Genomic DNA, 72,089 nt, shown 5'->3' on the forward strand with positions numbered 1-72,089 from the left:
ATGTATTCATCAATCGTTGTTGACTTCAAATATCAGAAAAATATAAATAAAAAGTGATTTAAATTGGCAATCTTCAAACTGGCATTTTATAATCCTGGGAGTATAAAGAGACTTTTTAAGAAGCACTGGAATGTGGTTTACACTATGAGATCACAGTCCAGATCCTTCATTTCTTCATGTAATTTTTCCTGGGGCAATACCTGAATTTCAGGCATTCTTCTGGCTCTTCTCTCTCACCACAATTCCTCTCTTCATAATCTCACTTCTACTTCATAAAACAAAGACATTCCTCCTATCCATCAAGATTTGTAGTGAAACATAGCTTTGGAGTGCTAAGAATGATCATATGCCAAGACAAACTGATGGTTACAATGCCGGTTTCAGGCTGAGAAAGTGAATGACCCTTCTGACTGCATTAAAAATCCCCATTGTTATATTTAGATAACTTTCAATTCTTTGCTTTCAATAAAATTAAAGTCGGACCTAATGTCGGCTGATAATCATCAAAAATAAATTTTCAATATTAGAGCAATTATTCAGGAGCTCAAAGAAATAAGACACCATCAAAACAAAATAGCTTCCATTCCCCTCTACATATACAAATAAACACATTTCTCAGCACTTAAATCCATTAGAGCAAATAATATGAATAGAATGGTTGATGGGCTCTGTCTCATTTGGCAGTAAATAACGTTCATGCACAAATACAGGAACCAATGTCTCAGCTTATTATCTTTGGCTGGCTCCTCATGATCACAAGATAGATGTTCATGTTGGAGTACCACATCAAAGCTTTGAAAATGTACCTCCCCAAATAAATCTCTTTTTTAGGGCTAGGAAAAATTACCCAGGGGCCTCACCCACCAAGCCTATTCTGTGTCTCCTTGGCCATATCTAGGTCTCATGGCTATTCCCTAAACCAATCATAATTTACCTCTGGATCCAGATAGAACCCAACAAATACCTGGAAAAAAATCACAATTCTATTAGCAAGACTAAAATATTGGGCAAGCAACCAACAAAGTCTGCCCCACTGAGGTAATTATGGTAGGTTCCACTGTTCTTCCTTTCTCCAACCTGTTTCATCCTCTATCCACGGATATTGCAACCATAGATTTGCAGCTTAAACAAAAAGCAGACCACCTCATTCTGCTCATAATAAAATCTTCAAAGCTTCTTGTTGAATATTTCTGTACTAGGAGATGTGGAGGATAATAACTCTCAAAATAAGAATTTCATTCTTATTTTCAAGGAAGGTCAGAGGCATTAGAAAATGTGTGTATAGAGAGGATGGGAAGGTAACTCAGAATCAGTTAAGGGGGATCTTGCATATAATACCAAGAACTGGTTCATGTAGAATGAAGGCTAGCTCTTCCCTCTAACTGTACACAATGTTGTAAACTCTTGGAAAAAGAATGAAACACATTTATCTTTGAGAGTTATTACCCTCTACAAGTCCTAGCACAGTTCTTTGCATGTAATTTAATAGTCACTGAAATTTATTGAGTGTTTCCCATTGCCAAGCACTATTCTAAATGTTCTCTGTACAATAAATGATTTAATCCTTCCCACAAGGGAGGTCTTATCATCTCCAATCTATAAGAAATGAAACGGAAGTGCAGAAAATTGAAGTACCTTACCCAAGGTCACAGGTGTAGGTGATGGTTTGCACTCATCATGTAAAACTGCTTCTAGTTACCATTCAGTAACTGGTTATCTAATGCAACATGAGGGAAGGTCTCTGGATAGATTATTTCAACTTGTTACCCAGAAAACTAGGATGGCTGATTGCTAGTTATATTTTCAGGAACAGTGATAGATATTTTCACATGCATTAGTATGTGGTCTTATGGTTTGTGGTTTTATTGGTTTATTGAATTGTGTTTTTTTCCCATTTTGCAAATGTGGAAAGTTAAATCTAGAGATATTAAGTACTTTAGCCTATATCAGCAGCTAGTAATTATTAGGGATATTTTGTTTTTCATTACATCTAGCTAATAGGGTGCCGACAGATGTGAGTGGTGTGAATACAACATGATATTAAGAGATTAATTCTACAACACGGGCCCACTGTTCTAATCCCCATATACTTTCTTTTCCAAGAAGCAATTTATCTGCAGCCCCACCTGGTTTAAATGGACAAGATATATCACAGTCCTCAGCAAATGAACAAGTAATTTGCTGAGAAGGCAGGCATAAAATAAATTGGATAAGAAGAAACCAGTTATCCTGAACGGGGAGACCTTTGTGACCCTTTTCACAGACCAGATCCCAGACTTCTGGGAGATAATGATAATTCGTCCAAACCATAAAACCCATAAAAATGTATGGTTAAGATTTCAATTGGAACCAGTGGACAAGGGCCAACGTGACCTAGAGTTTTCATGGAAGTGAGGACTTGAAAGTCTGATGTCATCCTGCTGTCAGTCAAGTGTCAAGAGGTAGACTGGGCAGGACTCTCTGGAAAATTCTCTGAGGTCCCCAATGAAACTGAATTGAAGGAAAGTCATACCTTCCCTCTCCTCTCTGAGAGAACCCACTCCCTCCCTTGTTAGTGTCCTCTTTTTCCTTTTCCTATTCCTTCCATAAATTCAGTACAAATGTTACTCTGAGACATGTCTGAAATGTTTCTGACTTGATGACAAGATTTACGGTTTTAAGGGAGTGTGCTATGGTTTGGATGTGAGGTGTCCCCCAAAAGCTCACATATGAGACAATCCAAGAAGGTTCAGTGGAAAAATAATTGTGTTGTAAGAGTCTTAATCCAATCCGTGAATTGATCCCTTGATAGGGATTAACTGAAGTGGTGGGGTGTGGCTGGAGGAGGTGGGAATTGGGACCTGGCTTTGGGTATATATTTGTATATGGCGAGTAGAGCCGCTCTCTGCTTTCTGATCATAAAGTGAGCTGCTTCCCTCTGCCATGATGTTCTGCCTCACCCTAGGCACTAGGAACAGAACCTGCTGGCTGTGGATTGAGACCTCTGAAACAATGAGCCTCAAGTAAACTTTTCCTCCTCTATAATTACTCTGGGTGGTTCATTTTAGTCATAGCAGAAAAAAAACTGACTAAAACAGGGGGTGTCTTCCTGCTGCCTCAGTTTCCCAGAAGACCCCAGCCCCATAACACTATCAGGTCCACCCTCAGGAGTTCTATCTCTTCTCACTTAAATAAATAAATCCTGCTCTATTCACTCTTGCCTTTTGTTGTTGTGCATGAATTTTATTCTTCAAATTTATAAGACAAGAACCCAGAAGGGAATTGGTGAGGCCTGCAGCCTGAACAAACCCCATCTGCCAGCAGAAGTGTGGAATCTGGTTTTATCTCAAAACTCCAGTTTTATATCTGCAAATATGAACAACACAATCACTTATGAAATGAGGTAAAACACATGAAATGACCTCTTTCCGATAATGTGGTGGAGCCCACAGTAACTATGGCATGTTGGAAAATCTACCCTCCATTTATATTTTATAGAGATTCTATTGAGTCTATTGTTTGACCAAGCTCTGTCAACAGGGAAATTTCTCTTTGTATTCTTAAATTTTGTATGTCGACATGCGTTACTGTGAGGTAACTTGTTGTGAATTCTTAGGTCTGTAAAACATTTAAAGGAACAATGACATGACCAGGCTCAGTGGTGCACATATAGAATCCCATCTACTCAGGAAGCTGTTGCAGGGAGATCACAAGTTCCTGCGTGACCAGTCAACTTAGCAAAATCTTGACTCAAAATAAAAAACAAAAGGATTGGAAACCTATGTAGCTCAGTGGTATACCCTGGTTTCAAATTCTAGTGCTTGGAAGAAAAAAAAAATAAGAACAATTGCATATATAAAATTGATGTCCTGTTTCAGAGAATTTACTTAAAATGTTGGGTGGACTTGATACTAGATCTATACCTTCCTTCTCCTTTTCAATCTCTATCTCATGTCTAGAGTTGTGTTACATACAGGAAAATCCAAAGAACTGTTCAACATGTGACCATCATATGAGGAAGCTTTGATCTCACTGAATAAATATTTCAATCATTAAACAAATATTTCATCAAATTTTTGTGTACATATATTGTTATATTGCAAACACACACACACACACACACACACACACAAAGTCCCAAGAAATCTTAAGACATCAAAAACTTTGTAAAAGTCAATTTCAACAGATGTGAGTAGAGCAATACTCATGATACAAAACTGTTTTCCCTGGAAGAATTTTAGTAACAAGCATAGTTTTTACAGCAGAATATTCTGTGTTTGCTGTTACTGCGATATCAGGAGTTGACAGCCAGCATCTCATTGGGAGTTCTTCTTTCCCAGGGGAATCCAAGCCACCCTAAAACTTAAAATCTCAAATAATTAGTGAATAACAAAACACAAATACTCAGAAATATATTTACAAAAGGCAAAGCCCCTGATAGGTCTAGTCCATATGGGTTCTGGAACTAGACAAAGACAAAATTACTCTGGTAGATTATTTAAGGGGGTACATCAAAGTAAGGGATACGGTTTCAAGGGCAGAGTCTTGCTTGGTGATGTCTTGTAGCCAGCAGGTTGATTGACATCTTGGCAGGTCACACCCATCTCAGGTGCTGTGTGGGATCTTGGCAGAGCTTGAGGGGGGAGTCAGGTGGTCAATCCCTGTGGGGGTGCCACAGGAGGTTCCCAATGCCAGACCTATCCCCTCACAAGGCTACTATGCACAGCATAATGCATACACAGCCCATAGATGGCTTGTGACACTGTGAGTTAAAAATAATAATTTTCAGGATTAAAGATGGCAAAAGCAAATGTAAAAATCTTCCTCCTTTGATCTTTAATCCACATATTCAGGAACTGTTTTTCCCTGTATCATTTTTGCCCTTCAGTTTGCAATTTTGCCTCTACTGAAGTTCAAAAATCTCTAAAGGCAAACAAGAGAACAAAGGAACACAATGATAGAGTGCCACAGAATGAAAGAACGGAAATGCCACAGAGCATGAAGCCACAATACTTCTTTGCCACATGCAAAGGAATGGTTCCCAATTGTGATGGGCATTTTAACCATGGAAATTCACTTAATGGCAATTTTCCCCGTAATTAATTAAGTTGTATCTAAATCACGTAATGAAAACTGTTAGGGAAATGCATGTATAATCAAAAGCTTTTCTTATGTGTGTCATACCTAAATGTCTTAAGAGACCATAATCATGATCAGAAAGAAGGAGTCAACAAAGGCTTCATGAAGAGGTAGAGTTTTAAGATAGGTCATGAAATGAAAAGATAAAATGTTCCTATTGAGGTACTAATGAAAATACTACTCTCCACAGGGAACAGTATTTATCAGAAGAGTTCAAAGGTAAGAAATGGATCTGGAATGGGTATGGCAGCAAACTGATTGAGCCAGTATGGTCATCTAGAATTACCAGAAGTTATGGTAGATATCATTAACCACCAACAGGTAACAAAAGTCAGTGGTAAATAACAGCTCTAGGGAGGCTCCCACTCACCCAATCTCAATACTAGTTTCCAATAAAAATAAGTCTCAATCTGAATTTGTCTATACCTATAAACATTAAGTAAGAAAATAACCAGAAGTGAGTTTTATGAGGTTCAGTTTGAACTCTTTTTAGGCATTCTGCTCACGACTAGCATGAGGGATAGGGTAAAGACAAAAGCAATAATATTCCAAAGACAGAATCAACCAGCCATGTGTTCAACATGAGGCATCCAGACTTTTCTGAAAATGAGGCCGCCCACAGGCAACATTTTGGAATCGAGTCTCAGGCACCATTCCAAAAAGAACACATCACTAGGAGGCCTGCTAGATTCTTATACAAGGTCCATTCCAAGCTACATATCTTAAACATAATTCATTTCAACTAGTAAAACTTAAACTCTAACATTTATTTTGCTAAAGTTACATGGCATCCTGTTGATTAGAGCTTAAAGACAGTTGAGGAAGTCCTAGGAGCTCTTGCTGTTCAGAGTACCGTTTTAATTAAATACCAACCACACCACCACCCCTAAAGTATGCTTTTTCTCTTCAAGCAACTAACCACTGCCTGTGTGGGGTAAAACTAATTAACACACTCCTGAAAATCACATTGAGTCTGATGAAGGATTTTGAAAAGTACATTACCACTGACCAAACAGGTGAAAAGAGCAATAAACCCTTTGGTGGAATGGTATTTGAAGTAGAGTGAATGTTGACAGATGTAATAGAACAAGAAGATGCCAGATTATGACAAGTGCTGACTGTCAAGAGAAGTAGATTCAGTAGGCATCAGAGAACCATCGAAAAGGTGGCTGAGTAGTAACCTAAGAAAGCAGCATTTAAGAGCACGGGCTCAGAAAGAGGACTCCTGAGTGTGAACACTGATTTACCAGCTACTTACTAACTGTATGGACTTGACAAATTGTCCTATGCCTCAGAATATTTGCTCATAAAACAGGGATAATTCAAATACCTAATTCATATTTTGGGGACTTGTTAATTATAAAAATATTTATGTTCTTATAATAGCATCGGTACTCATTAAGTGGTTAATAAATAGTAGCCACTAACATAAAGAGATATGAGTATACACCTGTAATCCCAGCAGCTAGGGAGGCTGAGACAGGAGGATCACAAGTTCAAAACCAGCCCCAGCAAAAGTGAGGCACTAAGGAAATCAGTGAGACCCTGTTTCTAAACAAAACACAAAATAGGGCTAGGGATGTTGCTCAGTGGCCAAGCACCCCGAGTTCAATCCCTGGTACCCCACACCCCCCAAAAAAGAGTATAAATGAGGGTGTGGATGCAGAGATGTAAGATAAGACAGCACTTATTTTGAGCTGCAGCCAGTTCAAAATTCAGGACCCTGGAGTGATGATTAGCCCAAGGGTTAATTAACATGTACTGGACATCTCCTTGCCATCTACACAGTAATAATGGCTACTTATTGGGCTCTCTCCCATTTTTTTCCCCAACATGCTGTATTTTACATTTGCAGGATTGAATTAGCCCCTGCGCTAGGTAGCAAATTCATAATCACCAAAATGGAGCCCTTATTTAGCTGTAATGCTGGTTCTTTCAGAACTGACTGCCTGGTCTAGCAAATTCTGGAGTGAACTTAACAAAGAGGTGGAAATGCCGGAAGACATGATAATATACAAAATTCTGATCTGCAAATGAACTTCATGTTATCTGTTGTGTAGAAAAGGGTCATAATAGCTAAATATTGCTTTATGACTAGATAAAAATAGCATCTAATATGCATCATCGTGGAAAAATGTTCCACAGTTTTAAGGCTAAAAAAAATGGCTTCAGTCAGAAACTTCAAATTTAAGGCCAAATTAACACTTCAAAAAACTCCAAATATAAGGCTTTGAATTTGCTAATTTTAAAGTGACTTCCAGAGTTAAAGGGTTACTATTAAATGTATTATATGGTAAAACCACCATGGATATTATTTCAAATGACATTCATTATAAACGTTTATCGATGGTTATAATTTTGATATCTTAGATGAAAACTATCTCACCATGTAATGGCTAAATAATATAGATTAATCTTTCCCTATTGCATTATAGTCCAGTTGTTCTAGGCTTGCAGCACCTCTCTGCTCACATGGACATCCTGAGATTCACGTGTGCACCCCCTCATACCTTGAATATGGTCACGCCCAAGAGCATTGGCCTTGACTTCGTGGGCAATGCTAGACATGTCTGTGACATGTCTGTGCTCGAGTTCACAGGTGTCTAGAAAATATCACTAGTCCTTAAGTGGATAAGAATTGTAAGTTGAATACATAACTTCCCCTCGTATCTCCCTTAGTCCACTGTTAGTCACATGGCCACACCTAGCAACAAGGAAGAGTGGGAAATGTAGTCTCTCTGCGGATGGTCATATAGCCGTGAATTAGCAGGGCTGGGCTTGTAGTTCAGTGGTAGAACTAACTAGCATGTGTAAGGCACTGGGTTCAATTCTCAGCACTGCATATAAATAAATAAATTAAATTAAAGTCCATTGACAACAACAAAAAAAATTTAAAATAAAAAAGAGACAATTAGTCTGCTATCATCTGCCCTTCTAACCATCAAAATACCCTACACACACCATTCTCTCCACACATGAAAGTCACCCTATCTTCCCCAAGGAAAAATATTCAAGGTCTCATCCAGTTATTGCAGCCAGCTCAAAATTCAGACCCTAGAGTGAGGAGCAGCTTCTCTGTCTGGTTCAGAGTGGCTCCTGATCTAGAAATGCAAAGATTTGAAGAGAAGTTAAGACATGTCATCTTCATCTCTCCTCATATACACAGAATCCATTTGCAAACCAAAAAGCGATAAGTCAAATTAAAATTTTCATTTTGGAAAAAGGAATGGGAAAGAATTGCAAAGGCACTGGAAGGTCAGTGGTTTGTGTAATCCCTGGTTCATCTCTCTAAAACCTCCTTTGTCTCATTGAGTTGCTTAGCGCCTGGCTGTTGCCAAGGCTGACTTTGAACTTGCAATCCTCCTGCCTCAGCTTCCTGAGCCCCTAGGATTATGGGCATGTGCCACCGCACCCAGATTTTCCTTTTTAATTTTATTTTTTTGAAGTGCTGGGAATCGAATGCAGGGCCTTGTGCATGCTAGGCACGTTCTCTACCACCAAGCTACATCCCCAGCCCTCCTCCCTTTCTTATGACACCTTGTTACCAGCATCAGAGAGACAACGACTACATTCAGATTTGTGTTTTCACCAGTGTTTGTGCTCTAGAAACTTAAAATCACTGGTGGTAACTTTGTGACCATCACTGTCTCTGAGGAAGTAAGTTAACAGAGTTGTCAGTGACTTCCTGGAGGCTGCTGAGATTTACAGACCCTCACTGCTGAGCTCTCAGAACTCCTGGGCAAGATCAGCAATAACAACATTCCTGTTCTTTATTTCTATAGTCCTCATAATGATCACGAAGCCTTCTGATTCTGTGTGTTAAAATGAATTACTCTTGGCAAACGAGTTGACTTTTATTTTCTTGATCAAACCCAAACTGTTACATCAAACTGAAGTCATTATCCTATGTAAGATCCACCATTATATTATTCAAAACAAGAAAAGAAAAATGGTTGCTAAGTAAACTGTGACATGCGACAGATTTAAAAAATTTCCTTATTTCAGAGATGGTTGAGTGTTTAAGATGTGCTTGTGCACAGTATGAAGTAGAGTCAGGGTTGTTGTTTTCTTTTCTTTTTCTCCCATCTGGGTGCCTAATTGTCTCAGCACTATTTATTAAAAACTGTGTCCCTTCTCCACTGATCTATAGTCTTCAAATATCAAGTATCCATATTATTGAAGATATGACTCTGGGCTCTCTAGTCCATTCCATTCATCTGTCTATCCCCATGCAGTACCAAGCTCCTTTAACTGTATCCACAAATTCTGTACAAACTTCAGTATCAGCTTCCCATTTACAAAAAAGCATTCTGTGGACTTTGATTCAGGTAACACTATCTAAATGGAACTGGGGAGAATTATTGGGTACAGTATTTAGCCTTCCATTTATAAATGTCCCCCCATTTTTACATAACTTAAAGAATTACATTATGCACATTTTATTGGATGTATTCCAAAATACTTTATATTTTTGATGCTTTTGCAAATAATATCTTCATATTATAGTTATTTTGGACAATAAGAAAACCACCTTCTGTTTCTAGTTGGCCAAAAGATTGTATCAGGACACAGCTTTACCAAATGTTTTATTACACAATGGACAACACATTACCGATGGAGACGTTTTTCCCCTTACCACCCACTTGACCACTAATTTGCAACAGACCATAGAATTTTTTTATGGCAGTGCACCATCCCCAGGTATCTATTTCTGAATAAAGACTAAATTGTTCTAACAGAGAAATCCCCCCACCCACAGCAGTTTAAATGAAATGGTTTGTTTGTTTCTCATTCACTAGTCTACTCTGAGTTCTGTTCTATACTGTCATCCGACTTGAGATTCTTTTGATACACTAAAAGGTTCTACTACATTCTAAACAAAATGTGTACTGTTTGGAGGGATTTTGATACAAAACTTATTGATGCTGCTTTAAATGGCACACCAAATGTGGAAGACTGTTGACTGAACCCAACAAACCTCTTCTTCCTTCTCTCTGGGCACATGGCTAAAGGCTTCATCTCCAGGCTTTTTACAGCCAGTGTGACCATGTGACTCCGTTTAGGCAAATGGGATGTGAGAGAAAGGGCCATTTACAATTCTCAGGTCATCTCCTTTTTATAAACAAACTTCCTTCCCAGGACTTCAGATCCTTTCTCTCTTTCCTTCAAATAGGAAAGTAGATAAGGCAACAAATCAATTTTGAACTTGTGGATGAAGCCCATGACGGGACAGAGCAACCAGCAGACAATGTACTTATTCTTAATTTGCCTCCTTTACTTCATTAGCACAGAACATTTATAAAGGATATCAGTCAACTCACTTCTGAACATTTTTGCATTATCTCCCACATGAGCTTTTGGGGGATACCTCAATATCTACACCATAATAGGCTCCAACATATAAATATGGCAGATACACAATTCAGTCCATGGTAATGTGTATGTTAATTCTCCTAGGAATTGCAGCTTTACCAATCAAGTGATTTATAAGTTGTAAAGGCTTCTTTGTTTTGATATCAGTGCCATACAAGATTCACAGTAGCAAAATCGTGAATCAGTGTAGATCCATCTGTGGATGAATGGATAAAGAAAGTGTGGTATATATACACAATGGAGCTCTATTCAGTCATAAAGAATGAAATGGACAAGCATTTCCTCTCCATTGTGCTCTGTTCTATATCAGTTACTTCAATAGCTTAACTTGTCTTGTTCCCTAAGGAACTTGGCATGTGTGCAAGAAAACATCATTTTGCAGATAACACTAACTTTAAGCATATGAGAAAAATCCAGTGCCCTTGAGGTAATATATATCCAGATATTCTGACCCAGACTCACTCTCATTTTTCCCTTAACTTGGCAAGGCTATTTGTAATGAAGAAAACTTGGTGTTTTACTGTCCTCCTTGGCTTCAAGAATGACAGAAGAATCCAGTCCCATTCATCCTCTTGTGACTCCTGCTGGTACATGCTAAGTCTTGCAGCACCTGTGAGGAACCCTTCCATTCCTTCCATAGGCCTACCACTTACTCCCCAGCTGCGTTATGCTGAGCCTTAATCACAGATCTAGGCCTTCAGGCCAGGAGGGGAGGGGGAAAGTTCATGAGGGGAAAGGGGTGATCATGTTGTCATTCAGAAGAGGTGCCTCTGCTTTGTCTTCAGCCACAGGAGGGTGCTAGCCAGAAATAGGGAGAGGAGGGCTAGTTCAGAGGATCAGGTAACTCGAGATTTGGAGATGGAGAGAATCCACTCAGATGTCACCCTTACGTATGTGTCAGGGTCCCATTCTTTCTCCACTTTGGCTCTAACCTTTGTGCAGCCACCCATTTTGGAGGGGAGTTTTTTGTTCTCTTTGTGGTGCTCAGGGCCTTACACACATTAAGCTAGCTATCTACCGGGGAGCTAGCTCCCTAGCTCTTGGAGTTCCATACTTTCTGAAACTGAGCTACTCTACCACTTAAGTCCCAGGAAGGCCCACAGCTTTCTCTGATCTCCCTCTGCAGTGGATGAGAGCTTCTTTGTAAGCTACCTAGGCCCTACAGTTTCTAAACTTGGTTTTCAATGCCTATTAAATGCCCTTAGCCTTTCACTATCATTTTGTAGAGAATCCATCAAACTTACCTGTAGACATCAAATATTTTTCTTAAAGTTAGTATTTATCCCACCCCCTTTTCTTTCTTTCTTTCTTCTTTTTTTTTTTTGTCCTGGGGATTGAACCAGGGCCTTGCACATCTCCCTACCTTTCAAACACATGATACATTGCGCCAGCTAGGACACTGCTTTTCGCTGACATACCATCTTGATTCACCACTAGTGTAAGTTTTAGTAACTGCAGGACTTGCTGGTTATCAATGCTATCTGCACTCCACCTGCCAAAGATGTGGTCTTGGTTGCTGCCAGCTCAGTGGTGAGTGCTCTAACTCCAAAGCCCCACCTTATCACTTGCTTGCTCTGCAGACTCTGGGCACCAACAGTCACAGAGTTTAGCATATTTATTTAGGAGTGCCCTTGGGATCTCTACCTATGGGAGGGAGGGAAAGGAATGGAGGGAGAAGTTGTTCTACGCAAGTCTTCCCTCCTTAGCCAGCTCCACAGGAAGTTCTGACACCAGTGGCCCCTGGTATGGTCCTTCTTTGGATTGAAATGGATGTACCCGAAGCTTCTGCCTTGATCAGTCTCTGGACCTCAGTACTTATTCGACCATCTTCTCCAGTGCCATGCTCCTTCTACAGAGAATGGCCCTTCACTCACTTCCCTTGTCTTTTTCTTCATACCACTTACCGGACAGTGTATTTTATGGTTGTTAATTATATCTTAATTCATACTCTAGGGTGTGTTGGCAGCAGATGAACAGAATGGGAAAAAAAGAAACATTTGGCAATAAAACAGGGAGCTTTGGGACTGACTTTGCATCTGTCAGGAGTAAGAGGAAGAATAAAAACTGTTAATAGAGAAAGTTGGGGAAAATGATTGGCTTAACTGGGCTATAGCTGTTGAATTTTTGATACTCAGGGACATTGAGAGCATCCTCAAAAAAAGAAAAATGTCCAAATAACAAAAACAATAACAAAACCTTTGGTATTGTACTGAGGTGTGGAGAGAAAAAAGGGATCTTTATCAATTCACGTGATTTAACTGAAGTGCTAACATTAGAGTGTATGAAGGAGGATTAAAGAAAATAGTACATGTGAAATTACCTTTCAGGTCAAACACATGTAAAGCCTTCTAGGAATTAAATAATTTAGGAAAGTTAAAGGCAGTCAAGATCTGGCAAAGACCTCTGGGTGTAACCATTAGGCAGTTGTGAACAAAGTGAAATGTCAGAGTAAAAGTGAACTCTCTAGTCTCAAAAGTAAAATCTGAAGACAAAAGCATCCCATTTATCTTTCTGAGAAATGTTTTAAAAATCAGAATGAAGCTGGACATGGTGGTGTACATCTGTAATGCCAGCGAATCCAGAGGCTGAATTCAAGGCCAACCTTGGCAACGTAGCGAGACCCTCTCCCAAAATAAAAAATAAAAAGCGTTAGTGATATAACTCAGCAATAGGGCACCCCAAAATTTCATCCACAGCACCACAATAAAAAGCAAAAAAATGAAGACAAGAAATTGAAATGTTTAAAATGATTTATTGCCAAACGTTAATTATTTTTCACTTTGAATTAAAAGTCAAAATCATCAGACTCTTCACTTTTCTATCCATAGCCCATAGCAGAGTGCCGCCCACATGGATGATAGTCAATAAATTTCAATGAATGGAATTCTTTAAAGAATGGAATATTCCTATTTTATTCCTTTCTTAATAGCTCACTTTATTTCTTTAGCCATTATCCCTTATTCTAGTAGCTCTATCTCTGTATACATACCAACAAATTACAATAGAGAGCCAGTTATGTTCTTGGAAGATAAAGTCTATCCAAGAACTGAATATGAAATAAATATTACACAAAGGTCAATCAGGAGTTACTTGAGATGACACATATTCTTTTGAAATCCTTTTTTATTAAAAAACAATACATGAGGATAGACTCTTCACCCAAGACAAAAAGAATAGGAACCAAGCACACACATGTTGTAATGTTTGTTTTAAAAGAGTATGGTTCATATTAAATCAAATTGCTGACACTGTGGTTCTTTTTTATTTTTTTTAAATTTTTTTTTTTTTTTTAAGAGAGAGAGAGAGAATTTTTTATTATTTATTTTTTAGTTTTCGGCAGACACAACATCTTTGTTTGTATGTGGTGCTGAGGATCGAACCCGGGCCGCACGCATGCCAGGCGAGCGTGCTACCGCTTGAGCCACATCCCCAGCCCAACACTGTGGTTCTTAATATTGTTTTTTCCTCTTAAACTGGGGGATGTTTCCCCCTGCAGGAATAGAAAACATTCTAGGCTTTTTTTTGCAGAAGGGTATTTAACACAGGAAATTGAGTAGTTAAAAACTTAAGTCAACATAGGTCAAGAGCCCACTGTTGGACAATTTAGGTTTTAGGGTCCCCGCCCCTCAGTGGTGATTCAGAGATCAGATAGTAGTTGCGCTGTTTTTACTACAGCTGCTGCCAGGACAAAGATGGTGACTAGCCACTAGAAATTGATGTCTAACACTGAAAACACTCAACATTCACCTAACTTTTCTTGCCAGAAAGCACTGGAGTGGCAATATGGTCTCTATCTCAACTCCAAATTTCAAACTTGATGTGAGTACATCATATTAGCAGAACCTAAATCAAATACAGAATCATAGATGCACAGGAATCTGAAAAAAGTAGTTTTCAATTTTCCAATACTTATAATACATGAGGAATTTTAAAGAACAGAAGAAATGAAGCTGATTTTAATATTTCATGCCTAGCATACTGTCTAATCTTATAAGTGACAATGCTTGAACTTCCCAGTATTCTTCCCTCTTCCTCAACATCATGGTTTAGATATGAGGTGTTCCCCAAAAGCTCATGTGTGAAACAATGCAAGAATTTTCAGAAAGGGAAATGATTATGAGAGGTGTAACCTGATCAGTGAATTAATCCACTGATAGGAATTGACTGGGTGGTAATTGTAGGCAGGCAGGTAGGATATAGCTGGAGGAGGTGGATCACTGGGGAGTATGTCTTTGGGGTTTATATTTTGTCCCTGGTAAGTACGGCTCTCTCTGCTTCCTAGTTGCCATGGTCTGACCTTTTTTTTTCCTCCACCATGCCCTTCCACTGTGATGTTCTGCCCCATCTTGGATCCAGAGCAGTGGAGTTGGCAATGGCAACTCCATTGGATGCATGGACTGAACCTCTGAAACCATGAGCCAAAATAAACTTCTCCGTCTCTACATTATTCTTGTCATGTATTGGGTATTTTGATTACAGCAACAAAAAGTTGCCTCTAAAACAGTGAGCTTCTATATCCACCCATATGTTTTAAATTTATCCTTTTCCTTCTGGCTCAATTGCCATGTCAAAGTTCAGACTTGTTACCTGTTGTCCAGATGACTGTGACAGCTTCCTAACTGGGCTTTTGTCCTTAAGGCCTCACTCAATTTGCCTTCCAAAAGTCCTGCTTTGGGAACTAAAGTGTTTCAGAAACTTGAAGGTGATAATTTCTTTTCTCTATTTAAGCTTCTAATTGGTTTTCCCATGAACTATAGAGTAAGCACAAGTTCCCTAGTAAGCCCTTCATGACCTGATCTCTACTTTCCTTTCCAAGCTTGTGTCTGATTCGCTCTTCATTCTCACAACCTCGTCTAGTTCTGCAACTTCTGCCCCATCTGCACTTCTGATTCTCTATTCATGTGATGCATAATGCCCCCATTGCATATATTACTTTTCTAGCTGGAATACTATGCCCCCTTCTCTGCTTAGAGAACGATTTTTGTGAGTTCACACAGCATATTATCCCAAATTATTTACTGACATCCAAAATAATTAACTTCATTATTGTATTGAATAATACAACTTCATTGATTGTATTGAATAATTCAAAAAGCCAGACTTCTGATACTCAAATGAAATGGGGATAAGATAAACTACACTCCCAGTTCAAGGGTCAAATACCCTTCAGTGGATGGCAGTTTGGTGTGCATTCTTCACTCCAATGTTCTCTGAATATTACCTTTAAATCTTTATCTATTGTTGAGAAACATCCCAAAGAGCCTTTTGTAATGTGTATTTAAATAAAGGGAGCTGTGGTACTTTACCTTAATATCTTTGCTATATGGAATTCATGCAACCCTGATGTTTATTTTTTATTGAGATCTACACAATGGTGTGGGCACTTGTAGTTTTTAGTAACATCTTTGTTAATAAGAAATTCAGAAGCTTTGGCCTGAAGGAGGAATTTATATATTGATCAGTAGTTCTCCTTGTAAAAAGAGGAACAGTGTACACTCATTATATATCCACCACTAATTACAATGTGGATTACAGTGAACATAAATTGAATTATCTGGTGAATGAATAAGGAGTTTTCTGACTGAACACATGAGCCCCTTAAGGATGAAATCTTTCAAATTAGGGGTAAGAAGTAACTTGTAACCAGCTGCTTCCATATTTCCTGCAAATTGCTCCTATTGCTTATTTTGGAATTGTATTATGATATAAAAGAAGAGCAAAATGAATGTTCAAACGCAGAGATGTTTAGCTTATGTAAAAATTCCTTAAATCTTTATGTTGGGGTATAAAATATCACTTTTACATATGACATACTGACAACAGAACAAACCATTAAGTTTTCTGTGCTACTAGCCAAAACTAATCTCTATGTTATCATAATTCTGCCTTTAGAGTTTGCTGATGCTTTCTTCTGGCTGGACAAGTTTGCTCAATTGAATTTATCAATTCAGTTATTGTACTTTTCATTTCCAAAATTCCTATTTGGTTCTTCTTCGTAGTTTCTCTTTGGTGATATTTCCATTCTATTCATATAGTTTTCCTGATTTCACGTTGAATCACCATTGGACACCAGGATCATGTGAGCCAGCAGGGCTCACCATTGGACAGCTCTTCTTGGGGGATGGGGAAGTTAGTCTTTGGAGCCAGGGTGACTCCCAACATTCCCCTCTCTTTGTTATTAAATGAGAGTGGGCATCCTGAAACGGGGGATTATGTGAGTCAACTACTGTAGAGGCCTGTGCTTTCAATTTATTGAGCATTCTTACACTGGTAATTTCTAATTCTTTGATAATTCATATTTCTCTCTTTGAGGGTTGGTTTCTGGAGATTTTAGGTATACCTCTAAAATGCCATGTTTATCTGTTTCTTTGAATTTGGTGTGGGGCACGGATTTTTGCTCCATAAAGAATCAGCCACTACTCCCAGATTTTGTGATCTGGTTTCAGAGAGGACTTTCTCCACTTAGCCCACCTAGAAATTCCCGACACCTCTCAAGACTTTTCTGGTGATGCATCCTTTCCTGTGTGTGCAATCTCCTAATCCAAGAAGTTTACCAGTTTCTATTCAAGGTCTGAAAGGGATGCTGCAGTCTCTCTGGGGCTGTAGTGGGCCACAGTACAGGAGCTCCCTCTGGTGTTTGTATGTATGTATTATTGCAGGCTCTAATGTACTTCATTCTAAGATCTGCAAATCAGTATCCCATTTCTGTCAGTGATAGAATTCAAGCAAGGTAGAAACTGGCTCCTTTGGTAAAGTTCTCTAAAAGTCAGAATGTTGGACCTACGTTTTACTCTTTTCTCTCTAGATTAAAGACAGGAGTTGGGGATTTCTCTCAATCCAACCAAACCATGCCAAAGATAGGGGCTCTGCTGATGATGCCACCAATTTCCCTACTGGCTTCAGTTTGGTCATGTCTTTTAAATCCATGTCTCCCTGGGATTTAGCAGGTCTAGGAAATCCTGTTCCACCATACTGCTGATGTCACCCACCTTATTTTTTTCTGGTTCTTATTTCTCTTACAGGACTGTGAATCCCCTCTCCCCTTTTTAACTCCTTCACCAGTCACATCTAAAAGTATATCCCAGTTCTTTTTTTTTACTATTTTCTCCCAATTGGGATACCTTTCCAAGACTGTCCTCTCAGAGCCACACAATTCTAAGTCCTCTTCCTTTAGTCAATTATTGTATATATCAGGATAATTTTATAGTGTTTTCACACTAGGGATATTCTGTTAGCTTACCTTAGGTTCTCTCCTCTCCTGTTTTCTAGTTTTCCAGACTCATGAGCCCTTATTCTCCACAAAGGCTTATACAAGAACTCAAGAAAAAAATTACTCTGCTAGAATTTGATATTTATATATTTATTTACAAGTAATTTGAAAATTATAGTGTTCTCTTGTTATGTTGAAGAGGTGGGTAATGTATGATTTGTTTTTGTTTTAGCTTTGTATAGTTTCTATAGGATGTGTAAAGAGATTTTTGGTTTTGGCAACTTTCCTTTTTTATTGGTTCTTTTTAGTTACATATGACAGTGGAATCTATGTTGACATAATTATAAAAGCATGAAAATGGTCAGGAGAGGTGGCACATGCCTATAATCCCAGCAGCTTAGGAGACGGAGGCAGGGGGATCACAAATTCAAAGCCAGCCTCAGCAAAAAAAAACTTAGCAAGCTCCTAAGCAACACAGCAAGACCACTAAATATTTAAAAGGGCTGGGGATGTGGCTCAATGGTTGAGCAGCCCTGGGTTTAATCCCTGGTACCAAAAAAAATATGGAGCATATCTTGTGCTAATTCAGTCCCCACTACCTCTCCTTCCCCTCCCCTGCTACCTGCTCCCTTATATCCACTGAGATCTGCCATTTACCCATAGCTCTTTTTACTTCTTATGGATGAACATGATGGCAACTTTCACTATTATCCTTAGGATAATATATTCTTGACTTATTCCTAAAATGAGCACAACTGATCTTAGGAACCCTCCATAATACAACAGACTAAGGCCTGGCACTATGGCAGAAAGAAGCCTCAAATTTGTCACCACAAACCCTTTCGATGTTAGACATTCTCAGCCTCATGAACTTGGTAACATCCAATTCATGATGGGCAACTCACTTTATTTGGTATCCTATAGTCAGTTTCTATTAAGGCCTAATCATTAACTAAGGACTACTTCTCAAAAGGAAACTAAGAGATCAGGGCTTTGCTCCAAATCCTAGAGATCTTCAAAGCGATTTTTCCCATCAGAAGTTGAAAATGCTTCATGCCCATACACAGGATAATTAGTGACACATTTCAAGTCCACTGGACCCAATGAGTCAAAACTAGTTAAGTATATATAGTGCTTGTGTATTGTTAATCTCCTGGAGAGCTTTATTTTACCCTGGGGTTCTACTCAAAATTTCTGAATATTCAGTAAACAGATCAGTGCAGCTTTTCCTAATGTGTTTGTTTGGATTACTATTCACAAAAAGATCTTCCATTTTGCTTATAAGAACAATTATGTGTCTTTTTGGTTGAAATTATTTACCACTGCACTGTCTAAAGATAAAAGGAACTTCTGCAGGGTGACTTCATCTACTCCTGTCGAGAATACTTGTTTTCTGTTTATCCTTCCAGGGTTTTATGTGCACTGTAGGCATATACAATTGTTCTTTCCCTCTTCTTTACCCAAAAATAGCATACTGAATTATTATGCATATATTTCTGTACCTTTTTTAACAGTCTTTTGCTTAGCATTATCTCTATTCGAGAATTTTGTCTTTTGTACATGTCTTAGTGTGTACTGATAAATGTATTCCTAAAGCAGTTCCCCAATGATGAATAGCCTCACATATATCATTCCACACACACAAGTATATCTCAAAAAACTATGACTGCTGGATCCAAAGATGTATTTGCAATATCAATAGCTGTCAAGTTACTCTCTATGTGAACTAAGCAATTTATAATTGCATTGGCAATGTATGACAATAAAGATTCACCTAAAATTTATAGAACTTTCAATATTATCTAAACTTTTATTTATTTTTAATGAGATAAAGTATCTCTTTATATGACATCTGACATCAGTCTAGTCAGACTTTTTATCCATTTTTCCATTGCATTATTGATTTTTTAACTCATCAGTACCTCGAAATTAGAGATTGGCCCTTTGTGAAATAATCTAAGTATTTCTCCAGTTTGTTTTCTTTTGATGTAACTTAATAACAACTTATAGTTCTTTCTTGCCATGCAGGATTGGTTTTTTTTTGTTTGTTTTGTTTTTTTTGTACCAAGAATTGAACCCAGGGGCATATAACCACTGAGCCACATCCCCAGCCCATTTTTAAATTTTATTTAGAGACAGGGCCTCTCTAAATTGCTGAGGCTGGCTTTGAATTCACAATCCTCCTGCCTCAGTCTCCCAAGTTGCTGGGATTACAGGTGTGTACCACCATACCCGGCTAGGTTCTTCTTTTTAAGTTGGATTTATCAATCTTTTCTATTATGGTTTCTAGAATTTTGAGTTGTTGCTACAGAAACCTTTCCCACTTTAACATAAAAACAAAGGAGAGAGATAAAGTTAATTAAACTTTCTGCATACCTTTTTGTTTAGAGGGGACGTTAAGCAAAATGGTACATGGCTCCATAACTGGTCACACTCCCACATATTAGGCAGAGTTCTTTGCAAAAAGTGGCACACAAATTCTGACATAACCTGTCTTTAGAAATGTTTCCCTGCCCAATGAGATATATCATGACCAAGATTTATCAATAGCTTGTGTTCAACTAACTAGGGAAGACTTCATTTAGAGTAATGGCCTATATAATCTATTGTATAAACATTAAGGCAGCAAATAATTAATGTTCACAAATCAAATGAAATTTCATACAATATAAGATTAATTGCTCATCCATAACATCACAGAAAGTAGCACAAATACACTGATTTCTATATTCCTGTGAGAGAAGTGATGAGAAAACTGCAAAAGAGTACTACCATCTTCATATAATTATACCCAAACATCAGCTATCATTTGAGTACATTTCACTTGCCAGATGTTTTAACTTTATAATGAATGTATCACAATTTTACAAAGGTGAAAGGTATGAAACAGATTAAGAACTGTAAAAGCCAGGGGTTGTGGGTATGGCTCAGTGGTAGAGCATTTGCACAGATTGCAGGTTCCATCCTCAACACTTAAAAAAAAAAAAAAAAATCCAAGTTCAAAGAGCTGTTAATGGCAGAAGTGGTAATTCAATGTGATACCAAAGCTTAGTTACACATTTTCCACTGTTTTAACACAGATCACCAAACACTTGGTGTTGTTGGTAAGCTTGCTCAAATTTTTTTTTCCAAAATGAAAAAAAAAAAAAAAAATATGTGGAAACTTGTAATTTGGATCATTCCAAACATTTTTATAAAAAACTAACTGTGTCTGATTTTCTTCTGTCTTAAAGCCTGAGTCACCTGTGTGTGACAAGGCTATCACCAGCCAACAAAAAAATAGAACACCGTATGTCTGCTGAATGAGTGATATGCAACTGTGAACTATAAACATGGCAATTAAACGGCAAAATCTATGCAATTCAGACACAGCTGTGTAGGGAAAAAATAGTGCTGATTTAGTGCCCATGCTCATTTAAATTGTAAAAAAGTTAAGTATGACTTATGTGTAATAAACCACCTTTAGAGAATTAAAAGATGAATTTACTATTCACATACTTTCTATTACAAACTCAAGTTGGTAGAAAAGTTATCTGCAACCATTTCAAATTATATGCATATGTTAGGTCTGTACAGGTGGAGTGAGCTAATCAACAAAGGTAATGTTTGATATCTAAGATTTTCATCACTGACATCAATTATGAAAATGTCATTATAAATCATTATGAATGTACATTACTAAACCAATGAATAGTCAAAATGATCTGAATTCACTGAATTATTTTTAAGTAAATGGGAGAAACTTCAGTGAGTCTAAACAATATTTCTATTGCCCGTAAAAATGTTTTTGTTACTGTATCACAAAGCTAACAATTTTCTCCCTATATAATATTCCATGATTTGGTTTCATAAAGACACTGCACCAATGATCCTATAACTATATATAACCAAGTAAGGAAAACTGTTCTCCAAGATCACAATGATTGTGAGACCTAATTTTTGTGTATGTGCATTCTAATTAAAATAAAACACATGTATGAGAAGCATCACATATTTAATGTCAAAGTTTGAATTCAAGTACAAAAATTAAACAACATGATTTCAACATTAAAAAACCATAACACTTCTTATTCAAACAATACAGCGAATATCAAAAACACAAATGAAGCATAACTATAAAAACCTTAAATATATTAACAGCAAAATTACAATTTTTGTAACAAATAATTATTAACTAAAATATTTAGTTATTTTCAAGGACCACAATGTTAGATTGCTTTTTCTTTAGTACTGCATAAAATTTGCATATTAATCTTTTTGCCTCATCATTTCTTTCTACATAATAGCTAGATGCTTCTGGTTATATAAGTGTTCCAATTTCCAATACAGATAGAGGTCCTTGGTCATCAATCTAGTATAACCATTGTCTTCAAGTGGTTTACATTTGTGAAATGCTATACTGCAAAGTTATACAAAAAAAAATTAACAAATTACTGGGATCTATTACCCACTTAGGAATTAAGAAAATCTCAAAAGTTTAAAAAGAATAGTAGCTTGCTAAACCACTGAATAACTTTTTAAACTTTCCATTTTTATAAATTTTGCAACTCTATGTTATTCTTTGAATTATAGCAGATGTTTATTATGTTGGCATAAACATATCATTTTTGAAGCCAAATGTGCAAACCCGATTCTAAAATAAAACAGTATTTTAATTTGCATGCTTTTCACAAGAAATTTTCATACTAATGTTTACAGATTTTCTTCAGAAGAATGAGGCCTGATTGGAGATATATAGTCGTTGTCCAACATGGCTGCCATTAGCAAGAGATATTGTTGGTGACAAGGGATAACTTGGATAAGAATAAGGCCTTGAAGTATAAGGAAGCACGCTGGGAGTCCCAGAAGAGAGGGTAGCACTAACAGGGGAAAGACTATTTATTGAGCTGCGATGGAAATTGTAGTCTGTAAATAAATACATGAACAATTATGCTGCACATCTTTATGGACACAAATTTAATTCAAAGAGATAAAGCATTAAAATTATAATCACATTTTAACATAATGTTCTAACATTTTAAAATCCTGATGATACTGTACTGGTGGTAAATATTATTTCCATATTCACTGCAATTCAAGTCCTTAGTTTTATCAAGTCAGTATTAATGTTGCCTTCACTGACACAGTGCATTTCAGAGATCTTACTAGAATGTACTCCTTGTCTTTATTTATATAATTTTTTTAACATAGAAAAAGAGAACCTCTGATTTCTCTTCTCCTGTTCTGACACTAAGGGGCAGTTCATGAAGAAAAGATAAAAAAACAGAAAATTCATAGTTGCTTTTTTTGAAACTGTATTAGGCATCAAACCAGTAGAAACATTTACCTCTGGATTTCAGAAACATTTGGTAGAAACTAACTGTCCAATATTTCATTATTTAAATGCTAATATAAACATTTATAAACGCAACATATCAATTTAACATTAGAGTCCTACTGGTACCACAAAATAGTAAAATGAATCATGTTGATAAAATAAACTTTTAAGAAACCATTATCAACTTATAGTATAGAAAAATATCCAAAAATTAACCCAAATTATTTAAAAAACAATTATATTTGAAATATTACTGTTCCACAATAAATATCCATCTTATGCACCAATAATTTCCTGCTTCATTAATTGTAATAATTATGTGTGTAAACTAAAGACCAAATTTTCAAATCCTGTAGTTTCCAAAAACTCAACTATGTTCTTTAGTGTAGATAGATAAGCCAAAGTGTGACAATGACTATTTATAAAAGTTATCATGTTTCTAGAAATAGAAAAAAAGGAATTAGGTCATCTAAAATGTAAAGTTTTTCTTTTCTATAATACTATCGTGGTACTATAAATGAGGCCTAAAACACATGAGCATTAACTTAATGTTGTCAGGGGACTTAATGTTTAGCCAACAGGAATGAGATCAACTGCAGAAGAATAAGCTCAAGCAACATCAGAAAGGACCTAGTTAAGAAAAAATGGAAAAAATAAAAATCAGTTAAATACAGGTTTAACTTCTAGCATTGTAAAACTCAAAATATTTTCATAACCTTTTAAATTTTATAAAAAGATCAATAAGCAGCTTGAGAAAAACATGAATACATATAACATATACAGTTCAAAATATTTTCAGTATTTTGAAACTGGATAAGGAATTACTTTGTTTCATCACCCTCTGAAGTAGCATGACTCCAGGTTTCAAATATTTTTTTTTCTTTTTTTAAAAAGAATTCACTATGCAGGAGTGTTTAAAATACTGAAACAATGTTCCTATATTATAACTGCATTTTTGAAAAGTACTAAATCAGTCAGTTCCTTACTAGCCACATACTATGATGCACCTAGCTCTTTAAATTTTACCAATGAGGTCATCTACAACATAAATCAAAAGAGAAGACTTCTGCAGATAGGGAAATGTAGTTTTCAAAGACAAAACAACTTTTGTTTTAGGTTTACATCTATTCAAGAGGTAGGTATTGCAGCCTATTCATGAAATATGCACACAGAGATGTTTTCAGAAGACTTCAAAAAGAAGCTAAACAAATAGCTGGCTACTAGCACAATGCTCATTAGCATATCTGCATTTGACAGTCTGCTACTGTAAATCTTTAACTTAAACACTAATCAACTGGTGTATTCCCATATTTTTAGGGAAACTAAATTAAATATAAAATTATATGTTGATTCTCATGTATTAATTCATATAGAATAAGTGAAGAAGCTAAACACCAAAAAATAAATAAATAACCCAATCAATAAATGGGACAAAGACCTAAACAGACACTTCTCAGAAGAGGATATACAATCAATCAACAAATATAACAAAAAAATGTTCATCATCTCTAGCAATTAGAGAAATGCAAATCAAAACTATTCTAAGATATCATCTCATTCCAGTCAAAATGGCAGCTATTATGAAGACAAACAACAATAAATGTTGGCGAGGATGTGGGGAAAAGGGGACACTCTATACATTGCTGGTGGGACTGCAAACTGGTGCAGCCAATATGGAAAGCAGTATGGAGATTTCTTGTAAATCTGGGAATGGAACCACCATTTGACCCAGCTATCTCTCTCCTCAGTATATACCCAAAGGATTTAAAAACAGCATACTACAGGGACACAGCCACATCAATGTTTATAGCAGCACAATTCACAATAGTTAAACTGTGGAACCAACCTAGATGCCCTTCACTCATGGATAAAAAAAATGTGGCATATATACACAATGGAATTTTACTCAGCAATAAAAGAGAATAAAATTATGGCATTTGCAGGGATAAAGAGGGGGAGCATGGGAGGAATAGACAAACTCTAGATAGGGCAGAGGGGTGGAAGGGGAAAGGAGGCGGCAGGGAGTTAGCAAGGATGGTGGAATGTAATGGACATCATTATCCAAAAAAATACATGTATGAAGACATGAATTGATGTGAATATACTTTACATACAACCAGAGATATGAAAAATTGAGCTCTATATGTGTAACAAGAACTGTAATGCATTCCACTGTCATTTATTTTTTTAAAAAATCAATAAAAAATGCCAACTTGATTTTTAAAAAAAGAATAAGTCGAGAAAAAAACTTCCCCTCCAAATCCTACAAAAATTAGGCAACAAAAAAGTTGGATAAAGTTTTATAAGCACATCAAAAATAAATTTTACTCCTAAAACCACTAAGAATCTAAATATATTCAGGAAAAACATCTGGGTGATCAGAAAATAAAATACATATCAAATAAGATAATGGATGAAATATAAACTCAAAATACTTAACTAGTGGCCTAAACCTAGAAGTAGAATCACATTTTATTTAGCTCTAACATATAATTTGCACATTACAGAAAACAGCAGAAAATCCCTTTAATGTTTATGGAAAAATTAATGTGAGTTAAAATTCCTAGCACATATTTGCCCACCCTGGTTTTTCTTCCCAATTAACATCCTTAACTTTTCCCACTGTTTCTGCCTCAGAAAGGGATCTGTATTCCCTTTGCCCCTTCTTAAGGAATGACACAGAGCCAACTTCAGAATTTAACTTATACTTCATATTATTCAACTGTCTTAATGCTTCAAACTGAGGTACAACTGGCACAAAATAAGATGCATAAACCTTATATTTTCATTTCAATGAGTTTTGATAACTGTATAAATCATGTAATCCAAACCCCCAAAAAATTATAAAACATATCCATCAATCCAGAAGTTTCCTGTGCCCCTCTTCAGTCAAGAGCCTTTCTGTCGGAAGCAACCACTTTCTGATTTCTATCATCATAGATTAGCTTTATTGGTTTTGGATTTTATTAATTTTAAAGTTTTTTATCCTAGCTTTTTTCAATATAATCTCTAACATTCATTCATGTCATATAGTAATTTGCTTTCTTTTGTTATTATTCCATTGTATGAATATATAACAATTTCTTTGTTCACCTATTGATAGAATACTTGAGTTGTTTTTATTGATAGAATACTTGAGTTGTTTTTGAGTATTATGAATAAAGCTGCTATGAACCCTTCTTATACAAATATTTCATAGATATATGTTTTCATTTCTTTTTATGAATATATGTTTTGGGTAAATAACTGGGAATGGGACTGCTGGGTCACATAAAAGAGAATGTTTTAAGAATTGTCCACTGTGCCCATTTTATATACACACTAGCAAAATGTAAGACCTCTACTTAATTACTCCATATCCTAACATTTGGCATTGCCAGCATTTTTAATTATAGTCATTCTAGTGCATGTGAAATTTTATCTCATTGTAATTTTAATTTTTATTTCCCTTATGACTAGTAATGTGGCTATTGAGCACTTGGACATCTTTGGTAAAGTTATCTGCTCAAGCCTTTTGCTCAATTTTATTGGCTTTGTCCTTTTATTGATGATACTAATCAAATTCTTTGATCCTAAATAACAGACCAGAAATAGGTTCAGATAGTAGAAGTCTCTAAGTCAAATGACTCTTCCATATGAATGACAAGACACAGAAGATGACTGAGTAAGTGATTGATTTATATTCTCATAGCTGAATGGAGAAAGAGTAAGTTTAAGATCAGGCATCCTGATTCCTAGGAAGTATTACTTCCATTTGATCAAGCTTTTTCACTTGGGCAATATTCTTAAACAGGATTTTCAAAAGAAAGTATTTTAGATTATTATAGGCAGGAGAACAGAAGTAAAGCAGATAGTGCTACTCTAACTGGATTTTACTTGCACCTACCTACCCATTTCCACACCTCCCATTTCAACCCATGAAGCGCCTGCATTTCCTTGTTTTATATGCTAAATTTGTGTAATATTTCATTTGAAGAAAAGATGTAAGAATAACTGCTCTAATATTATGTTAGAGATGGTATTGTAATCAAATTTTCTACGATTTCATATTTATATTCAGAATGAATACAAATACTTTCAAAGAACAACTCTGATGTACATAAAGACTAAACAAGCCAAACTCAGAAAGTCAAATGTCATATGTTTTTTTCTCATATGTGGAAGCTAAAGAGGAATAAGTAAAAGAAAGATGTGGGGCAGGGGGGTCTCATAAAATTCTGAGGCAGATCAGAACTGGAGTAGAAAATAGGGAAGGGGGAGGAAGAAGAGGGAAAGGGAAATTTACAGAGGATTGACACTGACCAAATTATTGTTATATCCTATGCATATATGAATATGTAATAATGAATCCCACCTTTATATAGAATTACAATGCACCAATAAAAATATATGGGAAAAGAATAACAACATATAGGCTTAACCTTAAGTTCCAATTCAATTCCAGCAGTAATGGCTCATAAGAACCCTGGATTCAGAGCTTCAGTTGATGAATGTGGAATGAACAGGAAATCAGCCACAACTGACACAGGACAAGTGTAGAGACTGGCAGTACATTAACACATAACTGTTTATGTAGTTACTACAATTTGGTCTATTGTATTCTCTGTCCAGCACGAAGACCATCTGGTAGTGAGTATCACCAATGTGTTTCTCAGTGAAAATATAAGGAACAGACATGCTAATTTATTCAATGTTTCTCATTTTATATCTAATTCCATACTGCATGTTTGGACCAAAGCATTATTTCTGGAGCTGCTTCTCTGTATTAAAAATGAGGAAACCCCTTAATAAAAACTTGAACATGAGGGCTGGGGTTGTAGCTCAGGGTAGCTAGCATGTGTGAGGCACTGGGTTCAATTCTCAGCACCACATATAATAAAAAATAAACAAAAGGTACAGTGACAACTAAAAAAGTATTTTAAAAACGAACAAAAAAACCTTAAACATGAATTCAAAGGGTCCTCTCATATTAATTTTGGCTATCTTCATCTTTTATTTCTAACTACACTTCAGACTAATTTTCCATTAAAAAGTATATTTCTTTTTTTAATATTTATTTTTTAGTTTTAGATGGACACAACATCTTATTTTATTTTTATGTGGTGCTAAGAATCGAACCCAGTGCCTCACGCACGCTAGGCGAGCGCGTCCACTTGAACCACATCCTCAGCCCTATATTCCTTAATTGGTTTCTTTCTTCTTCCTGTTTATCTACCTTAGTGCTACCACCACATCCACCCTCTTTTGGATGCACCATCAGTATACAATTCAGCAACTGTCAATATATTCACAAAGTTTGTACAACTACCACCATTCTAATTCCAGAACATTTTTATCATCCTAAGCAGAAACTCAGTACCCATTAGCAGTCAGTCCCCATTCCCTCTTTTTGAGCAAACACTAATTTATACATATAAATTTGCCTATTCTGGACTTTTCACATAAATTTATGTGAAAGCATACAACTTCCGTAGTCTCTGGAAATAGCCTCTTAGCATAATGTTTTCAAGGTTCATCCATATTATAAGATGTTATCAGTATTTCATTCCCTTTTATGGTTGAATAATATTCCATTGTATGGATAGACCACATTTAATTTATCCTTTCATTATTTGATAGATATTTATGTTGTTTCTACCTTTGGGCTATTAAAAATAATGCTATTAAGGAGTAGTATGTATAAATTTCTGTGTGGATTTGTTTTCAATTCTCTTGAGTAAATACATAGGCACAGAACTGCTAAGTTGTATTGATAAATCTGTCTCAATTTTTTAAGAACTACCAAATTTTTCCAATGTGGCTAAACCATTTTGCACTCTTACCAGCATGTATGAGGATGACTGTAATAACTATGTACACATATTAAAGACCAAAATTTCAAATCCTATATTTTCAAAAAACTCAACTACGTTCTTTTGTCTATGAAATACATTTCTCAGGCCTTTAATACATATATTAAACATTTCTTTTAAATTTCTGTGGCTCTCTATTGAAATTTTTAAAAACTTCCTCATTTTACCATTTTATAATTTCAATTTCTAACATTCAATAATCATAACTGAATAACTTTCTTTAACTGAAATACTAAATATTGTGGAAAAAATACAGAGATAAAAAATTCTATATTGGAATACAAATCACATTTTAAAAAATATTTTGTATTTCCCATTCTAGTATAGAAAACAAACAGCTAACCATAAAGCACAGAAAAAAATTTCTCCAGGCTGCTGATTTTTAAGCATTTTATAACCTGTAAGATTTTGAAAATCATGAATTAGAAAATTTTAAGTATACTTTTGGCTGGGAAATATATATACCAAATTTACTGGCATTTAAAAAATCTCATTTGCCCTATTACAATCAACTTTTTTTTATTTGCTCTCTATTTAATGTTCCCTATCAGGATACTAACAGCAAAAGGCAAGTAGCAGACTTGAAGGGACCAATACATTTTTCTAAGACTAGACTCACAGAGTAGCTTATGAATTTCTGTTTTAAGATGATTTTAAAAGTGACTGAACAGTGTAATCTTAGTAATAAATGGCTGAAGAGGAAATAAAGTTAACCATACATAACTGCTTCCTTATAAAGTTCTGCTTAGTTCTCTATTACTTTTCAAATTGTTTTAGTGGGAAAAAAATCATTGGCTTTTGTTTTTAAACCAAAATTATTTTTTCAATTTACAGTATATTCAAAAGTAATGATTTCAGCTTTAAAATCTTCCTGTGAAATTTTGCCAGTGTGTAACAACTAGCATAAACACACATATTTGTCAGATATTGTACCTTTATTTTAAGAATTACAACTATTTTATTCTAAGTTATCTAAGGATTAAAATTTAAATCTTTAAAAGCAAGAGTGTGAAATTCTAAAAAATGCAAACTAAGTGGTTGACAAGAAAAGAAGGAAGAACAGAATACAAATGGGCATGCAGTACCTTTTAAGGAAGATGGAAATGTTTATTTTATTGATTATATTGTCATTTTACAGACATATATACATTAATCAAAAAGAACCAAAGTCTATACTGCAATTAGGTACATTTTATTGTATTTCAATTAAACCTCAATAAAGTTACAAACACACAAAGAAACAAAACCCAAAGTATTTTGGGTTAGTTTCACTGTTTCCAAATTACATCCCATACAATTCAAGAATAAGCATCCCTAAAAGAAAAATCCCTCAGCAAAATCATCTTGGGAAAAGTTTAAGAGAAAAAAAAACTTGAAAAAAGAAAAGGTTTCTACCTTAATTATTTAATATGATAATACTCATGATAATTTTCCAAGGGGCATATGTAGTATAGCTTTCCCCAAACTTCTTTGACCTTACAGTTATTTCACTGAACAACCTGGAAAATCAACATGGGAAGAACTCTAATGGGGATTAATGTATAATGAGAAAACATTGAAAATAAAACTGAAAAATTCTTCAAATACGTTAAAACATAGCAATTACAAACTCAAATCACTCTATAGAGGTCAAGACTTGACACCTCAACAACAACAACAACAAGAATCAAAAAGACCTAAAAAGAGCATGCTACAGGGACACTGCTACATCGATGTTCATAGCAGCACAGTTCACAATAGCAAGACTGTGGAACCAACCTAGATGCCCTTCAATAGACGAATGGATAAAAAAAATGTGGCATTTATACACAATGGAGTATTACTCTGCATTAAAAAATGACAAAATCATAGAATTTACAGGGAAATGGATGGCATTAGAGCAGATTATGCTAAGTGAAGCTAGCCAATCCCTAAAAAACAAATGCCAAATGTCTTCTTTGATATAAGGAGAGTAACTAAGAACAGAGTAGGGACGGAGAGCAGGAGAAGAAGATTAACATTTAACAGGGATGAGAGGTGGGAGGGAAAGGGAGAGAGAAGGGAAATTGCATGGTAATGGAAGGAGACCCTCAGGGTTATACAGTGGAGGGGGTAGAGAGAGAGGAGGGGAGGGGAGGGGAGAGGTGGGGAGGGGGGAGGGGGGAGGATGGGAAAGGCAGCGGAGCACAACAGACACTAGTATGGCAATATGTAAATCAATGGATGTGTAACTGATGTGATTCTGCAATCTGTGTATGGGGTGAAGGTGGGAGTTCATAACCCACTTGAATCAAAGTGTGGAATATGATATGTCAAGAAATTTGTAATGTTTTGAACAACCCACAATAAAAAAAAAAAAAGAATCAAAGAGGGCCAAATATGAAACAAAAAATGACTATTTCTATTGAAACTAAGTCTAATTGCTTTCCTTTCAAAGAACTAAAGACACCAAACAAATCATGTCTAGAGTTTCAAGTTTGATACCTTTGTACTGAGATAATTAAGGCAAACTCCTTTTAATGTTAGTTTCTAAACATATAGAAAGAGAATAGTACAAGCAGCTTAGGAGAGGAAAAATTATGACTTGCGCAATGGCAATCTAGGCTTTAAAACTCAGAACAAATTGTGACTCACTAAATAAATTATGGGCACAAATGAGGAGAAGATAGAAAGCCTTAGAAACTTTTCAAGTTTCATTTCTGTCAGCAAAATCAGTCCTCATAAATCAAAATTTAAACTATAAAAAGTTGTAAAGAAAATAGTTCTGAGACCAGTATCATATATTTGAATTTTGAGCTAAAATTTAATATTTATAAAAATAAAGTTACAAGTCTCAAAAATAATAATATATTTCTTTTTGTAGTATATATCTCTAGATTATATTAATTATAATAATTAATAGTTAATGAGGACTTAATAAGTGCCAAAATAACCATACTAGATCAGTATAAACTGAATCCTTACATAGATTCATAAATACTCTTTCTCAACCCCTTTGACAATGAGAAAATGGAAGTACAAAAAGGAGAATTAACTTACACAAGCACACGGAAACAGCACATGCATTGTTTACCAGGATAATGTTTTCTTTGCCTCTACATATATAAAGGAGTCTCAACAGTAATAATCCTCACTCAAACCACAAATTACCTTTAACTTCCTACTGCAGTTTACCTTTCCCAGTGGCTTGGTGAATTCTAATAAATATTAATTTTATTATAAATTGATCTAAATAAGATTTTGGCTTGATAAGATTGAAAAATATTAGACTCCCATTTTCTGACAATTTTGAGAAATACTAGATAATATATAAAATATAACATATAAAAATATAACAGGCTCACTCCATCTCTAATTTACAATAATGTTTACGATCTCAGTGGTTTAGTGTACATAACAAGTTCAAAGTTTTGAAAATAAAAGTTTAACTTTAAAATTTTGATTAATAAACCAGCAAGTAACAGAACTAGAAAAAACAAAACAGCCCACAAGGTTTTATTAGACAATTCTGAATATTTCTTATATCCAAAAGAACAACTTAAAACTGATTTTCTGAAAACTAGATATATCATAATACTCCTAAGAGACTTTCTCTTACCTGTTTATTTTCTCCATATTCTTCTACACAGGTCCAGGCTGAAGAGATTGTGTTCCCTGTCTGTAAGCAGTGGAGACAGAAAAGAATTGTCTTTAGAGTGATGTTATCCCTATCTTGGAAGTGCATGGAATCCTTGATAGCTTTAGTTAAAAACTTTTGATCATTATATAAGAAAATAAATTTAGAGAAAAAGAAACAAGTGGCAAATAGTTATAACTTCTGAAGTTTTGTAAAGATGAGCAGAGAATACTATTTTTATATCTAAATGAAAATTACAGCTAATATATAAAAACATATTTATCTTTCTAAGTGAATTAAGTTCTTACTAGAACTTAATTTCTTGGACTTTCCAAGAAATACTACTCTATTCAGGTAAAGAAAGGATTTTAAAAATAAATGAGATTACCTAATTTATAAGAGCCAAAGAATCTAAGAAAATTTACTTTAAAACCTAAGTTAACCATATATAGCACACTGTGGGCATCCATCTATTTTAGTGGTTATTTCTTTTTTATATTCCTTAAAGCTTTCTGTCAAGGATATACATCGAATTACATGCTAAAAAAAACACTGTTCATAAGTTATTAAGAATACAAACAATAAGTGTTGGCGAGGACGTGGGGGAAAAGGCACACTCATACATTGCTGGTGGGACTGCAAATTGGTGCAACAAATCTGGAAAGCAGTATGGAGACTCCTCAGAATACTTGAAATGGAACAACCATTTGACTCCTCAGTTGATATCTAAAGGACTTAAAATCAGCATACTATAGTAACACAGCCACATCAATGTTTATAGCAGCTCAATTTGCAATAGCTAAACTATGGAGCCAACCTAAATGCCCTTCAGTAGATGAATGGATAAAGAAATTGTGGTATATATACACAATGGAATATTACTCAGTATTAAAAGAGAATAAAATTATGGCATTTGCAGGTAAATGGATGGAGTTGGAGGATATCATGGTAAGCGAACTAAGCCAATCCCCAAAATCCAAAGGCTGAATATTCTAATAAGTGGATACTGATCCATAATGGGAGCAGGGACATGGAAAAAATGGAGGAACAGTGATTGGGCAAAGGGGAGGGAGGCAAGGGGGCATGGCGAAAGAAAGATGTTGGAATGAGATGGACATTATTACTCTAGGTACATGTGTGACTGCATATATGGTGTGATGATACATTGTTTATAACCAAAGAAATGAAAAGATGTGCTGCAATTGTGTACGATGAATCAAAATACATTCTGCTGTCATATATACCTAATTAGAATAAATAAATAAATTTTAAAAAATAATGTGCATGCATAAACATAAACAAGTGAAAATGTTTGAAGTTCTACAAAAACTTGTAGATTTTAAGGAACCATTTAAAGATTATAATCAGCACAAAAAAATTAACAATATCTTGTTTTCATACAATGAACTAGATTACATTAATAAACTTTGTTTTTAATCATTAAAAACAGCATCTGTTTGAAAGCAAGCCTGTGACAATTTACAGGGTCATGACTTAGACAAGAAGGGTGCCGCACTTTTTCCCTTCAAGGGTTGGCCAAGTCCTAAGAGGGAGATTAAAAGCAAAAGAAGGTGACAAAAGACAAGTTTTTAAGGCTAGGATGACAAAAAAAGAGCTAAAGAGCTATGATGAGGCATAATTAGAACCCAGAGTATAAAACTAAGTCAGAAGTTGTCCCACTTTAACATACTAAATTCAACTTTGTATCTTCTTAATTCCTGCCTAGAATATAGGATTGTCAGTCTTAAGCCAAAATAAATGCTTTCTGAATAAAGATAACATTAGGTTCACCTTCAAATCATCTCTATAATTTTTCACATGCAGTATCTGGCATTCAATAAAAAAAATGATCAAGTATATCAGGAAAGAAAACCTGCACTAAACACAGCTGTCACCGGTAAAAGACCTCCAAGGTGTATAGATAACAAAGTTTTATAACTAATTATTAAAAGAATTGTGCCTAGGGGTGGGGGCTTTGGCTCAGTAGTAGAGTGCTCAAGTAGCATGTGTGAGGCACTGGGTTTGATCCTCAGCACCACATAAAAATAAACACATAAATATTGTGTCCATCTACAACTAAAAAAATATTTTAAAAAAACTGTGCCTAATATACTCAGGGAATAAAAGACTAAAAATTTTGGAAGACAATGAAAATCATAAAGAGTTGAATGAAATCATAGAACTGAAAAACAAATCCAAATAAATGGTTTTGTCAGCATGTTAGACACAGATGAAAAAAATAATTCATGAACCAAATGACATATAAGAAGACAGACTAAATTATACAAAAGAATAGGAAATATAGGATGAATATAATCCATTATGTGGGACAGAGTAAGAAGGTCTAACATATGCATAACTGGGATACTGTAAAGAAAGAAAAAAGGAAATGGGACAAAAGCAATATTTGAAAACAGAAAAAATTTACCTTTCTAAAACAAACAAAAAAAGGACTGCTAACCTAGCAAAAATATCCTTTCAATCAAAAACTACAACCAGACAACCAAAAACTAAGATAATTTATCATCAGCATCTCCATTTAAAAGGAAATATGGGCACATGTTCTTGAGGCAAAGTAAATAAACCATTCTGGTAAAAGCTTGGAGACACAGAAAGAAATGAAGGGCAAAGGAAATAATAAATGCGTAAATAAATATAAACATATATTAAGTCTAAAAACTACTATAAATTAGTTATTGTGGGGTTTAAAATACGTAAGGGATAAACTACATAGAAATATCAATTAAAATATTTAAATTGGAAGAAAAAATGAAAAGAACTAAAGTTCCTTGTATTGTTTAGACTATAAGAAAAGTACTAACATTAAACTTAAATAAGTTAAGAATGCATGTTGTGGGGTTGAGGTTGTAGTGAGGCATTGAGTTCAACCCTCACAGCACCACATAAAAACAAATAAAATAAAAGTATTGCGTCCATCTACAACTAAAAAAAAAGTTCTTTAAAGAATGAATGTTGTAATTTACAGAGTAATCACTAAAAGAACAGTCTAGGTAGAATTAGTAATACTAAAGAAAAGAATGCAAAGAGACAATATGAAAAAATATAAACAAATGGCAAGATGAGAGACTTAATCCCAAACACATCAACAAATACATTAAATGCAAGATGACCAAATACTGCAAGGACAGACTTTGAACAAACAACAACAAAAAATCCTAACCACATATTGGGGGCATCTCAATGCTAAGAAACAGGAAATCTGAAAAGATGGGAAAATATATAATATACAAACTTTCACCAAAAAACGTTATTACAATATAAGAGAAAGTAGCCCTTAAGGAAGAAATGCATTACAGAGACAGTGTGACACAAAATATGATAAAGGGTTCACTTCTAAATTTCTATGTACCTAATGCATAACCTCAAAATATATAAAGCAAAAATTGACAGAACTTAAAGAGAGAAAAATAAGTCTATATTTACAATGGGTGATTTTCATAACCCTCTCTAAAGAAAAGGAATGGGTTTTTTTTTTGTTGTTTGTTTTTTGGGATTTTTTGGTGGTGCTGGGGATTGAACCCACGGCCTTGTGCATAAGAGGCAAGCACTCTAACAACTGAGCTATATCTCCAGCACTAAGAATGATTTCTTTTGTAAAACTATGAAAAAGAAATTTGGACTAACAAACTTCACCTAAATAGTATATGTAGTGGTTATAGGCTAAATTGTGTTCCCAAAAAGTTATGTTGAAATCTAAACACACAGTACCTCAGAATGTAACCCTCCTCTTTGGAAATAAGTACACTATAGATGTAATTAATTTAAATGAGGTCACACAGAAGTGGGGTACACCCTTAATCTAATGTGAATGATAGATAAGAGTAGAGAAAGAAGAGAATTCCATGTGCAGACACAAAGACACAAAGAGGAAAGAGCCATATTATTACAAAGACGGAGACCAGAATGATTCATGTATAGACAAAGGGAATTCAAGGACTGCTGGCAAATACTACAAGCTCTCCTGTAGGCTTCAGAAGGAACATGATCATTTAACACCTTGATTTATGATTTGTAGCCTCCAGAACATGGGAAAATTAATTTCTGTTGTTTATAAACCATTCAGTTTGTGGTAATTTGCCCCAGCAGCCATGAGGAAATTGATAACACTGCAATCACCAGTTGCAAACACATTTTTTAAATAAATGAAACAATACAGAATATACCTTCTAATTATTGCAAAATGAGTACCAAAATTATGACTACAACAGTTTTCATATGTAGAAATTAATACCCATGGGTCAAGAAAAAAACCAAAACAAAATATTTTAAAATGCTGACAAAAATGAGACATATAAAACAGTTATAGAAATAGTTTTTACCATACTTAAGAGGAAAATTTACAGCCTTTAAATGCACATAGTATGATTTTTTAAAAGGCTAAAAATGTTAAACTTGGACGGCTCCTTAAGCAATATGTATATAAAATCAAAGGAGATATAATATCAGACATATACAAACTCTTCCAGAGTTAAAGAGAAAAAATTTCTGAACTATTTTTATGAGGAAACTATGGGCCAATCTCACTTATGAACATAGATAATAAAAATTCTAAAGACAATATAAAAAATAAAATTTAGAAAATATAAAAGAGATAATGCACTATGACCAAAGTTGGTTTATTCCTAAGTACGAAGTACAAAGTTGAACATTCAGGTATCAATGCAATTTGCTACATTTGGGGTTGTGACTCGGTGGTAGAGTGCTTGTCTGGCATGTGTGAGGCACTGGGCTCAATCCTGAGCACCACATATAAATAAATAAATAAAATAAAGGTTTATCAACAACTAAAAATTAAAAAAAATAACAATAATGTTATAACAATATAAATACATACAAAAAAGTATGATAAAATTCTTCCTCCATTCGTGATAAAAAATAAAACCTGAGAACAGAAGGAAATATCTATTAAGTGATAAAAGGCTTCTATAAATAAAAGCTATAGCAAACATCCTACCTTAATGAAGAAATATTTTAAAAGTTTATAAGGATGTCTGGACAGCAGTTCTAGCCAGTGCAAAAAGTATATGAACAGAAAAGAAGAAAAAACTCAACTGATGCAGCTGACACTACAGAGTCAAACCATTAGAATCAAATAAATAGTTTTATTTAATGTTAAAAAATAAATTATATTTATATAAAGTAGAAACAATCAGAAATCAAAAGTAAAAGAAGGTATCTTTTACAATGGCACTGAAAAACACTAGGAATAAAATAATGAAAAATGAAGAAAGATATTTATACAATAAACTACTGAATGTCTGAGAGAAATTTAAGAAAGCCTAAATAAATGGATCATGAATCATCTTCATTAATCACAGGGCCTGATACTGTTAAAATATTAGTAGTTTCCAAACCAATCTACAGAATTCAATTGCATTCAAAATTCCAGTAGGATTGCTTTTTATAAAGATGATTCTAAAATTCCTATTAAAATGGAAGAACTAAAAGCAGCTAAAATAAATGTGAAGGAAATTAAAGTAGGAAAACATTCCTTTCCAAATATCAAAACATTTCAAAAAATTTGCAATAAGATAATGGAACATTAATGTAAGGACTGGAGCAATACAATAGAGAATCCATAAGATATGTATGTACATATATGTATGTTGTGTGTATACAAATACACTTGGTTTATGCTAAAGTGGAACTGCAGAGCCATGGGGAAATGACAGTCTTCAATAAATAGCGCTAAGTAAGTGAACGTACATATTGGTGGGGGAAAGCTTTGACTTTTGCTTTACTTAAACCTTCACTAAATTTAGAAGATTTTTTAAAGTTTCTAAAAGATAATATAGGAGAATACTTCATGACCTTGAAGTAAATGAAGATTTCTTATGCAGGACACAAATGGCACTAAAACATTAACAAATTAAGTCATATTAAAATTAAAATTTTGACAGAAATACCATGAAGACAGTAAAAAGAAAAAAAAAAGTGAAAAAAAGTATTTGCAAAATATAATCACACAAAGAAGTTGTGATTCTTTGTGTATATTAAGAAAGGAAAAAACCCAGACAAAGCATTAGAATAATGGGACAAGAGACGTAAGATAACACAGTTCTTCAAAAAGAGAGTCTAATGCACTATAATCCCATTAGAAGATGTTCAATATTAGAAAACAGTTATATAAAATTATAATCTTAATGAGACAGCAATATATGGCAGCCAGAATGTCCACATCTAAAAATATATTGCTACCTAAGTATCAGCAAGAATAAACAACAACTACAACTCCCATATATTGCTGCAGAGGCATAAATTAATCACTTCGGAAAACTGTTTGGCACTATATACTTAAGTTTTAAAAATAAAACCCCACCAAATGTACTGAAATGCAATAAAATGCATAAAAATAAACATAAAAACAAGAACTAAGAAAGTATAAGAATCTGCATAGAATCTCATTATTAAAAGCCCCAAACTAAAGCACTTTGTATTTCCATCAACAGAAACAGCAAATAAATTATTTCATTTGAATGGAACAAAGAAACAACATGGATCACTCTTACAATGTTGAAAGAAGTCAGAAAAGTATATAACAGGTTATGAAATTTCAAAAGTACACAGAATTAGTGAGAAAAATGGCTTCACTTGGGAAGGAGGTAGGCTAACATCTAGCAGGAAATACAAAAAGGCCTTCTTGGAGGGCGGTATTTTGTCTTCATCTGGGACTACTAGATACAGTCCTTTGTGGTAATTCATTGGCTGACACTTGTGATTTGTGCACTTCCTGTTTACACATAATGTTATAACTTAAGAAGTAAAAATGAGGGGTAAAAAAGGGGACTAAAACACCTGCCAGGGATACACAAGATGAAGAAGAGGATAATATATAATACAATAAAATGCAAAATCCCTGATTATTACATATTTACTATCATAACAGAAAAATATACAAAAATAAAAACAATTTAAACTAATTTTAAAACTATGATAGTGACTTTTCAGTAGAGATATTAAATGGAAATACTCTTAAATATGGAACAGGTCTTTTCTTCATAATGTCTTCACTACCTACCACTTAGTTTTCCTGTTAATTTTTAATCTGAATGGTATCAAGTTTAACAGGGAACAATGCTGGAATTTAAATGATCAATTTATGATAACTAAACTTCATTAAGATTATAATTTTATATCTTATTTAGTAATATTGAGCATATAAGAAATGGTGATAATTGTCAGAGCAAAGGCAAAACTATAAGCAGAGTCTCACTGTAGTGTCAAACATAAGGTTAGTACCAGTATGTTGGTACAATTTAATTAGCCATTTTACTAATGTCATTTATTTTTAAAATGTACCAATTTCTCATAATATATTGTGAGAAATTATTTCAAAAGGGATTGTTCAAACAATAAGGGTTTAATCAAGAGAATTAAAAAAAGAAAACTAGGGAAAGGCTTGTCAAAAAGTCCAGAATAAGAATAAATTATGCTTCACAAAGATCAGAAACAGGATCTTAACCTGCTTTCTATAAAATGGGAATCACTTTATGTATTATTTTTAGTTTTCTATTATGTAGGAGAAGGAGAAAAACAGAAAGATGAACTAGGTAAAAATTCCTAATTAGGATCTTAATTCATTAATTTCCATGAGATATAATAATATTGCAGATATGACTTTTATGAAAGTGTAACAAGAAATTTTAAGTCATTTAAAACTGTACAAACACATTCTGTATATTTGAAGATTTTACTGCTCTTTGATCAAAGGAAAAATCCATATAATTTTTAAAGTAATCGGTATAATAAATGAAAACGATTTTACAGACTCTCAGATATGTTACACATCTATTTATTCTCTTGAGGACAAAAAAATAATTGAATGTATAGGATTCCAGTGTATCCCAAATGAACCTGCCAGATTGGCATACTAAACTGAAAGGTACAATACTATCTTCTCAGTCCTGTACCTGGGTAGAAGAACACCCTGAAGAAATGCAATGCTAGTATAAACTTAAATTAGAAATAAATAACATAAGCTATTGCCAAATACTTCCCATTTGTGAAGCATTAATATTACAGATGATAGTATTCCAACTATAAAACTGTGGATATGAATTTAAGAAAAACTATAAAACATATATAATATGATCCGTTACAGTCTACATTATATTTTATTGACACAGATAAAAACAAGTCTTCGTCTAATGCTTTAAAAACAACTACTACGGGCTGAGGATATAGCTCAATGGTAGAGCACTTGCCTAAGATGTGTGAGGACTTGTGCTTGATCCCCAGTACCACAAAAACAGAATATATAAACAAAAATAAAAACAACTACTACAATCATAATCTCTTATTCTATTTTATAAATATATACATACATATACAACGCATACTTGTCCAATATAAATTCCTTCATATACCTCAGTCTATGCTTCCAGAGTTTCTACCATTTTAAAACTTCCATTTCATGAGAATCTTGAAAATTATATATTAGTTAATTTCTACTTCCTTGATATAGATGTACATCTCATGACATTAACCACCATTTTTAATTTAATTGTTCCTGCCAACTCCATAACTTACATCCTTTCCAATCCTTTCTTCTTTCTGCTCAAAGCACAGTCAAAATTTATTTTTCCTTCACCTCTATCTTTTAACCTTATAGCAAGCAGATCACTTTATCTAAAACTACTACTAAAGAAGTACTAAAGGACACGGTACTCACATATATAATGCAGGGCACAGCAACAACAAATTATATGTATACAAAGTCCCTTGGTTTTACAAATCTTGATGGATTAAAAATTGTGCTAAGGGCTGGGATTGTGGCTCAATGGCAGAGTACTTGCTTAGCACATGTGACACACTGGTTTCAATCCTCAGCACCACATAAGAAACAAATAAAGATATAAAAAATTGTTCTAGTAAAGAACAACATAAAAAATACTAAACCATTGAGTAATATTATAAAGAACAAGTCATTTAGGATTACTCTTGTTTTCCCAAGAAAACAATATTCTAAGCAGAATGAAGAGCACCAAGAAGTGTCTGTAACTATCTATGAACAGAATATGTACAGATGATCAAAGTAAAAGATAACATACCTAAGGTTAGGTAAGATGGGAACAATAGAGCATTCAGAATATGGAATTCAGAGCATTTGTTTATACTACAACAGCAAGCTATTGTAGATCCCTAAGCAAGAAAATAATGAAAAAAACATTTCTGGACTGATAAATTATCATGATTAAAACATGGCTGAACTGTGTGTTGAAATGTTTTGAATATAATCAGAGTAAACAGAGAGTACCAAGCAACAAGGGACCAGGAGATAAATAAAAACAAACCTTGCCTGTTTGAAATTTTGCCATCCTACAAGCCCTAATACCAGATCGCTTCAGTGTAGTGTGGACCTGGGACATCTGGCTAAATCCTAAGGAAATCATTTGAATAAGTTGAAAAGATCTTGTGAACATATCTTATTTATAAGATACCTTTGTAGGCATCTTGTAAATACCTTTGGGATTTTAAACTTTATTGTAGGATAATCATTGCCAACCAATATCATATGTGTCAAGTTGACAGATGATGACAGTTAATAAACAGAAAATGAGAACATAAAGCCTAAAGGAATGAATAATAATAGAGATACTCATGAATAACTCTGATTTGGACTGATAAGGCCAAAATGGTCTCTGAAGAGTAAATAAAGGAGCGACAAAAAAGCCTGTCTCATAATATTTTAATTTTTAGAAGAATAACTTTCAATAATATTCTGTTAAGTTCACAGTCTGTTATCAAATGTTTAACATTAGACAAATGTTAAAACTGAAATTGAAATCATGTGAAGAAGTACAAAGAGTAACAGTTAAGAGCACAGCTTCTTAGCTAACTGGAATCTGAAGCAAGTTCACCTGCCAATGTCTGTTTCTTCATGTATTAAAAATAAAGTGTCAATATTAAAATAATATCTACACCTCAGTAAGTTGTGAGAACAATGAACTATAAAGGCATTTAGCAGAATAAACCTAATACATAATAAGTGCTCAAAGAATCTTAACTCTTATCATTACTAATATTTGTTGTTACATGTGATGGGAAATGGATGTTTTCTGAATAATTATGAGCATAAATATAAATTTATAAATTAGAAATATAAATAACTTAAACTCACTTAATACTTGTAATTTCCTTATGACATAAAATGTTGTTCTCATTCCCATTTTACAGATTGAGAGAGATGCAAGTACAGAGAAAAAAATTTTCCAAGCAACAAAGCTGGAATGTGAACACAGAACACCCAGCTTCAAAAGCTATGCTCTTATACTCTTTTGTCTATATGCTATACTAAATTTTAAGTACTGGGTTTCCTTTTGCTGAAATTCTTTCTAAAATGCAATGTACCATGTCTTGACCTATCATTCCAGATTAGGTAGGGTCACCAATCATATATTTTCATAACACCCTGTACTTCTTCAGAGCATTTATCTGAACTGTAACTGAATAGCAGTCTCCGTCAACAGAAGGAAAGCTTTATAACTGCAGCAACTGTATCTGATTCACTACAGTGATCTTCATACAAAGCACAGTATTGAATAAGTATTTACTAAGTAAACCCATTTTAACAAGAATTAATTAAACAGTTTGCTGCCAGTTAATAAACAGAAAATGAAAACAGAAGGCCTAAAGCAATGAATGATAATAAACAAAGTAGTATTTGTACAAGAAGAACAAGGATGCCCAAATCAATGTTTCCTGATGTTGAGAGCCACAGCCCAGTCAGAATGACGCCTGGCATATTGCCAGAGGCAATGGTTGAAAGGTGAACCATTGAGATGATGATTTGAGTTAAGCTGTATATAATTGCTGTGATGCTGGATTGATTGAGTTGTATATGGACCCTGCTCCGGGAATAGGGCAGCTCTGGGAATCTGGGGCACCCCCTACTTTGGAGTTCCTGTGCAGTTCTCGCAGTGGTTCAGGGAGATTGGGCGAGTGGAGCCCGGTGGAAGGAGTATGTTCCCCAGTAGTGTGTGTGCAGTGCTGGTGAGAGTTGGGGAATAAAGAATTGCTATTTGAACCTACAAGGCTTTGTGGTGGCTCGGTTATTTGTGCCCAGCCAGACTGCGGCACCCTGAATCATATTTTGTTAAATTTTTCAGTGGGCTTCCAAATGGCAATGGAAGTACTGCTAGGGAAAATCATTCTGACCTGTAAGAGTCTAGAAAAAACTCTCCTTCCCTATACATTTATCCTTTGCAAATACAGATTTTAAATAAATCTTAAAAAATCAAAGATTTTTTTGTTTGGTTTTCACTGAAGGATATGGAGTTTGGGCTTAGATAGTCCTGGTTTGCTGTCATAATGTACCTCCCTAAAACATTCCCATCAGACATACTTCTATTTCCTGGCGCTTCCTAGTCTTTGTTTTATGTGCCAGCCCTTCAGACATTTGAAACCAGCGATCATGATCCCTCAGTATACTTATCCGTATTTACAGGTTAAGAAGCCCCAAACATTTCATGTGTTCACTGCCGTACTTCATGTTATAGCGTTTCCAAGCCTTCCCTAGTTGTCAAGTCTTAATAAACTGTGGTACCAAAAAGCAAACATCTGAGTCTGAGCAGAACAGAATTATTTGTCCTGGACACTATGTAACTTTCCTATTTTGCCTTGAATTATATTAAATTAAGAATCTTTATAAGAGTAGAATTACTTTTGAATTCTTACTCTTGGTTTGCTGGCTTTCATTCTATGCCAGCTTATTTATATAACAAAAATATACAAACAGGAATGTACATAATACAGATGTACAGCTTACTAATTTTTAAAAAATAAAAACATGTATTCACCACCCATGTGTAAAAATAGAAATTTGCCTTAGAAGTTTATTCTGCATTCTTCCTAAATTCTTCCTCTAACCTTTAAAGTAAACACAATTCTAATTTTTCAGATGTTAATCATTCCCTACATTTTTAAAGTTTTATATTTATATACCCATAAACAATATATTGTTTAGTTTTGCTTGGTTTATTTTCTTAATCATAATTTCCCACTGCCTGAATTCCTTCATTTAAAAAATTTCATTCTTTTGTTTTTACATCTTTATAAAAAGCACTGCAAATGTTTTGTGGAATAAGGCAGAGATTAAAGTGAATCCATTGCCAGTAAAAAGGATACAGAAAAGATAAGAGGGCAGATTAATATTCTTAGGTCACACTGCAATGTATCAATATGAGAGACTGTCATCTCTCTCCAGTAAGAAAATGGGCCAAGGGGAAATTGAACATCTTTCCAACCTCTCCTAAAAGTTGTGTTTTACAATAGGGTTTTTAGTATTATGTAAATTCCCTGAATTGAGATACCATACAATTAAAAAGCATCCCAGGTTGCATGAAAAAATAAATAAGCCAGTTATATTTGATTATTTAGTTTCAATGTATTCATGCTTCAGACCTAAGTATATATACTTGCGAGCTGAACTACAGAAATCTTTCTTGACAGAAAACTTCTATCATAAAGTTTCAAATTGAACTGAGAATAAAAATCATTACTATTATATAAAAATTCAAATGCAATCTTAAGGCAATGAAATAATTCTAATTCAAATGAAAGCGTACTTCACACTGCTAAGCTACTTTCTGAGACCTCAAAAGACTGATGAAGTTGGGTGCAGTGGCACATGCCTGTAATCCCAGCAGCTCGGGATGCTGAAGCAGGAGGATCTTGAGTTCAAAGCCAGCTTCAGTAACAAGTGAGGTGCTAAGCACCTCAGTGAGACTGCCTCTAAATAAAGTACAAAATTCGCCTGGGGAATGTGCCTCAGTGGTTGAGTGCCCGAGTTCAATCCCTGGCGCACACACTGCCCCACAGAAGACTGCAGAGAAGTCCAGCAATCTCTCTTTCCGAGTCATATTATTTAATGTAGCAGCTCTCCCCTTGTAAATATAAACCATAAGAATAAATAAAACTATGATGGCTTAAAAATCAAGAGAAGTGAGCAGCAAACTACCTATATTTTAAGAGAAAAACTTAAAAATCTTAAGTCTATTACAAAAGAAAAAATTAAGAAATAAAGTGTGAAAATTTCATCCTGTTTATAAATCATCCTCAGAAGCCAAATGAGTAGTTTTACATAGAGTAAGTCATTGTATTTTTCTGCTTAGAATATTCTGATTCTTAAGAGAAAAAAAATTCCAATACTTGGTATCAACACTTACTTCCATATTTGTATACCAAAATTTCATATCAAGGAATCCTTCAAGGATTTTTAATTTCTCAATGAAACAGGTGTAAACACATCATATATAAAGATAAGACTCCTTCAAGTTAATGAACATTTTTCTACTTGAATTATTTGTTTTTACTTCTGGCAAAAGTTATAACCTTATAGAACAGAAATCAATTTTAAATTTGTTTTTTAAAGATTCATTATGACTCACAATGAAACTTATAAATTTTATGCTCCAAATAATCCAATATTTTTTATAAAACTGTAACTACAACTTTGATCACCCCAGAACCAAAAATTAACAAAGCAGCAACAAGAAAAAAAAAAGGGGGGTAGGTATCCATATATAGGATACATGTTGCAAATTTATGGACATTTGTTTATCCCAGAGACCGGGCAGTAAACAAGCAGACTGGAACATGTATTGCTGAAACAAAGTTAACAAGAAAAAAATTAAGTTAATAGGATTATAGAGTTGTAACAATTCACAAACAAAACAGGATTACAAAAAAAGTTTAAAGAAGTAGTATTAACATCTTTATAAAACATAACAAGGGACAATCAAAATGTGCAAAAGAAAAAGTAAAGGTTAACATAGATCTTTATAAAAGAAGCTGGAGTTTTCTATCTTGGTTTACATCTTTTTATTATTTTATTTATTAAAGTGCCAATCCCTTGAATTAATTAGTATACAAGGATTAAGTTTTACTGTTTAAAAGCACAACCAAGAGTAGTTCCAAAGTATACTCATAAAATTATCAGGCAATATAATTACAAAAGACTTATAATCTAATGATTTCAGGCCTGCAAACTGTGTGTGTGTGTGTGTGTGTGTGTGTGTGTGTGTGTGTGTGTGTTTGCTGGGGACTGAACCCAGGGCCTTGCACATTATCAGGCATGTGCTCTAACCACTGAGATACACCCCCAGGGTCCTCTCCCCACCCCGTCCTATGTACTTTTTAAACTAAACTTACAGACAGAATAGCAATATAAATCATTATACTATCATTGTGGCATAAAGACTACATTTACTGAATCAAAGTAATGCAGAAATAAACTAAATTTTTTTACCCAAACATCATTTTCTTACTTTTAAAACATGTATATAAAAATCCACATGCAGGTCATTTGTACAGCTCAAATATCACTTGCAGAAAAATAATGGTCCACATATAATTAATATTCTCTACCTAAAAACTATCGATTTAAGGAGCAAAAGAATTCAAGTAATTACTAATATTCTGGTAGCTTAAAACTTCTAATTAGTTGGGGAGACTAAGGTTTTTGTTTTGTTTTGTTTTAAAAATCCACAGGGAAGTGTACCATTCTTGGAGGTAACATACCATAAGGTCCTGGATAGAAGATGTGATGCTCTAGGATAGAGAATGAATTACTCTAGGATTGTTGATATGTCAGATATTAACTGGTAAGAGTACATTTGATTTTAAACAAAAGGTCTGGAAGCAATGGACATGAAATAATTTTAAAGTGATTAAAAGCACAAATAACTTCATTGCAGTAAAGTCATCAATGTAGAATATCTGTCTCCATTCACTAGTCCATTCACTAACTTACATTGCTACAGCATAAACTATTATTGTCTATACTAAATACTAAATATGAAGCAGAAATGAAGGCATGACAGGTTGAAGAAGACTGAGTTCAGCTTCTCACACAGATTTTCCTGATTCAAAAACAAAAACAAAAAAAAAGAAGGTAAGCAACAAAGGAGCTAAAAATCAATATAACATTAAAATTCCTTTTAAAGCCACATTAAAAAATATATTTAGGCGACACCATGTGGCAAAATTATGAACTGCTGCTGATATCTCAGAATGGAACTTATATGCATTTGATAGGAGAGAAAAATTTTAAAACCATTTTTTTAAAAACATGAATTAAATGACACAATGAGACATTAAATTTATTAATACAACAATAGCTACTGTTAAACTCATTGTATTAGAACAGTATTTTAGGAATGTATTAGCCAAAGATTAATAAATTATAGGGTAAAGAATTAAGCATGATTAAATAAGTATTTATTAATTTTATTTATTATAAAATAAATAAAATCAGAATTGATCACTTTAGCTAGTAAACATAACTATGGAACAAATACTGATCATATGTTTTAATACCATCATTGTTTTCCTTGATCCTCTTGTTAAAAAAATTAAAAACTAGTTTAAAAACTTTGAAGTGATAAACTTATTTCTTAAGAATCTTAAAATCTTGTTTTTTGACTAATTCAGAGAAGAAAATAATAAAAAAGCAAGTACATGTCATCACACAAAACAGTTGGCTGACTAAATTTTTAATATTATATCCAGTTGTTCTGCTATGTAAAAGGCAAAAATAAGCTTTGAATTTTACAATGAAAGGAATGATAAACTGATGAAGAATTAATTATTAGAAAAAGTTCTTGATTTTAAATTACTTGAATTCAAATGTATTTTGGCAAACAGAAAATATATTAAAATATCATTTTTGTGATTTTTTGAACATGTACTTTAAACAAAACCACCAATTTTTGAGACAAAAGACTCCTTAGAGCTCACCAAATAAAATTGTCACATTTTAGAGGTAAAGGCTCTGAAGTCCACACAAAGACCAATTCATTTGCCAACTTAGATCACATCTTTTGTTGGTGGCTAAAACTGCGGATTCTTATATTTTTATTTTAGTACTCATTACTCTATTAAGCTGCTTCTCTTATAGAACTCATTCTATATTATTTATGGTCCATTAATACAAGTGTTAATGAGAATTATGAATAATACTAGATGATCATTCAAAAGGTCTTGAAAAAAAATGCCAAAAGGAATATATATGCATTTTCATGAGGACTGTTCCCTCTTGGGAGGGTCAAAGACACATAGTTGAGTTAATGGAATTTTGGTCTCACCATTTGATCATATGAAAACAGATGTGTAAAATTTGTTTTATAGGAATCTTAAAAATCTTGGTTTTGACTAATTCAGAAGAAAATAACGAAAAAGCAAGTATATGTCATCATACAAAACCTAACACTTAACTAGGTGATTTTTAAGTCAAATTATTTTTATTCTTTGAAGTATCAGTTTGAGACAGCATCATCAGAGGCTCAATTAAAACTGGAAAGAATAGCTTTCTAAAAGTATTTTCTTCTACTTATAATTAAAGTAACCATCATTTTATATTTAACTCAAATATCTACTAAAATTACTTATTAAAATTTAAAACTCTGGGAAAAAGTTTCTCTTTATTTCAAAACAATTTATTGCCAAAATTTTAAATCTAATTTTTTTTTTATTTTTGCACTTCTGCCCATCAATCTGGAAATAATAATAGTTCATAAGAAAAAAGCACCAATTATTTTTAAGATGAAAACTTCAACATGACTTTCACCTTGCTATTTCATAACTCTTGAAAGTTACAAGTAAAAACAGAAAATAAAAGACTAAATTTAATGATACTGATAGCAAACAATACAAATACATACACTAAATATTTTAACAAATAAATGACTAGAAAAAATAAAGAGTATGCTGATGCTGTTTCAAATTAAATGATAAGCAACATACAAGTCAGACAAAAATTGTACACAGAAAAAAAACTATAGAAGACAGTAAAAATGACACTTATATATAAAGTGGTCCACAGAAATCAGGATAGGTTTATCTTGAAAAACTAAATGCATCGAGGAAACCCCAAGTACATCCAACACAGTAGTACTAAAAACAATACTTGGAAAGTTTTAAACAGAAGGACTAATAGAAGTTCAGTTAACATCCACATCTTTTCAACTTTTTTAATTCTTAAAATCTGACTGAAATTTCCAAAGCAAACACTATATACAACTGCCAGTCACTAACCCACCACAATACTATTTTCTTAAAGAAGTTTGCTGGTGTTGTGTGCCTCTCTTTAATTATATTCTCTCAAGATTTACAGCTTGGATCAGGTAGAAAGCTAACCCCTCCCTCATACTACCAAAATTGCCTATGCATACATTTGTGCTGCCTTCATTAGCCCATGACTTCTTAAGAGAAAAACAAGTTTTATTTATCTTTATCTCTGAAGTGCTTAAGCACATTTATCTCACAAGAGGTATTCAAAAAAGATGTCTTCTTTAGTTAAACTTCATCATACCATGGCCAGAACAACAGTACACAAATCAGGTATAATTAAATCAAAAGCACAAGCTAATTTGTGATAGAGAGGTTCTCATCCCTGTTTTTAAAAACTAAAGTTTCACGTGGTCAAGAAAAAACAACCACTACCATCAGTGAGCATTACACAGTAATAAGCAGGAATGCCTTGCCTATACTTACTGTTAATAAATTATTTAATAAGGAAAATTCATATCAACACAAAGAAGACTCCTTCTCCCCTTCCACCAAGTATTCTCCAGGACATTTCAATTTTTTAACTCCTCAGAACTTTCCTTTATCTCCTTGATTTTGTTTATTCCACTCCTACAAGAGAATCCTCCAGAGAAAAGCAGTGGTAACTACCGAAAGGTCCAGATCCAAAACAGAGTTAATCTTTTAAGAAAAGCAGGATTCTTACTCACATGATTGTTCTGACCCACTACTAAAGAGATGCAAAATTACAAAAAAAACTTATTTAAAAGTGATACTGAATGATCCGAGATGTCTCTATAAACTATACATTTAGTACAGAACCAATCCATCCTAACCCTCAAGTCTATACCTATTAGACTCACTGAAGATATTTATTACAGGTTCCTAAAAAATAGCCAGGCAAATACACAATTTCTTATCCTGGTGGACAGGTGATCATCTCCAGATGACATAAAGGAAGGTTATTCTCTGATATTATGAAAATGGAGACAGTTTATAATTTTGAAGCAAAAAATATGCTTTCAGCTTTACTTCTATTTAAGGGTATTTGGCTTAAAATAGAACTCATTTTGGAAGGAACATGTGAGAGAGAGAGAAAGTGGGGGAGGGGAGGGGGGACAGGAGGAGGGAGGGGGGAGAGAGGTTGGGAGGAGAGACAGAGATTGATTCTAAAAGTTTATATGCTTTAAAACAAGAACTTTTGGGATTCGGGTAAGATCACTAAATGGTCACCAGAATTAAACTCCCATATTTCTAATATTCATTTAGTTCTTGTTAGTTCTAAAAAGGTATATCTGTTTTTCATAACATTAATGATGATCATTTAAGTACATAAAGTCTAATTTTCTTTTCCTCTTTTAGTTTTCAAACTCAAAATATGGGGATGGTAATTCCAAAATTATGTGGATTAGAAGGTATTAGAAATACCTTCAAAATGATCTGAAATAAAAAGGTAAATGATTATTTGTATTACATACAATAGCAAAACTAATTAAAGTAAGATCAGATAACAATACCTGAAAAAAGAATGAAACTGAAAGGATTCACAGAAGAATATCCAGACAAAAATTTTTAAAAATTATCACATCCAAAGAAAATATCTTAAAATAGCAGTTAAAAATTGAACTAAAAAATTAGTTTCTATTTTTTAAATGGAGCCAAAAGATGATTTAACACATAAGGAATTCTATTTGAGAGAATCCAAGAGCCAATAACAACCTTGTAAGACTTCAGAAAAATTCAATCCTTGCAACATTTAGCAGAATATAAATACACTACCCCTTCCCCTCCAAAAACATACTACTTCCATTAATTTATTTCAACCCTGAACTACCCAATGAAACTCTACAGGAGGTGCATCTAAAATAGGATCAACACTTTAAATGTTGTAATCAGAGGCTCCAATATTTTTAAAAGAAAAAAAAAGTGAGCTAAAACACTGCTCAAGCAATATTCAATCTATTCCTAATCCACTATGTGGTAACATGTAACCTCCTGGCTGTCCATAGCTCCTGACTCTGCTTCAATGACCTCTGAAGGCCTGATATTTGGTTTTTGTTTTTGTTTTTTTTTTTAGGATTGAAGTTTCTTGGATCTCTGGCTTTTCTGCTTCCCTAAATTCTCTCTTTCCTACTCTTCATTTGCCTAAATGTAATAGTTTCTATCTCTACCTGAGCAAACTTCAGTTATATTTATTATTCAAGTTTAATATGGATTTTTCTATTACTGTCTCTAGTCAAGGCCTAGGTCTTGGGTATTGTGCTCAAATAGGCCCTAGGATTTAATCTAATTTTTAAAATATTTTTATATCTGGATCTTGCTTACACTTATTAGTTCTTCTCCCTGATAATGAATACACTGAGTAAATACAAAAAATAAAATCATTCAACTTTTTATTAACAGCAGCTTTGATACAAGGTTGATAAAAAGGAAACTGCATGTAACCCTCTAAGTATTTAATTTCTTAAAGCTAATGTTATCATTAATTAACCAATATCAAGTTAGCAATACATATCTGCAAGAGTTTTCTTAGGAACTCCAGGTCAATAACAGTTAACTAAGGCCCTAGGACTCAAGTTAAAAGTATCCTAATAAGAAAGTTAAAAGTTGATGAAAATCCTCCAAATCTAATCTTCTTTATGGGATAAACATATGGGCAAGCCATGTCTACGTAAAAACCTGCCGTGTTCCAAGAATCTTAGACATTTAAGTAAATTTGTAAGGGAATGAATAGGGACAAAAATTTTAAAATGTGTCAGCATTACCATGGTAGATCAGACACAAGGGAAATCCTTGCTCAGCAGCTAATTACCTATATACCCCACTCCAAAAAAAATTTTAACCCATTTTTGTCTAAGAATTTGAATGATTTGCTATTCACCTAATAAATTTAGATGATCTTTGTTTAAAGAAAAAGAACGTTTGTATTTTGTGTAAAAAGTAATATCTAAGAATTTATCTTGTGTGACTATTAAATTTTTAACATTTCCAAACTATTAATGAAGGACACTACTGAAAAGTTTCTTTGAAGGAGACTCCTATATTTAGCCCTAAAGTTTTGATGAGACATCCAAACCAAACTCTCCTGAAAATATTCAAAACAAAAGTATGGGTAAGTTTCACAATGTATAAAAATTACTTTTCCATTATGATAATATTTTCCTTCTTGATTCCTTCTCTTGAGTAAATTTGAGAATACTAATTTTATATACAGAAAAGCTTCATTAGTATGGTTCTGAAACCATATAAGCTAAAAGTTTGACAATTATAATCAAGAAAAAACTGTAATCCTCAGTAGTAGATCTTTCTCTCTTATTGCTGACCAAGAAACCACTACTCTTAGAGTAAATATTATTCTGGACGGAGAGGAATCACCAATTGAATTCCATAGATGCATTAAAAAATTACACAAATGAAAGAAGTAGGACACACCAGAGTGACATGTCTTCCTTTACAAATGTCAAATATTTAGTTAGAATATCTTTATATGAGCACCATAGCCTTATTAATTATCCCTCAAACACTGTAAACTTACTTTATAAATGTACAAATTATTAAGAGAGGATGGTAATTTACACCTCTTAATGATGCCTTTTTTTTTCCTTTCATGAGTAATAATGACAAATTTCCAGATTGGTGAGCATAAGGCTGGCTCAATACATAACCCACATGAAATGTCTCTCAAAGAACTCCCTACTCCTGTACCTCAAAAAGATCACGTGTAGACTTTACCAAAGATGTAGGGGCAGAATTATAAGTTGGTTTATATCATAAATTCTGTAACTAACACATTTTTATCAAATTAGGATTTGTCATTATAAAAATAATAAAGTAAATGAAAAAGGGTCTAAATCAAAACCAAATTTTCTTCTAAGCAAGAAATGCTTAAAATGCTATATGAAGGAATATTATATAGGAGACAACTTTCAACAGTTTATCATGAATTCATAAAACAGATAAAATTAATACTAAATGCTCTGCACTAATGTTAAGAATTCAAAATAAACACATTTATAAACAGTCTTTCATTATATTCCTAACTTCATATTCCATATTATTTAAATATTTTTAAACTTACCCAAATGAAGTAATGTAAACTGGGCTGCCAGTTCCTTCGCATCTTCTAATGTAGTACAGAGTTTGTCTGGCATGAAGTAACTCTGGGATCCATTTGCAATAGCAGGAATAACTATTTTATATACCAAGAGTACTTTCCCATCCTGACTGGTTGTTGAATATAAATAATATTCTGGTGGTGCCCAATTATTCTTGTTGCAGTAATAATCCAAATGCATTACTGCAGAATTAAAATGATTGGATTTTAAAGAATACATACTAATTGGAGTAAGCTTTGTTCCAGGAAAAAAAGGGTAGGTGCATCTCTCAATTTCAGGGGGGCTTGGACTATGCTGACCATTAAGACGAGCAGGAAGAGTTGGTGGCTTGCCTAGAGTTTTTGGGTGGCTCTCTTCTTTGTTAGCATACACAATCAGGTTTTCAGAATTGGGGCTAATCTGACCATTAAGATGCTGTCGCCAAGTGTTTTCTTTATTTACCGGTTTTGCCAGTGTTACCTCAATACTTGCTCCATCAATGCATTTTCCATTCATAACAGACATAGCAGCCACTGCATCTTCTCGGTTGAAAAAGTGAACAAAAGCATAGTCTCTAAGTTTCTTTACTCGTTCAACTGCACCAGGCTTGAATTTATTGAATTCTGCTTTAATAGTTTCCTCTGTAGTTGATATCATTAAATTTCTTACATAGAGAACTTTAACCCTCTGCATGGTTTCCTCATCAACTTCTTTCTCTGGATCAGCCCAATCTACCTGTATGGTGTGGCCCCATAGTTGGAATGTTCCTGTATAAAAGAATTATATTAATTTGAAGACAATCAGAACAAAAAACAAAAGTTTTAAATATTAAGTAAAACTATTTCTTCAAAGAAGCAGAAACTCAAGCACATATCATTATATTTGGTTAAGCCTTCATTTCCTACTCACATAAAAACTTTTTATTAAAGCAAACATAATCAGAATTTAGTGGAATCCCCTCTGTACCCGATACTGGGAACTGAACACAGGGATGCTTTAGCACTTAGATATATCCCCAGACCTTTTTAAATTTTGAGACAGGGTCTTGCTAAGTTGACCAAGAAGGCCTCAAACTTGGGATCCTACTACCTCAGCCTCTCAAGTAGCTTGGATTACAGGCAAGCACCTGACAATGAAATTTATTTAAGTAAATATGACAAATATTCTTTAAAGCTAGGTCTCCATTAGAAGAATTAATTCTCTTTGGATTTTTATTAATAATTAACACCTCAACTAAAGTATATAATTCAGTAATTGATAATTATCATAAACATGATAAATTTTTATAGGAATAATTTCTTGTCTTTTAGAATCGTTTATTTTACTTCCCTTACTCAAAGAATTCTTTATTCCTGTTAAGCGGCATTACATATTTTGTTAATAATTATCTATGATGTACTGTTATTTTTCCATATTTGTAATAAGAAAGTTAATATGGAAAAATAACCTTTAAAAGATCAGTTTACCTGGAATTAGTTTTCTCCTAGCCATAGCAGCAGCTCTGTGAGATTCATATTCAACAAATGCAAAACCACGATTTTTGGTCTTATCAGTTGCACTTGGATAGACAATGACATCTACAACTCCTTCAGTAACTTTCTTCATTTCATCCAAAATTTCTTCTTTCTTCTTTTCCTTAGGAATAGCTCCAATAAATAATCTGCAATTATCCAAGCTCACACACACACCAATAAACTTCCCTGGTCTAATCTCATAATTATTAAGAATTCTGATGGCTAATTGGGCTTCTTCTTTTGTAGTGTACATCACAAAAGCATAACCTCGATTTTCACCACTAAATTCCATCATAAGTCGAAATTCATATATCTTTCCAGCTCTTTCAAATACAGGAACTAACTCATCTTCATACATATCACGAGGTATTTTTCCTACAAAAACTTCACAGCCTCTTGGTGGAGGTGGACCTTCCCAACCTGAAAGACCAAAAAAAAAAATTTAAAAAGATTTATTCATTACTGAATCATTTATTCATTCAACAAACTTGCTGTGAGCCTCTTATGTGCCAAGCACTATTCTAGGTGTTGGAGATACAATGGCTGATATTCAAAAGAGAAGAAAGACAATAAGTGAATGGTAAGTGCTATGAAGGAAAAAGCAAGCCATGAAAGGGATGATGCATTCAATAAAGTGACATGGTAAAGCTCTGAGCTTGTGATGTTTAAGTACAAATAAGGGAATGAGCCATGAGGAATCTCTCAGAGAAGAGCATTCAGGAAGAAGAAAAAAACAGGAGTTTTAGATGTTAGAGCAAAATAGCATAAAGGTCTATATGGCTACAGCATGCTTGAGGGTCAAGCAAAGGATTTAGTGATACAGTCACTGAGGTCATTGGAAGCAAGAACTTTAGATATAATAAAGCTAACTGGAGGGCTCTGAACAAAGTAGCTGCACTGCCCACTGGTAGGAAAATAAAATACTATATCTTTTTGAATCTGATTTTCTTATATAAATAGCAATTTTCTACTCATTGCTTTCAAATTCTCTCCCAAACAACTTCCACTTTAATACCAAAAGTACTCTTTTTCACATTGTACCAATCCAGACTTCTTTCTCAACTGCTTCTCAAACCAAGAGCAGAGCTGGGGGAAAAGGGAGGTGGGAGGTGGGGGAGTAAGACGAGCACAGCATCTATCCCTTCCCCTTAAAATGACTGGTGAGGTCTTAAAGCAGTTACAAGGAGAGAGCTACTATTTGGGATACTTGCAGAAATATACACATCATCTAAATGACTAAAGATCTAATTTAAAAGAATATAAACAAATCCCCACCTGGAGGTGGACCACCAAATTTCCTTTGCCCATTTTCTTGAACCATGTTGTAACCAGTCTTTTCCATCAAAGCAAGTAATGCTGCTTCATTCTGAGTGCCAGTTCGAACTTTACCACATCCATTTGTTCCATCTATATTTTCTTCATTCATGGCTGTAATACCTAAAATGAAGTTAAATTTAAAAATGCTTAAATTTATGTCATAGAACCCATAATCTATGAAGCATTCCTTTGTACAAGAAACCAATGACAGTTGTGGCTGCCATGTTGGGTGATTACTCTTTGCTGTTTGTTCCCTTTAGTTCTGCAATAGAAACTGGAAACTTCTTTTATTACTGAAGAGTAAATAAAGCAGAGACAAAAAGCCTGTCTCATAATATTTTAATTTTTAGAAGGGACAGAAAAAGTGAAAAAAGATAAAGAAATAAAACCAGTAATGATAAAAAAAAAAAGAACAAGAGAGAGAAGGAAAAAATAAAACAAGGGCTGCGGGCATAGCTCAGTTGGTAGAACGCTTGCGTCCCATACATAAGGTTCTGTGTTCAATCCCCAACACCACACACACACACACACACACAGCAAAAGGAGCAAGAAAACAAAACATACTGCCATCAAAGAATACATAATCATTGTTAATCTTCATAGCCTAAGATTTAAATCACTTTATTATATAGGCCACTCCATCTTTCTGTGACCAAGTACAAGTAAGATTCTGCCAATATTGCTCATTTTGTCAGCAATCCCAAACAGCTTCACCAGAATCCAAAACCTGATAACTGGAATAAGAGATTCAAGTCAGTCCCTGAACCTATCTACTAGAAGTCACTAGAGAGATGAGAGAATACAACCTCTGGTCATCTGAGCAAAAACAAGAGCTACTATAATTTCCTACTAGCTGCAGCTTAAGAAATAAAACAGGTGGGCAGGAGCTAAGGCAAAAGAGCTGAGAACTCACTTACCATTAAAAATGTACTTTAATTACCATATTCTTTAGGATTTTTCCTAATATCAATGCTGTGGCTTATTAATTAATTTTATATTGCTCATTCAATGTTATCATGAATAAATACAAAAATTAAAATTCACAGCATGGAGAAAGAATACACTGTGAAAGCTTTTTCACTTTCCAATAGAACCTTCCTAATTATAAATGGAAACAAAGTCACTGGCGCAAAGCATTTTAAAATATGAAATTCTGAGCCACAGCACCTCAATTTCAGGTTTCCTTATTGTGCAATCTTAGACAATTTATTCAATTTCTTCACACTTCAGTCTCTTCACTTAAAAATGGGATAACCTTATAACATGGTTGCTTTTAAGACTGAATAAGACAAGGTATGTAAAAAGATTGCCAAAATTCCACAATATCAAATAAAGGCTAGCTTTGATAAATACGAGACTAGCAGTACATCTTACTTTTTTTTGCACCAACTCTGTTGACACAGACATGCTTTTTTCAGAAACATATTTCATTTTCTCAAAAGTAAGAAGTGAGTGTGATATGACAGACACGTAGCTACAGAAGAATATCCACATCTCTACAGTAAGTGGGATGGGATTGAAGTGATATCACCAAAGGATCTGCTCCAGAGCATTGAACTGTCCCTGCAGCTATCCTCCCTAGTATTACCTGGACTCATAATCTTTCTTTTCACTTACTAACTATATAATTTTAAGTTATTTATTAGCTCCAGTGTATCTCAACTTCCTCATCTACCATGTGCAGAAATAATACTTCCTAGTCTCACAAATTTTTATGAAGAATAAATCAATGTTTAAAAAAGCCTTTAAGATTCATTTTTTGGCTTTAAACAATAAAAATACTACTCAACCACAAATTTTTATGCATATATTGAAACCTTTCAAACCACTAGGCATCTGCAAATAACTATATCCTGAAATCCCATTAGTGAATTATCCAAAGAATAATTGGCTTCAAAACAAAACTGTGATACCAGACAGAAACAGAATAATAATCTGATAATAAAATCATAAGAGGTTTGGTTTAATTCTGTGGGTGTACTATAAATATCAGGAAATTTCTACATGTTATTGCTGATCACTACAACTACTAGAGGCAAGTATAAACCTTACTAAAAGAAAACTATTATTTCCATTTAACAGATCGAGAGAATTATACTACCCAAGATCATAAGAGCCAGAAAGTGGCATAGAAAGATTCATAACCAGGTCTGTTTGATCTCAAACACTACCCCTTCCTGCCAAGAAAATTATTCTGTTATACTTTCTGCCACAATTTTACCTTAAGTCCCCTGAAAAACAAGGAAGACCCCTAAATTGACTTTCATGCAAACGAAATATTCAGAAAATGACATAGCCAACTTTTGTGAACTCTTAAGTACTTCCTACTTTTATAATATCTAAATTTTTCTGAGCGATGAATGATGGCATAGCATATCTCTCCTCTCTCCATGCACATGCATATATGTACGCACACTCTCCTTTTAAAGTTGCTTTCCAGGAAAGTAACTCATGCACTTCATAGTTTCTATGTGCCATCTATCTTATTTCCTTAAAGTTACTCTCTCGGGACAAGCCTTCTTTCCTAAGCTAAGATTCATTTACCAAACAGCCTAATGGATATGTGCTGAAAATTAGGTATCATTAGGCATCTGAAATTCAACATATCAAAAACTGAATGCCAGGGCTGGGGTTGTGGCTCAGTGGTAGAGTGTTCCCCTAGTATGCATGAGGCTCTGGGTTCAATCCTCAGAACCACATAAATATAAAATAAAGATATTGTGTCCACCTAAAACTAAAAAATAAATATTAAAAAAAAACTGAATGCCATTCTATCTTCCAAACCTGTTACTTGTTACTTTATCTTATCTCAACTCTTTCAATGAATACAGGGCACCAAAACAAATATATTTCTTCTTCAAAGTGTCAAAGCTAGAAATCTAGGAGTTATCCCAGAGGCTTTCCTTTGACTTATGGCTAACTGATCACAAAGATCTGAAGAATTCCATTGCATATAAGCACTATATATATATATATATATATATATATATATATATATATACACACACACATACACACACACACACACACACACACACACATATATATTTTTTTAATCACTCTTCTTATTATTCATTTCTTATTATATGCCAACAGCAGGTACCTAATTATAAATTCTCAAATACGCATCTTCTCATATACTAGACTTTACCTAGATTTTTTTACACATTTCCTCCCTACTTTTTTTGGCGTTTTTCATTCCTAGTGTTCTCTGGGAATCCTTCTCCACCCCCACTCTCCTTCTCTCAATTCTAAATTTTAGGTATTCCTTTGTATCCACTACAATCACAGAACCTAAGAAGGTCAGTCTCCCTCTTCGTCACCTACACCTCCACTTGTTCCCTTCCTCAAACCCATGAGACATTCAAGAGGGTCTAGTCTTTTATATCTCTAACACCATGTAAACTCCTTGGCCTATGATAAATGTTAAATGAATGATTCAGGACAGGAGGTACATCATTATTGAAATGAAAATAATGAACTTGTATGAGAAAAGACCTGAATTTCAGTCACTGGTCAACACTTTCGTCAAATCACTTTATAACTCTGACCTTTACTTTCCTAATTAGTGAAATTCCAGTTTATGCTTACTTCTGTATATATTTAACATAATTAAATGCCATACAGAATGACAGACACAGTACTTGTTACTTTATCTTGTTGTAGTACTTGCAACAATCCTGTGAGATTAATACTATTCTTTTCCATTTGAAAAACAAAGTGAGTCTGAGATAAAAATCATAGAATTGGAGAGGCATATATTCAATTCAGAGGTTTGTCTGCCCAAATGTTGGGCTCCTAACCTTTATTTTATATTACCTTCACTTTAAATATTTTAAAAGCTGAAAGCTATGAAAAAAAAAAATGTGATTTACCTGCAATCATATAACATAGTGGTACCAATACCTGAATTCAGATTTTTTCACTATAGAAGTTTTTTTCAAACGATTAAAACATCTAGTCAAGGGCTGGGGTTGTGGCCCAGTGGTAGAGCCCTTGCCTAGCAAGGGTAAGGCCCTGGGTTCGATCCTCAGCACCACATGAAAATAAATACATAAAAGTATTGTGTCCAACTACAACTAAAAAAATAAATATTTAAAAAATTAAAAAAGTAAAACATCTACTCAGTTATTCATTGACTTTGAAAACTTATACCATGATTAAAAAACAAACTCAAAACTATATTAAGGAGAAAGTCTAGCAACAAAAGCTTCTTGGAAAAACCTCTAGTAAAATAATTTCAGAATTATTAGAGACCTTAAATATCAAATTTACCCATGTGAAATCTACATCCTCTTTTGTAACACCCATAGAGAGCAGATATCCATTTTATTCATGATTCTTACATGGACTATCATCTAAAGCACTGTATCTTTGGTTAACTGAGATCTTTCTTTCAATGCATTATAATCTTTTTCTCTATAAATTTCAATATTGATCCTGATTTATCCTCCTATCCAATTTCATACAGTTGCATCTAAAAGATAATTCTCCTCTTCTCCAGGCTAAATATTCAGTTTCTTTAAAACAACATTTCCCAAACTGGTTTCCTAAAGTATGGTAAATACAGTAAAAACAGCTTTTTTTTTTTTTAAGGGAGAAAGATGTTCTGTTCCTCAGAACACTTTTCCAGGGTATAAGTATTCCACATCTAATTATGTCTCAAAGAATCACTATACCTCTCCCCTCAAACTATAATAATGAACATCAGCATATTTAAGGCCATTAAAAGTTTCAGTTAAAATGAACTTTTCATCTTTGTTTAATTCCACTGTTTACCAAATTTATTTCAGCATGATCTCCTAATTTCCCTTGGCAAACTATTTACTTCCTATAGAACCATTTGGAAAATGCTACTTTAACTGTTTCTTATATGCTGTACCATCATGTTCTCTCACTATCCTATTTCTTTTAAAAGTGTGGTAGCCAAAATTAAAAAGTTACTAGTACAGAGAATGATCACATTAGTGTCCAATAGAGTTGCATAAAATTATTGGTTCAAATGAGTTATATCTATCAAAAAAAAAGAAATCTGTCCTGACCTATATACTAAGTAACCAGATTTTACAATCAGCTGAATTTTATCTTATTAGATTCGACTGCCAGTTCTCCCTACCTACCATCTAATCTTCACCCACTCCTTTTACTAGAGAATGACAAGAAATATATGCAAGACTTTGTACAGTTCAAGAAATTTCAATCAAAATATTGCAAAAACTTGAAATTACAGAAATTTAAGACACACAGGAGAGTCACCAATCCCATCATCTCTTTAAAAAGGTATCTGTTCTTATAAGTACCGCGCACTAACCAATTGCGCCACTGGAGCTCCTAAAAAGGTATCTGTTCTTAAAATCTCCAAAACGATATATAGATATATACAAATATATATATACATATATATATATATATATATATATAAAATGCACAATTAAGAAAGTTTACAAGTGCCTAAATTTAACACACTATTAACCAAATTATATCTCTAAAAGAACCAAAATTCAAGATTCAGAGCCAGAGAATTATACTCAGATCTAAAATATTCATTCTAAAACATTCCAGAATCAATCTGAGATCTAACCTAAATGTCTAAGGAAGCATAGCAGCCCTAATCATCAAGACAAAGCTGACATACCAATTGAGGGTTCCAGGCTCACTCTTTCCTCTGCTACTTTCAGCTGTGGATTCACACTCCAAAGTATTCTACCAACTTTTTTCTTTATTCTGCAGACCCAAGGAATAGAGTAGGAAAATGAGGGTTCCTGGGCAAGAGAATGACACAATGGTTTATGAAAAAGAAAGAAAAAAAGTAGAAATAATAGATTAAAAGTTGTTTTACCCAATGCACCAATGAAAAATATGAAAAAAATAACCAATAAATACTCCCTAAAAAAATAAATAAATGTTCTTTTGCCATATTTACCACACTTTCAGTGATAAATATTTTTACCTCTAGTTTAATTTTGAAAAAATGAAAAAACTCAATAAATTATGAAAAGGTCAGGACAACATAGCTAATCACAGAACAGATATACAACAATTCCACCAAATCTTTAGCTTTGTTAACTACATCTTAATTTCAAGCATCTTTCGTTAACAAATACATGTTTTTCAGATTTTCATTGTCTTGCAAAAAAGGAAATATATTAAACATATTAATAAAAAATAGACAAATACAATTTTAGTAAAATATAAATGGACAACACAATTTATCTAAGGAAGTTGGTTTCATCAATTTAAATTAAAACTTCTTCCAAATTTCTACAAAACAAGTAGTAATTTGAAAGTGAACAGGTCTTTTTTTAAAAATATTTTTTAGTTGTTTCTGGACCTTTATTTTATTTATTTGTATGTGGTGCTGAGAATCAAACCCAGTGCCTCACGCATGCTAGGCAAGTGCGTTACACTGAGTCATAACTCCAGTCCCATCTTTTGCGATTTTAAAAATTAAATGTAATAATGAAAACATTTTAAGATATCAAAACTTTTAAAGAAAGGAATTAGATATTTATGGAATTCTTAAAAGTAAATGTTAAATTCCTGATACGTTACAGTTCAGTTATACACTACAGTATAGTGAGACCATGGCTGCCAATTCAGTGGAGATTTTCAGCAGCAATTCATTTTAGTGACAGAATGCACTAGAGCAACTTGTTTGGAAAATAAGAAGGATTAATAAGACCTGTGAAGATATGTGCATCTAAGATTATTTCAAAATAAAAGTGCACAGATGGATCAGCTGAATTCCATTTAAAATTTTAAAGAATCAGCACATTTTGTTGCAAAAAGTAAAATAAATGTAATGTAGTGTTTCATGCACCTAGAATTACTGCAGAGAGATTTAAATTTTGCATAAAATAAAAATTTAAAAAATAATTTACAACTTTTAAGAAACTTTTAAAATATTTTTTGAACACAAAAGTATATACACACTTTGAATGCAGGACAAATATATCCACATATTATTGTCCAAATTAAGTATACCTCTATTCTTAAATTTTTTCTATAACCAAGACCTATTTTCTTCCCACATTTCCTTATCTAACCTAACCAACCACTAGGTAGTTAAAATAAAATGGTAAACAATAGCCAGCATTAAAATGTCCAACTTTTTAAGCCAATTCACTGATTTCTATTCACAACTCTTTCTTAAGTACGTCTGGTGTCATCAGACAACAAAATGACACTGTGAAACATGAGGCTTAAATTTCAATCCATAAATTGGGTATATTCTTAATCTTTAAGTCATAATATATCCCATAATACATGTTTACGTTTTAAGTATTGAACTACATTATTATCTTCAGCAATATTCAAGTTTACTACTTCCCCCTGACGTGGAAATCGGCATTTAAAGCAGTACCTTAAGCAGAACACAAGGCACTGTTAATATGCAGTAACTGCAGTCACCTTTACGTCTATAAAGACACACAGTTGCAAATAAGTATTAAAATGGAATGGTTTGAATAAGTCTATCATCGCGGTTCATAAGAAATTTAAATCTGAAAAGCTCCAAATATGTCTAATTCCTCAACTTTCTGTTTTGTTGATTCTTGAAAATATCTTCCGATCATTTCAATAAGCAAATCTCTGCCCACACGTGAATTAAAGTCTACTTGCAGGGCATCCTGCTTCCTGCTTTATAACGCCATTCTCAAACAACGTGGGGCAGATTTTTTTTAAAGACAGGATTTAAAAGAGCTCCAACACATAACGTAAAGAGTACAGCCTATTTACCACGAATGTAAAGAGAGCCAAAGCTTAAAGGAACTTCAACGTGAGCCAAATTAAATCTACAGAGGAGGAAGGCGGTGCCCGAGCCAACCAAAGGTTTGCCCGAGGATCTCAGCATTTGTATCAACGCTAAGGTAAAACCCCCAATTTCCAGATTCTAGGAACTCCCTAGTTCTCCTCCAGGAAACGTTTTAAAATTAGCCATTAAAGCCATCAAGTGTAAGGAAACCATGATGGTACTGTGGCGCGTCCAGCTACCCAAGGCGTACGCGGGTGAGAGGGGTCACTTGTCTTCCAGGTCCACCCGCGACCTTCCACACTACTCAACACGCGAGAGAGGGCTTGGGGAAGAGACAGGAAGGAGTTACAGCAAGAGGAAAGTTCGAGGCTCATTCTCAGTACTCGAGGGAGGCACGACGTGATTGCTAAATCTCACCCAGCAGTCTGGACGCCCCTAGGCGTCGTCTCAAAGGCTCTGGAAGGGACGCGCGGGCGCGACAACTGCCGGACAGGAGACAGGAAGGCGGGCGGCCCGGACCTGCTGCGGACGACGCAGGAAGAGGGTCAAGGAGAGAACATGGAAGGCAGCAGACGGGAAGCAGCCGGAAGGCGGCTAGGGAGAGCGGAAATAAGGCGGAGAGAGAGGGCAGGGCGCAGCTGGGCGGAAGGAGCAGCAGAGGCCCGACGGCGGGGACGGGCGGCGCGAGAGCGGGCGCCAGACACTGTCTGGCCACAAGATGCCCCTGGGCCAGGGAGGGACTTCTCCAACAGCTGACTTGGGCTGCTGGGTGGCATTGGGAAGGGCGGGATGAGCCCACAGCGACCCCCTGCTGCCTGTTCAGCGTGACAGTGGGTGGTACCGGTCTTTTTGCGGCCAAGGGGCAGGGTCTCCAGCCGTTAGTTGCGGTAAGTTAGTTGGCAGTAAACCCACTGTCCCCATCCTTTCCTCACCCCTTTGGGTCTTCAAAGGTTGGTCCTAAATCCCTGGGACCAACGACCACAAACCGCCGCCACCACCACCGTTTCGGGGACCAGTCGGGCGGAGGGGCGGGGGTCGTCTCAGGGGGAGGGGGCCCACCAGGAGGAGCTCGCGCTAGTCCTCGTGCCTTGGCTAGGCTCCCAGCGGGCGCTGCGCGAGGTGGCCTAGACAGCCCCACGCGGCGGGGTGCTTCGACCAATCAGCAGCTCCGCGGGGAGGAGCAAGGAGGAGTGGGCCCGACCAAGGCTTAAATCAATTAGGAGGTTCTGGGGAGAGGTGTAAAAGTGTTTGGAGTGACAGGCACTGCAGTCAATTGAGGCGAGAAAAGCAATATTTAGGGTGTGGACGGGCCTGGGGCGATGACAAATGAAAGTCTCACATGTCTAAAGGCACTAAAAAGTTTGTAATTTGAATTTATATACCTTGCTTACTTAGGGAAATATAGATACTTCGTGAAGTTTCTTTTTCTTGTTTGAAGGAATTTATAAGTCTTAAATTACTAGCTTTTCGGAAAAGTCGTATATTTAACTGTGGACCTTTTAAAAGAAGGGCTGGAGTAGGTGGCTTATAAGGAAGCTGATTCATAGTGGGATTGGGAGGAATAGACAACTCTAGATAGGGTAGAGGGGTGGGAGGGGAAGAGAGGGGGCATGAGGTTAGAAATGATGGTGGAATGTGATGATCATTATTATCCAAGTACATTTATAAAGACACAAATTGGTATGAATATTCTTTGTATAAACCAGAGATATGAAGAATTGTGCTCTATATGTGTAAAAAGAATTGTAATGCATTCCGCTTCCTCATAAATAATTTTTAAAAAGCTACTTAACTTACTTGAAATCCTGTTCAAAATAGAGATTGTGAGGATCCGATGAAGAATAATACCAAAATTTGATAAAAGTACTATCCCCATAGATTGGGAAATTGAGATTCAGAAAGCTTAATTCATTAAGTCTTAAGCTTTCAATTCTTTGAGAATTTCAACAGAATTGACACAGGAGCTCTAAACTAGGTTGGAAATCATAATCTAGAGTTTATATAGCCTTTATATATGCATATATATATATATATATATATATATATAATATATATATGAAATGTATATTTTTAAAAGCGCTAGTCATTCACCTATTTTTTCAAAAGAATAGAACTCTTACAAACAATGATTATTTTGAAAGTTACTGTAAGTAGTATATTTGTTGCTCAATTTAAGTTTTTATAGTTGCCCTGTGTCTGGAACAATGGGCCTTAATGGATTAAGCAATTTGCCTAAGATTTTACAGAAATTAAGTGAACCCAGTTTAGCTCTAAAACCTGCAGATATAACCACTATATTTCCAGAAACAAGAACACGTGGCAAAAAAAAAAAAAACACAAGATTGAAGATAAGCACATTGGAAGCTCAACATATATTTTTTCTTGAGCTCTCTGCCCTTTGGTCAGTGAATACCAATCTCATTTTATGAAGGCTATATGCATACAAAATAAAGCAACTACAGTGGTAGAACTACTTGGCTGTCTTTTCTTTTTTTAAATTTTTTTTCTAAATAAATAAAAGTATAACACAATACCTTTATTTTATTTATTTAGTTTTATGTGGTGCTGAGGATCGAACCCAGTGCCTCACACATGATAGGCAAGTGCTCTACTGCTGAGCTATAACTCCAAACCTTTTTTTTTAAAACATACCATCCTCTACCTCAAGAACTGGGGTTAATTACAGTTATATCATATTGATTAATATTTGTTTTGGTTTTTTTATTTCTCCAGAAAAGGACTCACCACATTCTTCATTTTCTTGATGTCTTCTCAGTTCCTTGTAGTTAATTTTAAATACAAGTGTGTGTAAGGTTAAACTAACTAAAATGGTGCTAAAACAAATAAGAATTTCAAAAAGTTGCTGTAGGATCCTTCAGTCATTGGGTGGAGATAGCTTTTGAGGTGTGAAAGTTCTTAAAAGCAGACTGAGGAATTGTTATTTAACATTTTTAATTTCCTTGATTTTTCCCTTTGCCTGGCCATTTCCCCCAAGTATAAGGAAAACTGAAAAAACAAGGGTTTCTTAATAAGCATGAGAGTCAGGTCATAGAACCTTTCATTAGATGAGACAGTATTGTTTAAAGACTCTTCCCACACTTAAATTCTTTGTCCTTTAGGTCAGATTCCTTCTGAGGTTTTTATTATTCAAACTTTTTTTTACAGGTATATTTTTCAAATTGTATAAAAATTACATTTTCCGCTTGAAAGTTACTGTAAGTGGTATATTTGTGGCTCAAGCCTCCTAGAAAAAGAAATCTAAGATAGTTTTGTCAGCTAGCATCCTTCTTCAGGAATAGACACTAAATTAGGATTTGTTACAGGTTTATAGAAAAAGGAGACCCAAATGAATAAGATTGAAGATAAGTGATGTAGAACTGTTTTTAAGTGAAAAGACAACTTGGGGACTTTTGTTGGTGAGGGAGAGCTCTATGAATACCAGAAAGGGAAATAATACTGTCTTTAAGACATGGGAAGAAAAGTTAGCAATTAAACAATGGAAGTGCTATGCAAAATATAGTTGGTTAAAACAGTGTATTTTCCCATATGAAACACAAGCTTTTTGGATTATGTGGAAATTAGTGTCATATGCCTTCTGTAAAATACAAACCCCCCAAAAGGGAAGAAAAGCAATGGAAAGTCCTTATAAATGTTGAAAATCCAGCTTACACTTGATAAAAATAATGAGACATGAAATGCTCCCCATAAAAGAACAGTGTATTGTAGTCTAGTTTATTTTCCACGTGTTGAAGCTTCTTTTCTTCATAATCTGGCAATGACCACACAGATCTACCCAAAACGTGACAGCTACTTGTGTGCCTATAGAATTAATAATCTATGACACAGAGCTCAGGATAGAGTACATAGCTCTTTGACATGGTGACTCCAGTAGAATTTACGTGTCACATCCTTCCAAAGTGAGGAGTCTTGGGTTTTGTTTTTTTATGCTGATAGTAAATATGTTTTATTCCAATCTACTGACCCTTTCTTTCTCACTGTGGTTTGCCACTTTCTTCAACAGATTCTTTTGAACTTTTTATTTTGGTGGACAGTGAGCATCAGCACCAAGATGACTCTAAGGTAAGAGAGGCACTTTAGCTTTGCTTTCTTAGTTATATTGATGAACCATCATTGTATCTTCAATTAACAACATCATTTTACAGGACAACAAAACAAATATGGAGATTTTTGTATGTAGCCTAGAGTCCTATATAGGAATCCAACCCATGGCCCAGGCCTTAACATAAGTACAAACTAAAGGGAGTATCGATGAAGCCAGCCTTTTTCTTTGTGTTAGTTGGTATTTATCATCAGAGTTCAGTCACTCAGTTATTAAAAGTAATAAACTACAATATTAGTGATAGCATTAGGGGATACAGGAAATAAGGTTTTTTTTCTCCTCTGAGATGATTAGGCTTTACCTAAAACATGGGGAAAACTAACATATGTTATAAAAAATACCTTTCTGATCATGAAGACTGATTAAAAATTAAATATTTTGTTGTTATTAAATATTTTCTGTCTTATCTCACTGGAGAACTTCATAGTATGCTTCCCTGGGTAATAAGTTACAATGAAATTAGAGCTGAAACATACCTTAACAGCCAGTTAGCTTGGAAAGATGAAATAATTTGCCCCAAATCACAGAGCCAGTTAGCAACTAGTCTGAGTCCCCAACTCCTTTCTTCTAATTTGCTCCAGTGGCTTTCTCAGAAAGTTTTGAATTGTATTTCAGGTTGGATGGTTTTGGTGGTGATGTTTTTTTTTTGTTTGTTTGTTTTGGTACTGAGGATTGATCTGAGGGGCACTTAACCACTGAGCACATCCCCAGCCCTTTTTATTTTTTATTTTGAGAAAGGTCTTGCCAAGCTCCTGAGACTGGCGTGAACTTGTGATCCTCCTACCTCAGCTTCCCAAATCACTGGGATTACAGGCATGCAACACTCTGACTGGCAAATTGTTGTTTTTTTTGAAGCCATCATAAATATATCTGATGAGAAAAATTATTTTGGCTAAGGACAGCAGGGTCAGCTTTAGTTCAGGGATGTTAGTGCAATTCACCATAAAGAATGTTTGAGGTGAGGCAGTTTCTTGGTAATGACATTTTTTTCTTTGCACTCTATGGGTGAAGTTCTAGATGATTCCAGCTCTGATTGTCCAATTCTGTCATTTGTCACTGTGCTTTGCTTCCATTTTCTCAATTCAGGACATAAAGTTCATGAAACTCTGAAACAGGAAAAAGAGTGTCATTATTCTCCACCATACAATTTGTTCTTAAATTAAAGTATTGGATCTTTCTATACCTTCTATAAATACATTCCCCCAAATGGAAGAAAAACAATGGGAAGTCCTTATAAATATTTAAAATCCAGCTCAATTTGCATCAGTCAGCTTGTATGCACAATCTCTAGGGCATTCCTGAAATCACTGTCTTTTGCCAACTTTTACATATACCATTTCAAACTTCTCATTCTACAATTGTCATTGTCTCAATTATAATTGTCATTGTAGATGAGATACATTTTTGGTCAACTTGTATCTTAATACTACTGAATTACTAAGCCCAGTGACAAAAAAAAAAGAGGCAATCTCATTCTGTCAAAATAATTTATTTAAATGTAAATTTGTCAGAATAGCTATAATCTGTAATACTGATTTTTATCAGGACTATTTTTTGTTCCTGTATTTATAGGACAGGCTCACTAGACTGAATTAGACCTTCCTCTCTAGTTCAGTCTAGTAACTCTGTGTAACCCAGATATAGGTCCTTGGTTCCATAAATAGATATGAGTAGAGTAAGTATGTGCTTAGATGGTGTTATGATTTAGATCTGGAGTGTGCCCTCAAAGGCTTATGTAATGAAAGCTTGGTCCCCAGTGCAGCAGTATTGAGTTGGGGCTTCTGGGAGGTGATTGGATCATGAGGTCTCTAATCCCATCAATAGGATCATTCATTCATTCATAGGTTCATAATTAAATGGACTATTGGTAGGTGGCAGAAACCATAGGAATTGGAGCCTACTTAGAGAAAGGAGGTCCCTGGAGGTGTGCCCTGTAAGCGTGTATCTTGACCCTGGTATGTGTCTCCTACTACCCCTCGGCATGCACATGCTTGCTCTCGCTTTCTCTCTCTCCCCCGACCCCACCCCTTCTCTGTCTGTCCTTCTTGGCTGCCTTGATCTGAGCAACTTTCCTCCATGATTCCCTTTCTTGCCTCAGGCCTAAAAGCAATGGAGCCAGCTGACCATGGACTAAAACCTCTCAAACTATGAGCCAAAATAAACCTTCCTTCCTTTAAGTTGATTTTACCAAGTTATTTTGACATAGCATTGGAAAACTAACACAGTTGGTGAAGAATTGCATGAGCAGGGAATAAGTCAGTTGGAGGTATGAGAGGCAAGAAGGGGGTAATCAGTAGAATTATTATAAGTTATAAATTCTAAGTGATTAATAAAAAATATTAATAGCATAGAATGATACTAAAATTGTACCCAGCTTGATTTTCTTATGACTTACTGGATGTAACAAACAGGTTAAATATATTTTATCATTCCTGTTGGTTCTCATGTGAGATGCCTGATAGTGTTATATGAAAAACAAATACTGGAGTTAGAGTCAGAAAAGCCTATAAAGAAATTTTATCTCTTATTTTTCGTAGTTGTACATAACCTTAGTCAACTTACATAAGCTTTCTGAGATTTAGTTTCCACAGATGAAAAAAGGAGAGAGTAGCACCTACTCTCAGAGATGTGTAGGATAACATGAAACAGCAAGTGGAAATGTTACACCCCATCTAGCCACTTCATTTGTAGGGTGTGGAATTTTTGGTACCATCTCTTGAATTGGATGATCACTATCATTTTGGAAATTAACCAAACAAAGTACAGTGTGCTTTCTTACAACACAAAATTGTCACTCTTAGCAAATTAACGTGTTTGTTATATCTAGTAAGTCACATTGACTTAATTCTTTTCAATTTAAAGAAAACTGTACACATACATACAATACAATTAGCATCCTCTTTGACCAGGCAGCCCTAAAGCCATTCACTCCCTTTGTCCATAAGTTAGTTCCTTTATTTGACATATATTTACAGAGTGTTCTAAGTACCAGACACTTATGCTAATTGCTAGGATGGAGATTTATGGTGAACAAGATAGAAGGCCTTGTCCTCACTTTCTACTAGCTACACTGATCTAGCTTTTTTTTTTTTTTTTTTACCTAATTATACCAGGCACAATGCTGCCTCAGAGTCATTGTGGGTTTTTTGTTGTTATTGTTGTTTTTTGTTTCATTTTGTTGATTGAAAATTAAACCCAGAGTCTACTGCATGCTGAGCATGTTATCTCCTGAGCTATACTGCCACCCTAGGGCCATTACTGTTGGCATTCCATGATTCTGTAACATTCTTCCTCCACATAGCTAAGTAGTTGGCTAGTTCACCATATATAAGGCTTTGTTCAAATTTAACTTTCTCAGTAAGACCTATCATTTTGGAAATTAACAAAAATGTACAATGTGCCTCCCTTGTGGGCATAGTATGTTTTTTTTTTTTTTAAAGAGAGAGAGAGAGGGAGAGGGAGGGAGGGAGAGAGAGAGAATTTTTTAATATTTATTTTTCATTTTCGGTGGATACAACATCTTTATTTTATTTTTATGTGGTGCTGAGAATCGAACCCAGCGCCCCATGCATGCCAGGCGAGCGCATCACTGCTTGAGCCACATCCCCAGCCTGGCATAGTATGCTAATTGCATTATTTTTTTCCCGTTATAGCATTTTTCTCCATTGTGCTTCTAACTCTGTATTTTACCTTGTTATTATCTGTCTCCCAAACTAAAATATAGATTCCAAAAGGGCAGAGATCTTTATCTAAGTTATTAATTGTTTTACATACAGTACC

At 34.4% G+C, this 72,089-nt stretch overlaps 1 protein-coding gene across 1 annotated transcript; it reads right to left on the reverse strand.

Moving 5' to 3' along the window:
* Positions 1-22,406: 22,406 nt before the first annotated feature.
* On the reverse strand, positions 22,407-56,545 carry Rbm46 (RNA binding motif protein 46). The gene is made up of 4 exons (XM_071614861.1): positions 56,395-56,545; positions 55,072-55,539; positions 53,590-54,372; positions 22,407-22,606 (listed from the first exon to the last, which is right to left on the reverse strand). Exons 1-4 carry the CDS (start codon positions 56,543-56,545, stop codon positions 22,407-22,409), a joined length of 1,602 nt encoding a protein of 533 aa, XP_071470962.1.
* Positions 56,546-72,089: the final 15,544 nt, after the last annotated feature.

Source organism: Marmota flaviventris, chromosome 7 (assembly GCF_047511675.1).
Source record: "Marmota flaviventris isolate mMarFla1 chromosome 7, mMarFla1.hap1, whole genome shotgun sequence".
Taxonomy (NCBI): domain Eukaryota; kingdom Metazoa; phylum Chordata; class Mammalia; order Rodentia; family Sciuridae; genus Marmota; species Marmota flaviventris.

Bases quoted from the DNA above. Each gene is read 5' to 3' on its own strand.
- Rbm46 (XM_071614861.1), bottom strand. From the start codon at position 56,545: ATGAATGAAGAAAATATAGATGGAACAAATGGATGTGGTAAAGTTCGA. The intron at 54,373-55,071 runs GTAAACTGATCT...TCTTTTATACAG, and splicing joins TAGGAGAAAACTAATTCCAG to GAACATTCCAACTATGGGGC. The intron at 22,607-53,589 runs GTAAGTTTAAAA...ATTTATTTACAG, and splicing joins GTTTACATTACTTCATTTGG to ACTACAATTTCCATCGCAGC.